Source organism: Heptranchias perlo, chromosome 22 (genome assembly GCF_035084215.1).
Source record: "Heptranchias perlo isolate sHepPer1 chromosome 22, sHepPer1.hap1, whole genome shotgun sequence".
Taxonomy (NCBI): domain Eukaryota; kingdom Metazoa; phylum Chordata; class Chondrichthyes; order Hexanchiformes; family Hexanchidae; genus Heptranchias; species Heptranchias perlo.
In genome coordinates, this window is record NC_090346.1 from 46865230 (window position 1) to 46937318 (window position 72089).

Below are 72089 nucleotides of genomic sequence, written 5' to 3' on the forward strand. Positions count from 1 at the left end.
TGAGATTGATTACAGGTGCATAGGTAGCAATTTGGTGAATTTTTCACAGTGTGGTGCACAAGCAGAGGAGAGATTGAAACGAAAAAAAGAACTTGCATTTATATAGCGCCTTTCATGATCTCAGGACACCCCAAGACGCTTTACAGCCAATGAAGTACTTTTTAAAGCGTAGTCACTGTTGGAATGTAGGAAACACAGCAGCCAATTTGCGCACAGCAAGATCTCACAAACAGCAATGTGATAATGACCAGATAATCTGTTTTAGTGATGTTGGTTGAGGGTTAACTATTGGCCCGGACTCCCCTGCTCTTCTTCGAATGGTGCCGTGGGATCTTTTACGTCCACCTGGGAGGGCAGACGGGGCCTCGGTTTGACGTCTCATCCGAAAGATGGCACCTGCCAAGAGTGCAGCACTCCCTCGGCACTGCACTGGGAGCGTCAGCCTAGATTTTGTGCTCTGGAGTGAGACTGGAACCCACAGCCTTCTGGCTCAGAGACGAGAATGCTACCCCCTGAGCCACGGCTGACAACGAGCGGTTAGGAAGGACGAGTCTCACTGACGTAGCTCTAGTGTCACGGCCTGCGGGAGGGTTGAAGGACTTTGTGACAGCACTGAGTGACTTTAACAATGAGAGTGTGACATTAGCACTGTCAGAAAACCACTGATGGGCAGTAGATACTCTTATTTATGACAAATCTTATGTAGGATGCTGACAATGACAAATTATTTTGTGCCAAGAAGATGGCAATGCTGCACCTTTATACAGAGCAGTCTGTGTGTACAGTGAAATGGTCTTTTAGCAGGAGAAAAAAAAAACAGGTTATCAGAATGACCTACAGTATTCTGCAACCTGCCCCAGACGGAGCATGCTGCTTTTTGTCACTTGATGTACTCATTTGTTCTCATGAGTTAAACAAGATTCACAGCCAAGGAGATGGATCTGTGAGGCTCTTGCTTCAAGGTAAAGGCTGAAGGCACTCGGTCAAACACCTACAGTCCAAGGACATTAGAATTCAAAGGTGCCTGCTTTAGGCGGCCGCCAGGGACGACTGAATTTCATCCGTCCCAATACGGGGTGGGGGGGGGGGAATGGACACGGAGGCATGTATTTCAGGCGGCCTTGGGGAGTGGAACGCTGCGCCCCGAAATTTGTCCTTTCTTTCCCCCCCCCCCCCCCCCCCCCCAATTTTTCCACCCGGAAAACGAGCGCCATCGAGGAACGATTTGTCCCCCACATTATCAATTTCCAATCTTGACCCGCTGGTTTTCATATCCAAACGTCTTCACCATGATAAAATTCAGGATAAATTCAGGTTTGTCTTTTGGGTGGATCGTAACGCCTGAAATGTCACAGTTACAGCAAGCTGTGATGAAACAGCAATATATTATTTAATAGTCAAATACAATAGGTGCCAGTCCAGCTTGCATGCTCACACTGTAATTTCACATTTGACGTACAATAAGTATATGAATAATTTACACCGATTCTGTGGCAGTGGGAAGCTGTTCCATTTCTTCACCTAGCCTAAAACCCCTTGGGGCCTGAGTTACAGGAAGTGTTGTCGCATAGTGAATTTTTATTTGATGATTTGCCTGTTGGTGTAGCCGTGGTCCATGTTATCAGTCGGCCTTCAAAAGCAATCAGGAAGGACGAGTCTGACTGACAATTAAGGATCGATAAAACCAGTTTTAAAATCTACAGGTCACGGTGTGACAGAGAAAGCAAGACTTACGTTTATATAGCGCCTATTCACGACCTCTGGGTGTCCCAAAGTGCTTTATCGCCAATGAAGTACTTTTGAAGTGTAGTCACTGTTGTAATGTAGGAAATGCAGCAGCCAATTTGCGCACAGCAAGATCCCACAAACACCAATGTGATAACGACCAGATAATCTGTTTTTCAGTGATGTTGGTTGAGGGACAAATATTGGCCAGGACATTGGGAAGAACTCTCCTGCTCTTCTTCAAATTAGTATCATAGAATGTTTTACATCCACCTGAGAGGGCAGACAGGGCCTCAATTTAATGTTTCATCTGAAAGACAGCACCTCCAACACTGCAGCACTCACCTCAGTACTGCACTGGGAGTGTCAGCCTGGATTTTGTGCTTAAGCCTCTGGAGTGGGACTGTGAACCTATAACTGTCTGCCTTAGAGATGAGAGTGCTACCCACTGAGCCACAGTTGACACCCAACTTGGGATTGGTTTTTATTCATTTTCAGGATGTTGGTTTCAGGTGTCACCGGCAAGGCCCAGCATTCATTGCCCATCTCTAACTGAGAAGGCTCGCCAGGCCGCTTCAGAGGGCAGTTAAGAGTCACCACGTTGGTGTGGGACTGGAATCAGGTGCAGGACGGTTACCTGGTGACCAGGGCTACCCATCGCTCCCATGGCTCATGGCACCGATTCAGAAGAAGGTCCATGATGTCCAGGGCAGGGCAAGTGGCCCGAAACAACATTCATCCACAACCACTCCCAATGGGGACCAGCAACTCTCACACAGTACCTGACGTGCTATTCTCTGATGGAATACAAGCGCGGGAAATAGGCAGTTTTGCCAGATGTACTCCTGGCGTGAGCTAAGAGCGGAGCAGAGGGATTTGTACCCTTTAGTTGGCAGGCCATTCAACTACAGGGTGCATCACCACCAATCTCCATCTTGTCCTCACCCGACATCCACACACATGCAACTGCCAGTAGGAATCACTGGATGCCTGTATCCTAACTCGCACCAAGTCCCGATCTCCCACCACCCCGGTGCTCGCTGACCTACATTGGCTCCCGGTCCGGGAATGTCTCGATTTTAAAATTCTCATCCTTGTTTTCCAATCACTCCATGGCCTCGCCCCCTCCCTATCTCTGTAACCTCCTCCAGTCCTACAACCCTCCGCGATCTCTGCGCTCCTCCAATTCTGGCTTATTACGCATCCCAGATTTTCATCGCTCCACCATTGGCGGCCGTGCCTTCAGTTGCCTGGGCACTAAGCTCTGGAATTCCCCTCCCTTAAACTCTCTCCCACTCTCTCTCTTCCTTTAAGACGTCCTTAAAACCTACCTCTTTGACCAAGCTTTTGGTCATCTGTCCTAATATCTCCTAATGTAGCTCGGTGTCAAATTTTTCTGATTGCGCTCCTGTGAAGTGCCTTGGGGAGTTTCACTACGTTAAAGGCGCTATATAAATGCAAGTTGTTGTTGTTGACCAGGAATGAAATCCCTTGCTTTTTTTTGTGTGATCCCTTTCCCTTGCCCAACCAGAGGTCAGTTTCAGCATTCTGACCAGCTGAGATCCGCTGACCCTGTGATTGAAGCTGGGAATGTCCTGACTCTGTTCCACACGGGGACACAGATGTACTAACTGAACCCCCGGAGAGCTGAGAAAATGTTATTGTTGCTGGAAATTTAATGCCAGAGTCATGATCTATTCTTGCAAGGTTGTTTTTCTATTACAATCACAGTGGAAACCTGACGACTCTCTCTCACACAGAGCTGTTTCCTTGTTTCCAAATCCCTCCGTGGCCTCGCCCCCCTCCCTATCTCTGTAACCTCCTCCGGCCCGACAACCCTCTGAGATCTCTGTGTTCCTCCAATTCTGGCCTCTTGCACATCCCCGATTTCCATCGCTCCACCATTGGCGGCCGTGCCTTCAGCTGCCTGGGCCCTAAGCTCTGGAACTCCCTCCCTAAACCTCTCCACCTCTCTACCTCTCTCTCCCCCTTTAAGATGCTCCTTAAAACCTACCTCTTTGACCAAGCACTGTCTTATCTCCTTATGTGGCTCGGTGTCAAATTTTGTTTGATAATCGCTCCTGTGAAGCGCCCTGGGACGATGCAGAAGTTGAGTGAGTACTTTGATACTGTTAAGGGTAGCTAAGGTAATGAGAATGTTGGCTGACCATTGGGCCATGTTAAACACGTAGGCAGCCTTACCACTTCATGTAAGGTGGTTCTACGCTAATCCAAACCAAGGGGTCGATTTTAGGATGGCCGAGCGGGTGCGTTGGGGGCACGGGGGGGCTCGTAAATTCGGGGAATCCCGGAGCAGGTCCAGAGCCCGGCAATTAAAGCCGGCGGGATGACAATTTAAATACTTACTTACCTAGTCGAGGTACTTGACAGACCTCATTGACTGGAGATTTTGGCAGGGGTGCAATTTTCATGGATCCTCAGCATGTTTCCCGTGCTGTGGGAAACACTCCCTGTTGGAGCAGACGTGTTTCAGTCAGCAGCCAGTGGGAGATGCAAAGGATTTTCTGACAGTTGGGGGGGAAACCTCATTTATTGCAGCAGGGCACTCTGTCACTTCAGACAAAGTTTTGGCTGCAACACCTTTGTCTTTCCACTCAAAATTATTAATTTATACCCTAAACTCTGCTGTGCAAACACATTTACCTACTTTGCGGACCCCCTCAAACTCACACCGTCAGGATGGGGGGGGGCGCCATGGCTGCATTCATCACTTCATCCGAGGACGAGCAACATCACCAGCCTCGCCAGGCACACCGTCCACCTCCGCCACGTGGAGCTCCACAACACAGTGCTGCGCCACAGGCACCTGCACAAAATAGTCGTGCAACTACACATACACCCACTGTAGGGTGACCCAATGGGTGGCATCAAGTGTGGGTGTTCATGGAGAAACTCATTAAAGGGACTTATTGCACAAGCCAGTCAAGAATGGCCAAGACGTGGCAGTAGTGGTGACAATATAATACTTAATGTGAGTTGAACCAAAATCAAATAATAAAAAACATGACAAACCGTCAAACACCTTTGTGCATCCCCTTTGTGATCACAAAACCTTTGCCTTACGCTTCCTACTACTCATACGTGATGCATCCCCCCTGGCTGCAGCACAGGTAGTGGCAGGTTGGGTGAGGGTGACCGTGAAAGAGATGCATGAGAGGGTGAGTATGAGACAGAGCCATGAGATTGTATGAGGATTGGGTTGAGTGGTAGTGGCGGGATGAGTACTGGCGAGGTGAGTAAATGCAGTTAAGTTGAGGATGAGCTTTGAGTGGGTGTGAGGAGTGATGTGATAGAGTAGTGTTGGAGTTGTGGGGTGGGGGTGGTGATGTGGAAGACGGAGTGTAGGGGAATGAGTAAGTGTACTCACTTCGGCTGACCTACTTAGGTCACTGAAGCGCCTCCTGCACTGTATGCAGGTGGGCGATATGTTGGTGGTGCTGGTGACCTCCTCTGCCACCTCGAGCCAGGCCTTCTTGGTGGCAGAGGCAGGCCACTTCCTCCTGTCCGTCGGGTAGAAGATCTCCCTCCTCCTCCTCACCCCATCCAGTAAGACCTGGAGTGAGGCATCATTAAACCTGGGAGCAGCCTTTCCCCTGGGCTGCTCCATGCTGTAATTTTGGCTGTTTGGTGCAGGAGCAGCCATTGGAGGACTGCCCCTTTAAACAGGGCTCCTCCAGCTGACAGCCTGTGATGCGGGTGCGCAGTCCGCCCATTACGCAGGAAACCTGGAAGCCAAGGTAAATGGCTTCAATTTACTCACAATCACGTGGGGAACCCACCGATTTTACTGGGCGGGTTACCCACGCGCCCACTCGACCCCCCGCTGCCAACCCACCTCCCTGGTAATATCGGGGCCCTAGTGTCAGCCGTGGCTCAGTTGGTAGCACTCTTGCCTCTGAGTTAGAGGGTTCACGTCCCACTCCAGAGACTTGAACACATAATCTAGGCTGATACTCCAGTGCAGTACTGAGGGAGTGCTGCACTCTCAGAAGTGCCCTCTTTCGGATAAGACATTAAACTGAGGCCGTGTCAGCCCTCTCAGGTGGATGTAAAAAAATCCTATCAGAGTATTTCGAAGAGCAACGGAGTTCTCCACATTTTCCTGGCCAAAATTTATCCCTCAATCAATACCATTAAAAACAAATTGGTCATAATCACATTGCTGTTGGTGGGATCTTGCTGTGCGCAAATTGGCTGCTGCGTTTCCTACATTACAACAGTGACTACACTTCAAAAGTGCTTAATTGACTGTGAAGCACTTCGGGATGCCCTGAGGTCATGAAAGGCGCTATATAAATGCAAGTTCTTTCTTTCTTTCATCCCTACAGCAAGCAAAAAACACGGTAGATCAAAGACCGAAGACTGAACCCCAGCATCAACTCTCCCGCAATTATTTCGGTATCAATTGAAAAAGAAATGTCAGTGCAATTATGCTGCTGTGATAGGGATTGGAACCAGGGCTAAAGGAAAGATGAGAGAAGTGACCTGCCGACCTCTCTTAATGGGGGTTTGACCTCTCCGGAAACACCTAGCATCCCACTGCCTTTTATGTTGAATTTTCCATCTTACATTGTCGTGGGCTCTTTTCTATCTGTTGTCTGCAGTCACGTGAATCTGACGGAGCAAGATTCCTTCCAGGAACACAGGCAGCAAAATAAAATGGCAGCGGGAGACGTTCGACTGACCTGAAAGATGTCAATTTGAGGACGAGGATTCGTACTGTTCCTAATTTCAGCTCAGGTGGGCATAAAAGATCCCACGTCACCCTTCAAAAGAAGAGCAGGGGAGTTCTCCCCGGTGTCCTGGACAACACTTATCCCTCAACCAACATCACTAAAAAAACAAGGTTATCCAGTCATTCATCTCATTGCTGTTTCCGGGACCTCACTGTGCATGTTTCCTACATTACAACAGTGACTGCACTACAGAAGTATTTTATTGGCCATGAGGTGCTTTGGGATGTCCTGAGGTCATGAAAGGTGCTATATAAATGCAAGTTCTTTCTTTATCTCACAACCATAAAATAGGGTTCCTTTATTAGGGCAGCAGGTGCATTTCAACACTATCACCTCCAAGTTCCCCTCTAAGTCACACATCATCCCGACTTGGACATATATTGGCTGTTTCTTCATCATCGCTGGGTCAAATTCCTGGAAATCCCTAACTTCTCGACACGGACTGCAGTGGATCAAGAAGATGGCGGCCCACTACCACCTCCTCAAGGGCAACTAGGGATAGGACAATAAATGTTGGCCTTGCCAGCGACGCCCACACCCCGAGAATGAATTAAACGAAATTCACCCATGGGACAAGGTATCCTGTGCAGTGCTCCAAGAAGGGACACTGATTCCCTGATTGGGTGGTCTAGTTGAGGGGAAATGCTCACAGGGAGTTTTTTTTTTTTTTATTCGTTCACGGGATGTGGGTGTCACTGGCGAGGCCAGCATTTATTGCCCATCCCTAATTGCCCTCGAGAAGGTGGTGGTGAGCCGCCTTCTTGAACCGCTGCAGTCCGTGTGGTGACGGTTCTCCCACTGTGCTGTTAGGAAGGGAGTTCCAGGATTTTGACCCAGCGACGATGAAGGAACGGCGATATATTTCCAAGTCGGGATGGTGTGTGACTTGGAGGGGAACGTGCAGGTGGTGTTGTTCCCATGCGCCTGCTGCCCTTGTCCTTCTAGGTGGTAGAGGTCGCGGGTTTGGGAGGTGCTGTCGAAGAAGCCTTGGCGAGTTGCTGCAGTGCATCCTGTGGATGGTGCACACTGCAGCCACTGTGCGCCGGTGGTGAAGGGAGTGAATGTTTAGGGTGGTGGATGGGGTGCCAATCAAGCGGGCTGCTTTATCTTGGATGGTGTCGAGCTTCTTGAGTGTTGTTGGAGCTGCACTCATCCAGGCAAGTGGAGAGTATTCCATCACACTCCTGACTTGTGCCTTGTAGATGGTGGAAAGGCTTTGGGGAGTCAGGAGGTGAGTCACTCGCCGCAGAATACCCAGCCTCTGACCTGCTCTTGTAGCCACAGTATTTATATGGCTGGTCCAGTTAAGTTTCTGGTCAATGGTGACGCCCAGGATGTTGATGGTGGGGGATTCGGCGATGGTAATGCCGTTGAATGTCAAGGGGAGGTGGTTAGACTCTCTCTTGTTGGAGATGGTCATTGCCTGGCACTTATCTGGCGCGAATGTTACTTGCCACTTATCAGCCCAAGCCTGGATGTTGTCCAGGTCTTGCTGCATGCAGGCTCGGACTGCTTCATTATCTGAGGGGTTGCGAGTGCTGGTTGAGGAGGCACAGTTCCTGCAGCCCCTAAGTTCCCATCCATTAATTTAAATGGACAGGAAATCAGGTTCTCTTGCGTCTGGAAAACCTTGACCTGATTCTGCCAGAGAATATATATTGTTCCATCTGACTGGGCTGCCTTCAAGTGCGTTTGAATCCAGGTGGCTCTCGTTGACGGTGCCACCTGGTGTCACACGACTGGAATGGGGAACACACCACAGTGCAGTGCGGAGCAGGAAACCAGTGTATGTCAAGATCTGCGGGAATCTCGACAAGGAACGCTACAAAGCACTAAAGTAAGTTCGATTCAATAGCCCATTGTTGACTTAACTCCCTATGAAATCATTGCCGTAGAAGTTGATCTATGCAATGTAAACACTCATTGGATTGAATTGATCCGTTTTCGAGCAGAGGGGGCTTCATTCTACCAGTGCCTGAGTCCCCCTCCTTCTCCAGTTGCAGGGATATTAGGGTTGGGGGTACAGTACTTGAGGTTTGACAAGATTTGATATCGAGGTGCCCTGGAGGGAATGGCATCCGAGTTCCCTCGCAACGTGAATCCAACCTCAAGTTGACTGTACCTGAGTAAACCAATCTCAGAGTAGCCACTCAGGGAGTGAGATCACATCCGGCGAGGTAGAGAGTTGGAAAGACCTCTGAATATTAATTATCTGCCCCATCGAGTTCTTTCAATGTGCCGAGGTAGGGGACCTGGGGATAGGACCTGCAGCCCTGATTTTCCTTAGCAAAAGATAAAGGCCTTGAAATTGATCTCTTTGAATATTAGACGCACGAATACAAAGCACTTTCCTATGAAATTCCTTTGTTACTTTAATGGAGGCATTAACCCATTTCAGCTGAGTGCCTCTATTAAAACACCTGACAAAGAAATTCCGAGTGAACATGTGAAATATTTGTATTTATTCAAAAGAGCTTTACATCAAGGCAAAAGGATGTAAAATGGGCAGAACTGCCGATTAGCACAATTAGTTGCACTCTCAAATGCGACGTTTGAACCCTGGCCTGACCAAAATGTCCAAGCTCAGTGAAGTCTGAACTTTGAATTCAAGGATTCTGGTGAGGGTCTTCATCGCACAAAGCGGGGTGGAAATCTGGAATTATCTCCCCCCAAAAAGCTGTTGAGGCTGGGGGTCAATTGAAAATTTCAGAACTGAGATTGATAGATTTTTGTTAGGCGAGGGTATTCAGGGTTACAGAACCAAAGTGGACAGATGGAGATAAGGTACAGATCATCCGTGATCTAATTGAATGACGGAATAGGCTTGAGGGGCTGAATGGCCTCCTTCTGTTCCTATGGGTCATCGTTGCTTAGCATTCACGTTCCTGTATATGTGCAGCCTATTGTAAAAAGGATTGCAGACTGTAGACGTTCTCATGTTCCATATCTATACAATACTAAATTAATGCTCACCATAACCAATGCACTAGCACCAGCTTGATATTCTAGAGTGAATCAGATGCTGAAAGTTATGATCATTTTTTAGGCCTTTTGTGCCATGTTGCATCTTAGTAACACTAACATGTCATTGCTGAGCTCACCTCAAGCAATCAGAGCCCCTCTAGGACGTTTGAAGAGCTCACACTGGCACAAGCATGGTGGGTTAAATTACTTCCTTCTCTGCTGTGCGTTGGGTGATTCCAATCCAGCTGTGGACTGTGCCATTTTTGGTGGAAAACGACTGAACCAGAAGTGAGAAAGTCCTGATTCACCGACAAGGCCCTTGCACATCCTGGTCACCTCCGTCATGGAGCAACAAGGGCAGATTTGTGGTAGGGTAAGGATAGCTCCGCCATGTGCAAAGGAAGTGCCAAATGGGACAAAAGTGTGCTCAATAACATGGAGAAGGCCTGAGGCCTGAAACCCAGGCGATAGGCCCAGCTAGGGAGAAGGTACTGGTCGCCAACTCTAGCTGGACATATTCCTGGAGGTTTCATCACATGCCTCTAACTGTCCCACCCAGTCAAACAGCCTATTTTCCCATCTCCAGTATTTCTATTAGTAATAAACGATAGTATTAAAGAAAATGAAGAAAAAAACATCTTTTTTTTTAACACCCCTATGATTTTTCTCCTGGGTGCTGCTCGCAGCAGTGCCCTGGAGATTAATCTTTAATTCCTGGAGACGGCAGGCCAATCCTGGAGGGTTGGCAACCCTAGGAGAAGGAGTCTGAAAGTCCGCACACAAACCGTGCACAAGGCTCATTAGATATTTAAACCCGGGGACCGTCCCAAAACGTTCCCAACAAATGCTGATGGGACAGCCCAGTCAACAAAACAAAATATAGGCCCTGAAATTGAATGTTGAAAGTAGTGTCTGCTACAGGCAAAGAAATGGTGGACACAAGTCAGGCAGCATCTGTGGAGAAAGAAACAGAGTTAACGTTTCAGGTCGAAGACCTTTCGACGGTTCGTCAGCTCTGACCAAAGGTCTTCGACCTGAAATGTTAACTCTGTTTCTTTCTCCACAGACGCTGCCTGACTGGCTGAGATTCTCCAGCATTTTCTGTGTTTATTTCAGATTTCCAACATCCGCGGTGTTTTGATTTTGAAAGAAATGGTGGAAACGTTAGTAAGGATGTAACGAGCGAAGTACTGGAAGTGACACCAGGGTTATGTAAATTACGTGGCGCATGCCTGTCACATTCAGGCTTAATCCTAACACTTCTGTCTTGTGTTCACAGTGAAAAGTTATGTGCATAAACTGAGTGAGCCTCCTATAATCTAAAACCTGCACCCTTAATCGTGCCGTGACTGAAACAGGGTGTCCAGGATGACTAACTAACCTGTTATATATTGACAATTACATGAGACTCCCACCATCTCCTTCTGTTCTTTTTGAAAGGGACATACCGCATCATCTAACCAATATATAGAGATTAAAATTACTAGTTAATTACTGGTTAAATAATACGCAGAAGCCAAACATAACAAGATACTGAATCCACGCAGCTCTTAAATTAGAATCAATCCATAAGAGGGTTAAAATACCCTTTTCAAAACCTAATTCTTACAGAGGCTGGTGAGATTTTTAGATGAAAATCAGATTATTAATCAGAGCTGAATCCTGACTGGGGCAGAGATTACCTGGCTGTGGTGGGGGGGGGTGGTTGGGGGGAGTGGGGAAGTGTTTATTCATGAACCCCCAGCCATCACGGTGTGGGGCAGGCTTGATCGAGCAGCTGGCCTTTTCCTGCCCGTCAGTTTTGTGTGCTCGTCCGTCTGTATTCGCTTGGTGGACATTCCAGGTGCAACGCTGCACGTGGATGATGCAAATCTCACTTCATTCGGAAAGTTTGGACTCCCTGCCGAAATTATTAAAACTGGGAGAATTCCCCAAGGCTTCTCCAGTCTAAAAACCTCAGAAATCAGAGTTGCCAGTCACCCAAGGCACTACAGCATGAATTATTGTACAGAAGGCTAATTAGCAGGTTCTCGCACAATGTGTTCTAAGCACTTGCTAATGCCTGGATTATGCAAAAGAAAAAACTTGCATTCATATAACACCTTTCATGACCTCAGGGTGTCCCAAAGTGGTTCACAGCCAATGATTTATAGGAACATAGGAACAGGAGTAGGCCATTCAGAACCTTGAGCCTGTTCCACCGTTCAGTTAGTCCGTGGCAAATTACTTTTTGAAGTGTGTTCTTCTGTAGGCAAACGCAGCAGCCAATTTGCGCACAGCAAGGTCCCACTAAAATGAACGAGAAAAATAACCAGATAATCTGTTTTAGTGATGTTGGTTGAAGATAAACAAATGTTGGTCAGCACACTGGAAGAACTCCCCCGCTCTCCTTTTAGCCCAGTATGTGTCAGAAGGTCCTGGGTTCAAGTCCCACTCCAGAGACTTCAGTGTGTTTATTTTTATTAGTTCATGGGATGTGGGCGTCGCTGGCTGACGCTGGTTAATCTAGGCTAACACTCCAGTGAGCCTCAGCAAATTGTTCTGTTTTTACATTCACCGGTACCCAATAGAACTGAAACCTCCCCACCCCCACCGCCCAGCACTACCTACTGGTTCATGAATTTGCGTCAAATTCCTGTTTGTGCTATTTTCACGGAGTCATTAAACCCCCAGCGAGGACGTAATCACCCAGATGGACTCAGCTATGGTTTTTTGGACATTAAGGGAATCAAGGGATATGGGGATCGGGCGGGAAAGTGGAGTTGAGGTCGAAGATCAGCCATGATCTGATTGAATGGCGGAGCAGGCTCGGGGGGCCGTATGGCCAACTCCTGCTCCTATTTCTTATGTTCTTATGCTGATAACTGGGGGTTAGGTGGAATGCAACTTGTGGGGTCTTGTAACACGGGCTCACCCACTGTACCTCAGGGCCTGTCTGCGTGTTTTTGACAGATTTGTCTTGCTTATTGCTCATCAGAAAGATTTCCGCTGCAGCTCCGTGGGCAGGCCCCCACATCTGTATCAGTCGGAAGGTTTTTTTTCCTCTCCTGCTGCCTGCAGTGTTTACCGTCCATCGATAGATTTCGTCACTTTTTGAATTATTGATGACAGGACAGCCGTACAATAGTTACTAGATTTAGCTGCCCCCTTAGGGTGTCTAAAATGTTAATCTTGCACCTGCAGACTGCAGCACCCAAAATTAATCCGCCAGCCCAAATGTTTTTCAACTTGTAACAATATCCATTAGCCAGATGTTGCATGATTCCTTAAGAGCTGTTAGGGTCTGGAACGCACTGTCTGAAAAGGTGGTGGAAGCAGATTCAGTAGTAATTGCGTTCAGTTCAGGGCACACCTCAGGGACTTGGCCTTGGAGGGGGTGCAGCGCAGATTCACCAGAATGATACCGGGGCTAAAAGGGTTAAATTATGAGGACAGGTTGCACAGACTAGGCTTGTGTTCCCTTCAGTATAGAAGATTAGAGGGTGATCTAATCGAGGTGTTGAAGATGATTGAAGGATTTGATCGGGTAGATAGAGAGAAACTATTTCCTCTGGTGGGAGAGTCCGGAACAAGGGGGCATAACCTTAAAATTAGAGCTTAGGCCGTTCAGGGGTGATGTCAGGAAGCACTTCTTCACACAAAGGGGAGTGGGAATCTGGAACTCTCTCCCCCAAAAAGCTGTTGAGGCCGGGGGTCAATTGAAAATTTCCAAACTGAGATCAATAGATTTTTGTTAGGCAAGGGTATTAAGGGTTACGGTAACAAGGCGGATTAATGGAGTTAAGATACAGATCAGCCATGACCTAATTGAATGACGGAACAGGCTCGAGCGGCTGAATGGCCTATTCCTGCTCCTATGTTCCTCAATGAACCACTCGCCCAACTAAAATCATCTCACTCAACACAGATCAGGGATCGAATCTGGGCCTTCTCAGTGTGCGGGGATCAGCACTCTACTCTATAATGCGCTCCCCAACTTGAGCTCCAGATGATGGCTTCTAATTGGCAGTTCAGACCTTCAGGCGATTCAGAGCAGATGCTCCTGTAGTCGCCCGAAGTAAACCGTCTACTTTATAAACACAAAGTAAACCACCGGGAAGGTGTGGGAGTGTTGACTCCTTCTCACATTGCAGGAACTAACTACAGCTCTCCCCACTCATCTGCTCCAAACCTACAACAAATGCAAATTGGTACCACAAGGAAAGAAAGTACTTGCATTTATACAGCGCTTTTCATGACCTCAGGATGTCCCAAAGCACTTTACAGCCAATGAAGTACTTGTGTAGAAGTGTAGTCACTGTTGTAATGTAAGGAAACTCGACAGCCAATTTGCGCACAGCAAGATCCCACAAACAGCACTGTGATAAATGACCAGATAATCTATTTGGAGGGGTGAAAATAGGCAGAAATCGTGAGGATTAAAAATACAAGCACCATATTGCTCCCTAACATCTTATCTACAGCAGGCAAATGCAGAGAGAAACTCTTGTGTAGTTATCTCGATGCACTGCAGCGCCAATTCTTAAATAAAGTGGACAGAACAGATAAACGCAAACATCCAGATAACGAGGAACAAGGGAAGAGAGGCACCAAAGATAGACTGTAGACTCGAGCTGCTTGGTCTTTGTGCTGTGAGCAATGATACAAGATAACAACGGGTTATCTCTAAAGCAATTGAGTTTGAGCTGGGAGCCACAGTCTCCACCAGAAACAACCTGAGCTGAACATAAAGTGGAATCAGGCACGGGGCCCATGAAGAGAAAAAGACGGGTTAATCTTTTTGGGTGTGGACTCGCGATCAGTGCAAGTGAGTCCGCCTAGGGAGACATTGGGGCTGATTTCCTGATTCTCTGATTCCAGCAGCAGTTGAGCTGAGGCAGGGGCGGAGACGGGGCAATGTTACGGAGGTGGAAGTAGGCGGTCTTGGTGATGGAACGGATATGGGGTCGGAGGCTCATCTCAGGGTCAAAGAGGACGCCGAGGTTGCGAACGCTTAAGTGTAAGTTCTTTCTCGTTCACATAGAAAGAATACTTGAATTTAAAAAGGTGACATTAGGAAGCGAACCATTTTAGTCATGTGAATTATTCTGCAATGGGGGTAGTTCATCACTGCAAACAAGGGCTTTGATATATTTTCACCAAGGGAATACTTTGCAACCTAGTATGGGTGTAAGCTCACCAGTAATAGCACAATGACTGCTCCACACTGTGCTTACTTTCCACATGAACCCACCTCGTTGCTCTGAGTACATCAGTTTAGCTGTGTTAAGAAAGAAAGGAAAACTTGCATTTCTATAGCGCCTTTCACAACCTCAGGACGTCCCAAAGCGCTTTACAGCCAATGAAGTACTTTTGAAGTGTAGCCACTGTTACAAGGTAGGAAACGCAGCAGCCAATTTGCGCACAGCAAGATCCCACAAACAACAATGTGATAATGACCAGATAATCTGTTTTTTTAGCGATGTTGATTGAGGGATAAATATTGGCCAGGACACCGGGGAGATCTCCCCATGCTCTTCTTTGAAATAGTGCCATGGGATCTTTTACGCCCACCTGAGGGGGCAGACAGGGGCCTCGGTTTAACGTCTCATCCGAAACACGGCACCTCAGACAATGCAGCACTCCCTCAGTACTGCACTGGGAGTGTCAGCATGGATTATGTGCTCAAATCTCTGGAGTGTTGCCACGGAGCCACGGCTGAAATGAATGTAAGAAGTGTGCACTTCTGTGAACTTCATTCATTGGAAGACACATCCCATAATCTCAGTACTGTAACATCGAAGTCTCCAACTCTGGTGGACAACGGATCATCCATGACAAATAAAAGTGCTTGTTTATAGCTGTGACAGTTCTAACACCAAACAGACTGATCATAGAAAGATCAGAGCTTTACAAAAACTCCCGCACGTTATTATAACCGAGTGATATTAGGAGATACACACTTAACATATTCATACGACATTCCTCCATCATTTTAGCGATGGTGTCACATGAATTTCATTGAGTTACATAGAATTACATTGAATCTTACAGCACAGAAACAGGCCATTCGGCCCAACTGGTCTATGCCAGTGTCTATGTTCCACACGAGCCTCCTCCCACTTTACTTCATCTCACCCTATAAGCATGTCTTTCTATTCCTTTCCCCCTCATGTGTTTATCTAGCTTCCCCTTAAATGCATCTATGCTATTCGCCTCAACTACTCCACATTAAAACCACTTCCTGGGCAAAGAAGTTTCTCCTGAATTCTTTCTTGGATTTATTAGTGACTATTTTATATTTATGGCCCTAGTTCTGGTCTTCCCCACAAGTGGAAACATCTTCTCTATGTCTCACAACCGTTTCATAAACTTAAAGACCTCTATCATGTCACCCCTCAGCCCCCTCTTTTCCAGAGAAAAGAGCCCCAGCCTGTTCAGCCTTCCCTGAAAGTTATAACCACTCAGTTCCGGTTTCATCCTTGTAAATCTTTTTTGCACCTAGTGTTTTTCCAGTTAAAGGACCGGGTTGACACCCATATTAAAACAGCAGACAGGTCTTATGAAAATTTTTTTTATTCGTTCATGGGATGTGGGCGTCGCTGGCGAGCCCGGCATTTATTGCCCATCCCTAATTGCCCTTGAGAAGGTGGTGGTGAGCCACCTTCTTGAACCGCTGCAGTCCGTGTGGTGAAGGTTCTCCCACAGTGCTGTTAGGAAGGGAGTTCCAGGATTTTGACCCAGCGACGATGAAGGAACGGCGATATATTTCCAAGTCGGGATGGTGTGTGACTTGGAGGGGAACGTGCAGGTGGTGTTGTTCCCATGTGCCTGCTGCCCTTGTCCTTCTAGGTGGTAGAGGTCGCAGGTTTGGGAGGTGCTGTCGAAGAAGCCTTGGCGAGTTGCTGCAGTGCATCCTGTGGATGGTGCACACTGCAGCCACAGTGCGCCGGTGGTGAAGGGAGTGAATGTTTCAGGTCTTATGAATATCTGTCTGCCAAGATCACTAACAGTAATTTCTAGGCTCATATCTTATCCTGCAGTTTATCATTAAAGCTTACAGAAAGCATCCGACCCAATACCCTGAAGAACAGAAATGTTTAAACCTTAGCTTACGCTGAAATGGGATTTATGGTAAACGCATTATCACAAAACACTCGCAATAAAAACAGAGCAGGAATGAACAAAATCGTGAAAGAGTTTTACCTAGGGAATCGTAAACATTTATTACATAGGATTACATAGAATTTACAGCACAGAAGCAGGCCATTCGGCCAGTGTTTATGCTCCACACGAGCCTCCTCCCTCCCCTCTTCATCTCACCCTATCACCATATCCTTCTATTCCTTTCTCCCTCATGTGTTTATCGAGCTTCCCCTTAAAATGAATCTATACTATTCGCCTCAACTACTCCTTGTGGTAGCGAGTTCCACATTCTCACCACTCTCTGGGTAAAGAAGTTTCTCCTGAATTACCTATTGGATTTATTAGTGACTATCTTATATTTATGACCCTTATTTATGTTGTGTTCAAAAATGTGGATTCTTGCACCAATCATATTACTGACATTCTATAAAAGATTTTTTTAAAGCTAGGCCTATAAAAGGACCATGGAAGATAAATAAACACTGCACATAGAATCAATAAGAACAGAAAATGTGCAGTCTCTCCTGGATTCTTCCACTCCGTCATTAGATAAAGGGGGAAGAAATCCTGCATCTAACTGCATTTCTGTTCAATAATGTATGTGGTAACCTGATTTTAAAATGCACATTAGGATTTCTGAAGCACATTTAAAAAAACGATTGGAAGTGCTTTACTCAACACCGGTAACCTTGTACAAACAGCAGATTGTTAAGAAATGACTGACTGTCAGATCTATAATTGATGGGATCAAGGGTGAATGGAGATGTCTTGTTAGACAGGAGAATGCATTAATGCACAAAGTAATGGCAAAATAATTTTGTATGGAGCTATGTTTTTTTTTATTATTAATTCTCGGGATGTGGGCGTCGTTGGCGAGGCCGGCATTTATTGCCCTTGAGAAGGTGGTGGTGGGCCTTCTTCTTGAACCGCTGCAGTCCGTGTGGTGACGGTTCTCCCACAGTGCTGTTAGGAAGGGAGTTCCAGGATTTTGACCCAGCGACGATGAAGGAACGGCCGATATATGTCCACGTCGGGATGGTGTGTGACTTGGAGGGGAACGTGCAGGTGATGCTGTTCCCATGGACCTGCTGCCCTTGTCCTTCTGGGTGGTGGAGGTCGCGGGTTTAGGAGGTGCTGCCAGGATTTTGACCCAGCGACGATAGGCGCAGATGCCCATTGCTGTGTTAGGAAAGTCTTACAGTGGGTCAGCCATTTGATGAGATTGAAAAGGATACATAAAAATCTCATGGAAAACATGCCTCGAAGGAACCTTAACTGGCAATAAACCCGATGTTTGCGAATCTCTTGCTTTAAAGTTCAATCTCAGAACTAATGTAAAGATTCGTATGTTAAAATCAGTGCTACACTTCAATCCTCCCAAGCTCTGTAGCCTCCTCCAGCCCTACAATCCTCCGAGATCTCTGCGCTCCTCCAATTCTGGCCTCTTGCGCATCCCCGATTTACGCCACTCCACCATTGACGGCTGTACCTTCAGCTGCCTAGGTCCTAAACTCTGTAATTCCCTCCCTAAACCTCTCCGTCTCTCCACTTCTCTCTCTCCTCCTTTAAGACTCTCCTTAAAACCTACTTCTTTGATCAAGTTTTTGGTCACCTGTCCTAATATCTCCTTATGTGGCCACGGTATCATATTTTGTTCGATAATCGCTCCTGTGAAGCGCCTTGGGACGTTTTACATTAAAGGCACTATACAAATGCAAGTTGCTGTTGTTGTTAACAACTTTAAGAAGCACACAGGCCCTGTTTAGTAGTCCAGACGCCGCTGAAGGCAGCACACTTATACTTCTGACTGTTGCAGAGGGAACACCAAAAGCCCAAAACTATATTTTGCATCGCGAGGTGCTCTCAGCCATCTGTGAGATGTTCCCCCATAGAAATGTTTGGTTTGAGGGCAAAATAGATGGTGTAACTAGGCCCTGTTGGTGCATGAATGTTTAAAGTGCCAAAGTCCTAGTACAGAGCCTGCTCAGCATGCCTGCGCTGTGCTAAGGTATCAGCCTAGTGCCACAGGGACTGCAACATCATTAACTAACAGATGGTTTGATTTGAAAGTAGAGTAACTTCGGACAAACTTTGTTAGTTCCGCATGACAGTATGAGTTCTATTGCTTATTGTAATAGAAGATTAAGCGCCTACATCCACCTCCGTAACATCGCCTGTCTCTGCCTCTGCCTCAGCCCATCTGCCGCTGAAACCCTCATCCGTGCCTTTGTTACCTTCAGACTCGACTATTCCAATGCTCTCCTGGCCGGCCTCCCATCTTCCACCCTCCTTAAACTTGAGCTTGTCCAAAACTCTGCTGCCGGTATCCTAACTCGCACCAAGTCCCGTTCACCCATCACCCTCTGTGCTCGCTGACCGAATTTAGCTCCAGGTCTGGCAATGCCTCAGTTTTAAAATTCTCATCCTTGTGTTCAAATCCCTCCATGGCCTCCCCCCTCCCTATCTCTGTAACATCCTCCATCCCTCCAACCCTCTGAGATCTATGCGCTCCTCCAATTCTGGCCTCTTGCGCATCCCCGATTCCCTTTGCTCCACCATTGGCAGCCGTGCCTTCAGCTGCCTACAACAACAACAACAACAACAACAACTCTGCTTTTATACAACACCTTTAATGTAGTAAAACGTCCCAAGGCGCTTCTCAAGAGCGATTATCAAACTAAATTTGACACCGAGCCACATAAGGACACATTAGGACAGGTGACCAAAAGCTTGGTCAAAGAGGTAGGTTTCAAGGATGGTCTTAAAGGAGGAGAGAGAGGCGGAGAGGTTTAGGGAGGGAATTCCAAAGCTTAGGGCCTAGACAGCTGAAGGCACGGCCGCCAATGGTGGAGCGATGAAAATTGGGGATGCGCAAGAGGCCAGAATTGGAGGAGAGCAGAGATTTCAGAGGGTTGTAGGGCTGGAGGTTACAGAGATAGGGAGGGCGAGGCCATGGAGGGAATTGAAAACTATGCCTAGGCCTTAAGCTCTGGAATTCCCTCCCTAAACCTCTCCACCCCTCTCTTCTCCTTTAAGACGCTCCTTATAACCTATCTCTTTGACCAAGCTTTTGGTCACCTGTCCTAATATCTCCTTATGTGGCTCGGTGTCAAATTTTGTCTGATCATTGCTCCTGTGAAGCACCTTGGGACGTTTTACAATGTTAAAGGCGCTATATAAATGCAAGTTGTTGTTGATGATCTAATTGAAGTGTATAAGATGATTAAAGGAGTTGATAGAGTAGATGGAGAGAAACTATTTTCTCTGGTAGGGGAAGTTCAGAACGAGGGGGCATAACCTTAAAATTAGAGCTCGGCTGTTCAGGGGTGATGTCAGGAAGCACTTCTTCACACAAAGTGGGAGTGGGAATCTGGAACTCTCTCCCCCAAAAAGCTGTTGAGGCTGGGGGTCAATTGAAAATTTCAAGACTGAGATCGATAGATTTTTGTTAGGTAAGGGATACAGAACCAAGGCGGGTAAATGGAGTTAAGAATCAGATCAGCCACGATCTAGTTGAATGGTGGAACAGGCTCGAGGGGCTGAATGGCCTCCCCCTGTTCCTAACGCTCCTATGTTATTATATCAATGCAATTCCTCCACACCAGTGGCACTCAATACAGCGACTGGGGAAAGGGGCGACATCGCCAGAGGTCATCTCCGCTTAACCGGTGACCCTGGGAAACTTGCTTATCCACGTGTCTCCGGCCTCCATTGACATTGGGAGTTGACTTACCTGGGATTCTCCATGTTTCCTTCATCAAGAGAAAGCAGCCTATCTGGTATTTGAAGAGCAATCAAAAGTAGTCTAGAGGAAAGAGCTTGCATTTATGTAGCACCTTTCACATCCTCAGGACATCCCAAAACCACTTCTCAACCAATGCTTTCATTTTTGAAGTGCTGCTGCTGCTGTTATGTAGGCAAACGCGGCAGTCAATTTGCGCTCAGCAAGATCCCAAGAACTCGCCTCTGAGTCAGAAGGTCGAGGGTTCAAGTCCCACTCCAGAGACTGGGGCACATAATCCGGGCTGACACTCCCAGTGCAGTACTGAGGGAGTGCTGCACTGTCAGAGGTGCCGTCTTTCAGATGAGTGGTTAAAACAAGGCCCTGTCTGCCCTCTCATGTGGACGTAAAAGATCCCATGACACCATTCAAAGAAGAGCAGGGGAGTTCTCCCCGATGACCTGGGCCAATATTTATCCCTCAACCAATATCACTAAAACGGATTATCTGGTCAATATCACATTGCCGTTTGTGGGATCTTGCTGTGCGCAAATTGGCTGCCGCGTTTCCCACATTACAACAGTGACTACACTTCAAAGGTGCTTCATTGGCTGTAAAATGCTTTGGGACATCCTGAGGTTGTGAAAGGCGCTATATAAATGCAAGTCTTTCTTTTCTTTTAGTGAAGTACTGCCTAATGCCATTGCAGCTATAAACCTGGTTAATATAAACAATAACATTAAAACAGTGCAAAGGAATTTTAGTCAAATGTGTTGAGCTACCTGAGGAAAGCAAAGGTGCAATTTGGCAAGGTGTGTACATCGAATATATTCCATTAGCTTTACTTGTATGACAACTGACGTTTTCTTTTCCGCACAATAAAAGAACAGACCGCCAAATATATTCGGAATGGATTTAGAGGCTCGAAGAATGTTGGGCTCATTGACTCTTCATCTGTAACATGATAGCCAGGTAAGGATACAATTAAAATGTTTGTTTCATCATCTCTGAATTCTCACAGATTTGAGCTCAAATTTCTTGCCTTCCCTAATCAAACACTTCACTGAACTGAATCAGTATCGAGCAGATATTAGAGCTACTTTCAATGTCAATTGCAGACAGACAGGGACACATTCACATGTGGCTGGGGTATTGTACGAGGAATGCTTTGGCGATCACATTGATTAAAAAAAAAACACAAGTTTCAAAAACATCTTTTATTGACATTTGATCCAACACTGACTCTCCTTTTCTACGCACAAACTACCCAGGCCTGCTTGCTGCATGAAAGAGAGCACGGTGTTTCTGTTAGTGAGAAAAAAAGGGATTGAATTTCTGGTGCAATGTGTACTTTATTTAAACTTACTCAAAAACAGAGGTATAATTCATAGAACTAGAAACTTAATAAGGAATGAGGAGTGCCACAGGTCAAGCAATGAAGAGATTGGTAAATTAAAGCTGGGAAGCAATATCCCTTTATAATGAACCTTTCAAGCAACACTGTCCCCAGGATCCTCTCTTACAGAAAGGATAAATTCCCTCATGAACCGGTGAACGTATCAGTTTTAGCAGAATTGCCAACATGAAGTTCCAGGTTGCAATTAAATAGTCATTCTGGGCAAAGGCTCAGGATTGAGGCCTTGTCTGGGTTCGAAGGCCAAGATTTATAAATATGAGTTGCCCCTGAGTCAGAAGGTCATGGGTTCAAACCCCACTCCAGAAACTTGAGCATAAAAAACCAGGCTGACACTGCCGGTGCAGTACTGAGGGAGTGCTGCACTGTCGAAGGTGCCGTCTTTCAGATGAGATGTTAAACCGGGGCCCTGACTGCCCTCTCAAGGGGACGTAAAAGATCCGACGGCCACTATTTCGAAGAAGAGCAGGGGAGTTCTCCCCAGTGTCCTGGCCAATATTTATCCCTCAACGAGTATCACCAAAAACAGATGATCCAGTCAGTTATCATGTTGTTGTGGGATCTTGCCGTGCGCAAATTGGCTGCCACGTTTCCTACTTTACAACAGTGACTACACTTCAAAAAAAAGTACTTCAATGGCTGCAAAGTGCTTTGGACCATCCTGAGGTTGTGAAAGGTGCTGTATAAATGCAAGTTCTTTATTTCCTTTTTGTTTTGAAAAGGAAAGCATAAACCAATTGAAAGTACTGCTGAGGGAGCTGCAAAAAAAAAAGGAATCTTGTTGCTTTTATTTTTAAGTAAATGGAGCAACAGAAAAGAGCACTTCAAATTCCCACAAATCCCATCTATCAAAATGTCTCAAAGCTCTGATTTGGATCTGATGTGCTGAGGTGGTAAAGTAGAAATCTTTGTCATATAATAGGACAGAAATTTAATTAATCTCGGTGCAGAAATGGTGAGCAGAGACGGTGAGCTCGTAACTAGCTTCATTCAGAGTTCCATCAGGCGCCTTATCTCCACTTGTCATGCACTAGTCACACGCGGTACAGAGTCTGCCGTTGAGGGTGCGATGCTAAAACGTAATGCGCAAACTTTTCATCCATTTACATCTCCGTCAATGTATAATTCGAACATTTTTAAGCCTTATTTGCGAAACTAACCTAAGTAGATCCAGTAGCTAATGTTCCATTCTGGAAAGGCTTCAGTTCAACAGGCTAAATTTTGGCATTTAGGCCGTTGACTAAAAGGAGACTGAAATAAATAGCTTGAGAAGTCATAGTTCATGTCATAGACGGTTGAAATTGATTCCACATTATCAAAGCTCTATAAATGATAAGGTTCAACAATAAGAATAGCACTAATAAATAAAAGGTAATATTATTGCATTAGATGTCAGTGGAATAAGACAGGAAAACACAATTCTAAACATGCTTCACATCTCAGCAGCTTGAAATGTATCAGTCGATAGCAAGTCCCACCATTCTACCAGTTACAGGAAACTCAATATGCCCAGTGAAGCACGTTAAGCTCCTTTAATAACTTCAAATCTACAGCAGTAAATGTCACGAGTTTACTATTAAACGATTAATGATGTCGGGATTCTTGAGCTGATATAGGAGCTGTGATCTCGGGAGATAGATTGCACAGTGAGATTAAATATTGCAAGGCAATCAAAAATTCATTTTTCAATTTCAAATTAAATCAAATCGAACCACACCTCGGCCTGCTTTATGAAATTCTCAAATTCTGTGCATCAACATGTATTATTATTTTAATATGAGGGCCAACCGGCCACCAATAAACATTGTGGTATGTTTTCGAACAGTGTTGTTCCCATACATGGTTTGTTCATCATTCCTCTTTAACTCCAGTGTTAACCAGCTTAAGGTAAACAGTTTTTAACACTAGAGGTTTTTAAACAAGCGCAGAGAGAAATTTAGTCGGAGAACATTAAATGTTTCTTCTGGACAAACACCTGTTGGTAAATATACCTCAAGTTTGCGAAGCAGAATTGACAACTCTTAACGCTGAACAGCGTCTATTTGGTATTTTGCGAGGCATCCTCCTGCCCCCAGTGATGTATATAAAAAGAAAACCATCGGATCTCAGATGTGAGATATTTCCTATATAAAAGGAAGTCTTTCTTGTCACACACAAACCTGGGCAGATTTTCCTCTTCCTGCGTCTAGACGTATTACATGACCTGGAGATCTGGACAATGGCAGGAGACAGCAGGGTGGACAACAATGCCCCTGAGTCAGAAGGCCGTGGGTCCAAGTCCCACTCCCACTCGGATATTTCTCCTCCACCGTTAGGTGTTGCCAACTCTGGTTGGACGTATTCCTGGAGGCTCCATCGCATCACCTCCTGTCTCCAATCGCCCCGCCCCCGCACTCCCTCCATTGGTCGCCTGACACGTCCATCCTCGCGGTGCCCTGCCTTCCCACACCAATTGGAAAGGGAGCTGACTCTTGTGGGGTGACTCTTGACTGTCAGTCAAACAGCCTTTTTTCCCATCTCCAATATTATTATAACTAATCAACAAAAAGACAATTAAAAAAACACAATTTTTTTTATCGCCCCAACAATTTTTCTCCCGGGTGTTTAATCTTTAATTCCTGGAGACTACAGGACAATCTTGGAGAGTTGGCAACCCTAGTCCCCATGGATAGATTGTCATCACTACAAAATGTCCCTGTGGTATTGGTTTCCTTCTGGTCTTCTACTTGCACCAACTTTTTCACTCACTTAGTGACCAGATGAAAATATATCCAACTAAAGATGAGAGCTATGAGGAACAGGAAGGGGACAGGTCGGTCCCTTTCTGATAGATCTCATCCCTCCCTACTGCATTCTTATTATTTCCCTCAATCTCTTGCTCCCCCCATAGAAATACAATTAATTGCTCCAGGCCTATTTATACTGTCTGCTTCCATATCCTTTCCTCGTAACTTATTCTACAAGTCTATTAGCCCGCTGTGCAATAAAGTGCTACCTGATCTCCCTTCTAATGTTTAACTTGTGGTTCCCCACCCTGGGATATGAACCCTTCACCATAGTGAACAATTTGTCTGGATCCATTTTGTCAATTCCCTTCATCATCTTGAAAATTTCAATTAGGTCCCCTCAAAGTGTCCTCTTCTTCCACAAAACCCGAAGACACTATTTTAAAAAAAATAATGGAACTTCTTCCTCTGCTTTGCATCGATTAAAACTGCAAGATCATATATGGTCTAAGACACGTGAGATATCGAGTTCTACACATTCCTCTAACATCCATCAAAAGCAGACACTTAACTGCAAAACAATAATGAAGAACACATTAATATTATAGATTGCCAAATACCAAACGTTGTACGGGGTTGAGGGGGGGGGTGGGGGGTTGTCATTGAGGTGAGGAATGATAGTTTGAGGCAAATGTACATATAATTACACCCGAGGGCTACTTGGAACCCACCTCCATTTTGTCTGTGACCCTCACCAGGCTTGCTACTCTATACGCATCCCATGATTCTGTGTGCATCGCGTAAATGCTGTGGGCAAATACTGTCCCTTCTCTTCTTCTTGCTCTCCAGTAAACGAAGGCAAGAGTCTGCGAGGAGAGGGAAATCAGTCAGTCAGTGCTACATGCCAGCTTCCATTCAGCAAGTGAAAGGAGCAGAACTATGAGTTCTACCGTTTCTTTCCCAAGAAAGATTTGCGTTTATATCGGGCCTTTCACACCCTCAGGACGACCCAAAGCGCCGATGAAGTACTTTTTTGAAGTGCAGTCACCGTTGTATTGTAGGAAACGCGGCAGCCAATTTGCGCACAGCAAGCTCCCACAAATAGCAACGTGATAATGACCAGATAGCCTGTTTTTTAGTGATGTTGGTTGAGGGGTAAATATTGGTCAGGACACTGGGGAGAATTCCCCCTGCTCTTCTTCGAAATAGTGCCATGGGATCTTCTACGTCCACCTGAGAGGGCAGACAGGGCCTTGGTTCGACGTTTCATCCAAAAGACGGCACCTCCGACAGTGCAGCACTCCCTTAGTACTGTACTGGCAGTGTCGGAATAAATGATGTGCTCAAAGTCACTGGAGTGGGACTTGAAGCCACTGACCTTCTAACTCAGAGGCGAGAGCGTTACCCACTGAGCCACTGCCTACACCAAGAGGTATCGAGCCGGTCGCCTTCCTGTTCAGTGCCACAGACCGGTGAGGGGCACTCAGGCAGAGCAATTGGAGGAGAGCTGACGACGCAGAGGGACCACTGGCAGCAGTAGAAAGCTTCGCGAGCGCCACTCCCGGTGCGATTTGGGTTTCGTTTCGTTTCGTTCTCAGCGAGCCCTCTACAGTCCCGGAGACCGACAGCGAGGGAACGCTGCGGAATTCACCACCCGCGCAAACTGCTGTCTAAAATACAAAACCAGCAGCGATATGGGGGACATAATTTAGCAGCAGCACCAAATGCTTTGAGAACAGAGCTCTTGGGGTCAATAGGTGTGGAATTGAAGTCAGTCATGTGCTGTGGGCTAATATGTACTGAGTAATGGATTCAGACAGTCCACACTCATTTCACAGGAGACCATTAAAATCCAGCGCAGATTTTTTTTTGAAAACCATCATCCCTTCTGGCTGGACTGGATTCAAATTCAGCTCCCATAGATGGAACCTGTGTACCTCCCACTCCTCTTTAAAGAGCAAGTATTTCGAAGCTGTCTTTCATAACAAGCTTCTATTGCAGTTGTTTGAAGCAAACAAAGATACTAAGAGTGGGAAAAGGGGTCCTGAAGTCCTGTATCCAAGGGGTCAAAGAGACCCTGTTAACCCTTGTTCCATTTGCACATGGGCTTAGGATTTGTAGTAAACAAACTTGCAAATACCTGCAATAACACTTTGTCATTCTGAAACCACTGTTACATTCATCAAAGACCGACAGTCAAAAACAAAATAGGGATGGGCAATAAATGCTGGCCTTGCCAGCGACGCCCACGTCCCATGAACGAATTTTTAAAAACCACAGAAACAGGCCATTTGGCCCAACCAGGCCGTGTCTGAATTTAACCTACACACAAGCAAATAGTCCTAATCACATTTACCCTCCCCGTTCCCATATCCCTTCAACCCCCTTTACCTTGACCTGCCTCCCAAATCCAGTCTTGAATGTTGACATAGTTTCTGCCTCAACCACTAACCCTGGAACTGAATTCCGCAGCCTCACAACTCTCTGGAACTCCCTCCCTCTCCGCCTCTCTCTCCTCCTTTAAGACGCTCCTTAAAACCTACCTCTTTGACCAAGCTTTTGATCACCTGTCCTAATATCTCCTTATGTGGCTCGGTGTCAAACTGTGTCTGATAATCGCTCCTGTGAAGCACCTTGGGACGTTTTACTACGTTAAAGGCGCTATATAAATGCAAGTTAACAGGAGAGAAAAACTGGCAGGGGTGGGGAGGGAAAAGGGAAAGCAGATGGAGAGACTAGTGATAATCTATCATTCCCTGTTACTGAGTCTGTGCCTTGCTCAAGCGTTGAGCTGGAGGGATTTAATTACACCTTATTAATAATAACACTTGGATCTTTGCAAGCACGGTAATACTGAGAACGAGAACACATTAAAAGAAAAATGATCGAATGCAGAGTTCGACTTCACAGTCTGAGATGTTTCATCCGGCGCCTAATCTAATCAGGTTTAAAAGGAATGTGCTATTATTTCAACAGCAAATTCATTAACTCCTGTTTCTTACGTGTTGACTGTTGAAATGTCAGCACAGGCACGAGGATAGGGACCTCACGCTGAAGCTCGGTTTGATAACAGGCAAAGGTTGCTCTTAATTACAAGCCGTCCACTTGCCTGTTTCGCCTCTTCGTGACGAGGCAACAAGACTATGTTTTTTTTGTTTCTCCTTCGCAACCAGCTGAGTTCAAACAATTATAATCAGCGTCTTCTAGAAGGTGGCAGATGGTCGGAGGATTAGAGCCAAGGAGGGGAGTTCCTCCCTTGTTAGTTCTAGCCCTGTCTGCAGGTGAAGTCTGAAGCCGTCTGGGGTCCAGGTGATAGCTTTTGTGCTGTGTGACTGACCATCCATTCGATCTACCAGACGCAAACCGGCGAATAACTTAAAAACCGTACATTTAAATGGCCCTTTTCACGTAAGAGGGTGTCTCGAGAATCTTCGCCAGGGAGACAGGTTGACAACATCCGAGCAGGAAGTGGGGTCGCCAACTCTGGTTTGAGGTAGCCCTGGAGGTTTCATCACATTGACTAGAGGTCATAAATATAATATAGTTGCTAATAAATCCAATAGGGAATTCAGGAGAAACTTCTTTACCCAAAGAGTGGTAAGAATGTGGAACTCGCTAACACAAGGAGCAGTTGAGGCCAATAGCATTGATGCATTTAAGGGGAAACTAGATAAGCACATGAGGGAAAAGGAAATAGAAGGATATGCTGATAGGGTGAGACGAAGTAGGGTGGGAGGAGGCTCGTGTGGAGCATAAACGCCGGCATGGACCTATTGGGCCGAATGGCCTGTTTCTGTGCTCTGTAGTTCTGATGATGACGTATGTAACTCCAATCGGCCCGCCCCCACTCTCCCGCCATTGGTCGCCCGACATGTCCATCCTCGCGGTGCCCCATCTTCTCACGGCCAATCGGAAAGCAAACAGAATCTTCATTACCCGATTGGATGATTCTTGACTGTCAGTCAAACAGTCCTTTCTTCCCCACGTGCGTTATTTTTATAATTAATAAACAAAAGTGTTCAAAGAAATTTTTTTCACGCCAGGATTCCGTGCTGTTTACTTTTTCAGTTGTGGTTGGGGGGAGGGGGCTCACCTCTCCCACGTTCTCTGGGGGAGTTTCACCCATTCTGACCTTCTAAGGCCTCATGCCACCCGCAAGAATCCCGCTGAGGGCCCCTGAGAAGGCCCCAGAGCTTTACTGGGGAAGAATAATCCATTCCAGAGGAGATAAATTACCTTCCCAAAGCGACCCCCTTGCTCCATTGCGAGCAGACGATTGCTCCAAGGAAGTTCCTCGGTGGGATCTTGCTGAGCCTCCTCCCCCCCCCCACACACACACCAACCGTTGGACTATCACGGCACCGGTCCAATATTCCACCGTACTTGCGCCAGCAGAGCCGCACGAATTTCAGGGCTATTCCAACTAAACACTGAGTCACTTGGACATAACGGAAGCTGACCTCAAACACTACTTCGATTTATTTACAGTCCTGCAGGTAGAACTGCTTCTTAAGGTAAGTTCACCCTAACATTGCCTGAAAGGGTGGTGGAAGCAGATTCAATAGTAACTTTCAAAAGGGAATTGGATAAATACTTGAAAAGGAAAAATTTGCAGGGCTATGGGGAAAGAGCAGGGGAGTGGGACTAATTGGATGGCTCTTTCAAAGAGCCAGCACAGGCACGATGGGCCGAATGGCCTCCCTCTGTGCTGCACGATTCTATGATTCTATGAACCCGCAACGCCACTCAACAGAAACTCCTTATAGTTAGTACAAGGGGTGCAAACAGCTCTATACGAGCTTATATCTTTTTACTTTTAACAGAATGATATGCAATGGTTTACATAGTGATGCAGTTGGACCTTTTTATCACGTGGTATTTGAAAGAAAGGACCTGCATTTATGTAGAGCCTTTAGGAACACAGGAACAGGAGTAGGCCATTTAGTCCCTCGAGCCTGTTCCTCCATTCAATGAGATCATGGCTGATCTGTGACCTAACTCCATATACCCGCCTTAGCCCCATATCCCTTAATACCTTTGGTTAACAAAAATCTATCAACCTCAGATTTAAAATTAACAATTGAGCTGGCATCAATTGCCATTTGCAGAAGAGAGTTCCAAATTTCTACCACCCTTTGTGTGTAGAAGTGTTTCCTAACTTCACTCCTGAAAGTCCTGGCTCTAATTTTTAGGCTGTGTCCCCTAGTCCTCCCCATCCAGCGAAAATAAATTCTCTCTATCTACCCTATCAGTTAAGAACATAAGAAATAGGAGCAGGAGTAGGTCACATGGCCCCTCGAGCCTGCTCCGCCATTCAATCAGATCACGGCTGATCTTCGACCTCAACTTCACTTTCCTGCCCGATCCCCATATCCCGTGATTCCCCTAGAGTCCAGAAATCTGTCTATCTCAGCCTTGAATATATTCAACAACTCAGTACCCACAGCAATCTGGGGTAGAGAATTCCAAAGATTCACAACCCTCTGAGTGAGGAAATTCCTCCTCATCTCAGTCTTAAATGGCCGACCTCTTATCCTGAGACTATGCCCCCTAGTTCTAGACTCTCCAGCCGGGGGAAACATCCTCTCAGCCTCTAACCTGTCAACCCCCCTCACATAATCTTATATGTTTCAATTAGCTCACCTCTCATTCTTCTAAACTCCAAAGAGTGCAGGCCCATTTTACTCAACCTCGCCTCATAGGACAACCCTCTCATCCCTGGAATTAATCTAGTGAACCTTCGCTGCACCGCCTCTAAGGCAAGTATATCCTTCCTTAGATAAGGAGTCCAAAACTGTACACAGTACTCCAGGTTTGGTCTCACCAAAGCCCTGTACAATTGTAATAAGACTTCCTTACTCTTGTACTCCAGCCCCCTTGCAATAAAGGCCAACATTCCATTTGCTTTCCTAATTGCTTGCTGTACCTTGTTCTCCTTAATACCTTGAAAACTTTGATCAAATCACCCCTTAATCTTATAAATTCTAGGGAATACAACCCTAGTTTGTGTAATCTCTCCTCATAACTTATCCCTTGGAGTCCAGGTATTATTCCAGTAAATCTACACTGCACTCCCTCCAAAGCCAATATATCATTCCTAAGTTGCAGTGCCCAGAACTGAACACACTCCAGGTGTGGTCTAACCAGCACTTTATGTAGATGTAGCATAACTTCTACCCCCATGTATTCTAGTCCTCGAGATATAAAGGCCAGCATTCCATTAGCCTTTTGATTATTTTCTGTACCTGTCCATGACATTTTAATGATCTATGTACATGGACCCCTAAGTCTCTTTGGACCTCCACTGTTTCGAGCTTTTCACCATTTAGAAAGTACTCTGATCTATCCTTTTTCGGTCCAAAGTGGATGACCTCACATTTGCCTACATTGAAATCCATTTGCCACAGTTTTGCCTATTCACTTAATCTATTAATATCTCTGTAATTTTATGCTTCCATCAACACTGCTTGCAGTGCTGCCTATCTTTGTATCATTGGCAAACTTGGATATGCGGCTCTCTATCCTGTCATCTAAGTGATTAATAAATACAGTGAATCATTGAGGCCCCAACACAGATCCCTGTGGGACACCACTGGTCACATCCTGCCAATTTGAGTACCTGCCCATTATCCCTACTCTCTGTCTCCTGATGCTCAGCCAATTTCCTAACCAGGTCAATAATTTGCCCTCAATTCCATGAGCTTCAACTTTAGCTAACTCTCCTGTGAGGGACTTTATCGAATGACTTCTGGAAGTCCATATAAACAACATCCATTGACATTCCCCTGTCCACTACTTTAGTCACCTCTTCAAAAAATTCAATCTGGTTCATCAGGCATGACCTGCCCTTTACAAATCCATGCTGGCTCTCTCTGATCAGGTGAAAATTTTCAAGGTGTTCAGTCACCCTATCCTTAATTATAGACTCTAGTAATTTCCCGACAACAGATATTAGGCTAACTCGTCTATAATTCTCTGGTTTCCCACTCTCTCCTTTCTTAAATAGCGGAGTGACGTGTGCAATTTTCCAATCTAAAGGAACGGTTCCTGAATCGAGAGAACTTTGGAAGATTATAGTTAGGGCATCTGCAATGTGCTCACCTACTTCCTTTAAAACCCTGGGATGGAAACCATCTGGTCCTGGGGATTTGTCACACTTTAGTGCCATTATTTTCTTCATTACTGTTAATTTGCTTACATTAGTTACCCATCCGTGATTCAAAATTAGTTTCCTTGGGGTGTCTGGCATGCTATCCTCTCCCTTTACTCTATATACCAACTTCACGACCTCAGGTCGTCTCAAAGCGCTTTACAACCAATTAAGTCCTTGTTTGAAGTGTAGTCACTCAACAGTAGGAAACGCAGCAGCCAATTTGCACACAGCAAGATCCCACGAACAGCAAAGAGATAAATGACCAGATAATCTGTTTTAGGTGCTGTTTGAGGGATTAATATTAGCCAGGACACCGGGAAGAACTCCCGTTCTCTTCTTTGAATACTGCCGAGGGATCTTTTATGTCCACCTGAGAGGGCTGATGGGGCCTCAGTTTAACCTCTCATCTGGAAGACGGCACCTCCGACAGTGCAGCGCTGTCTCAGTACTGCACTGGGAACGCCAGCCTGGATTATGTGCTCAAGTCTATGGAGTGGGACTTGAACCCATGACTGTCTGACTGAGAGATGAGGACTGCTGCCCACTGAGCCATTTGCCAGATCAAACACTGGTAGAATGTGCCTGTTGGTGTGGTAACATTCGCTGGTAGCATTACAGGCTTCAAGATCAGGGCATTTGGCCAGCGATGACCATGGGGGTGGAGATGACTGGTCAGGAGCACACAGGGGATAATTTACCTCAGAGGGGGTGTCTTCAGACTGGGTTGTGCCATTATCCTTATGGCACCTGGAGTGTGGGGGGAATGTAATCCTGTCTCCCCTTTCCTGTCAGCCTCTTCGTCCCTCTGTGTGGCGAGGAGAGTGCAGTTTATGATGGGGAGACCTATTGTACAGGCTTCAAGTATGGAGATCCACACAGCCTGGTACTCCCCTTGCCTTAAGGGTTGGCCTACCACAACACACTATAAGTTACATATGTACTCCAGCCGCATTAATGTTGAGATCAACTGTTACAATGTTCATCGTAAGTTTAAGCAACAGTCATAAAGTAACTGTGAATCACCCCCCATTCAAATAACTATGCAAAATAAATGTATATATTGGCTCTACAACCACTTTTCCTTTCATTATGGCATAAATATTATGGAGGAAATAAATACAGTTCTGACGAAGGGTCATCGACCTGAAACGTTAACTCTGTTTCTCTCTCCACAGATGCTGCCTGACCAGCTGAGTATTTCCAGCATTTTCTGTTTTTATTTAACTTTTTTTTTGCTCGTCTTTTATGCTCGAGGGCTAGAGCAGATTTGCCTCACTAATTGATTTTTTAATTATCACTTTGAACACACCGCGTGAGTACTGAGCCGCTCTGCTTTACAACGGATAAGCTGATTGAGCTCGCATTACCAATATAGAGCAAGGCCCGAGGCCTAGCTGAGGTTGTGGAAGGAGGCTGGACTGTATCATTAAATTGATAATGAAAAGACGTTCCAAATTAATGTCACTGCTGACACTGTGCAGCAGAGATTGTTGATACCGAGCGCATTCGAATGAGAACAATTAAAACTGAAGACCGCAGGGATTTTGCTTCCACTGAAGCCATCTTTATTTCAAATAATGGGATAGTTTGAATAGAACAGGGAAAATGAATGCAGCCATTGGTGATGCAGGAGCATCCTTGTTATGTACAGCAAGCTCAACTCAACTTTCCTTCAGCTACCTGGTGGGGGGAGTCTAGAACAAGGGGGGCATAACCTTCAAATTAGAGCTAGGCCATTCAGGGGTGATGTCAGGAAGCACTTCTTCACATAAAGGGGGAGTGGGAATCTGGAACTCTCTCCCCCAAAAAGCTGTTGAGGCTTGGGGTCAATTGAAAATTTCAAAACTGAGATCGATAGATTTTTGTTGGGTAAGGGGATTAAGGGAAATGGAACCAAGATGGGTAAATGTAACCAGGTGTCATCCTTTGGCAATCAGGAACTGGAAATGTGGCTCATTCCCCCCACCCTCCGCAGGCTGGCTCCAACATCAACTCTGATGAGACCGAGATCAGTTCACTGGGATTGTAAGTGGGACCAACTTCCTCATTTGGCCCAGTACATCTCTGGCCTGAGCATTTACCAACTTAACCGTCGGGGTGGGCGGGCGGTGGGGGGGGGTGGGGGAGACGGACTGTGTATCAGTCTGGAGGTAAAATATAAATGAAATGTAAGTCCTGCCCCATTTACAAACCCTGCAGACTGCTGATAACCATAGCAACCTTGGACGATGATGGTCATTCTCACAGCTTAATGGAATGTGGTACATGGTTCCTGTAGTTATAGAAATAAGGACATGTTGTGACCTTCCTTACAATTTTTTTTTGTCTGTGAGGAAAGGATGGGGAGAAGAGAAAAGTCCCTCGCTTGAGGAAGAAGCCATTTTATTGTGAAAGGATTCCACTTTGTATCTGGTGGGTCTAGTAGGTGTTGTACGATACCTGACCCATCTCCCTGATGAGACGAGACAGTGCTTACTGACTTAGTGAATAGCTGTGTTGGTTCATTTAATGAAACATTACTCATTGCTGTTAATTATCAGAGGTAAAAGTATAAACTTACATACATTTATTTGTAATTTAGAAAGGATGTGTCATTTATATCACCAAAGTGTCTCCACTACTGGAGGACGCCTTATTGGTGAACCATTTCATTAATCGAGGGGACATAATCTTCAAATTAGAGCTAGTGCATTTAGGAGGGAAATCAGGAAGTGTATTTTCACACAAAGGGTAGTGGGAATCTGGAACTCTCTCCCCCTATGGAGTTAGATCACAGATCAGCCATGATCTCATTGGATGGCGGAACAGGCTTGAGGGGCTAAATGGCCTCCTCCTGTTCCTATGTTCCAAAAGGCTGTGGATGCTGGGGGACAATTGGGGCTTTCAAGGCTGACATCGATAGATTTCCATTAGGCAAGGATATCAAGGGATATGGAGCTAAGGCGGATAAATGGAGTCCAGTTCAGCCATGATCTAACTGAATTGGGGTTCGAGGGGCTGAATGGCCTCCTACTGTTCCTATGTTCCAATGACCCCAAAAAGGGGTAATTTACATTGTACATTTGTAGTTCCTTTATTGAAGGAATGTGCTCTTAGGCTGCCTTTTATGTCCTGTGCTCGCTGACCGACATTGGCTCCCGGTCCAGCAATGCCTCAAATTTAAAATTCTCTTTCTTGTGTTCAAATCCCTCCACGGCCTCGCCCCTCCCTCACTCTGTAACCTCCTCCGGTCCTACAACCCTCCGAGATCTCTGCGCTCCTCCAGTTCTGGCCCCTTGTATCAGACTTCCTCCACTTCCTTCGCCCAACATTAACAGTCGTGCCTTCAGCCACCAGGGCCCTACGCTCTGGCATTCCCTCCCTAAACCTCTCCGCCTCTCTCTCTCCTCCTTTAAGACGCTCCTTAAAACCTACCTCTTTGACCAAGCTTTTGGTCACCTGTCCTAATATCTCCTTATGTGGCTCAGTGTCAAATTTTGTCTGATAATCGGTCCTGGGATGTTTTACGACAATGGAAATTGGGAATGAGCAAGAGGTCAGAAGTGGAGGAGTGCAATTGGAGGAGGGTACAGAGGTAGGGATGGGCGAGGCCATGGAGGGATTTGAAAACAATGATGAGAACTTAAGTCATGTGAGACAGCCCCCCAATCAGGACCCCAATGCTAGAGTTGTAATATCACTTCGGCATCGCTGCCAAGTGAAAACCACACGGCAGTGAGATAATCCTGTCAGTATAACTTACTGACTGCGGGTTAAATATATTTTTCTCATTCCCCCTTGCTTTTCTTTCATGTTTGAATCCCCCGACACAGAAATCCCTCATTTTTTAACAAGCACAAACTCTAGCAAAAAGCTCTTTGCAAACTTAATTTTTTATCTTAAGGTAAAACAAAAGTGAAATTCTAGAAGCATTTCAATTATCCAGAACTTTTCCACAATGGGAATCTGGAACTCTCTCCCCCCAAAGGGGAGGCCGGGGGTCAATTGAAAATTTCAAAACTGAGATTGATAGATTTTTGTTAGGTGAGGGTGTTAAGGGTTACGGAACCAAGGCGGGCAGATGGAGTTAAGATACAGATCAGCCATGATCTAATTGAATGGCGGAACAGGCTCGAGGGGGCCTACTCTTGTTCCTATGCTCCTTCCCATGTTCCTAACGCAGCATTCCCTTAAAGTGAAATCGCAAATAACCGATATCCTCGAAATCACCGAGGAATGAGTTCTGCAGAGCGATAGGCCGGTTTGACACCGATTCAAATTCAAAGACTCATTTAAGGGATGGAGTCACTGTAGTTACGGAGGAGGGACATCGTAAAGCAACATTTGCATGTCAGTCTCAGAGTGGTAGAACTAGCTGCAAGTTCCAATTTCATACATTTCTTGCACAAATGAGCATGAAAAAATGGAAATCATCTCACCAGATCCATTATTCATAAAACTAATGGCCATGAAGTTAATTTTAAAGTGTAATTTTAATGCATTCTGATTCTTCACAATGGCACAGCATTGGAAGCATTTTTTTAAAAATTTGAGAACCACTTTTCTAATGTAAGCTATCAGATTCTCTCTCTCCTTCTCCCCACCTCCCCGCCCACCCCGCCCTGCACCCAAACTACAGAGCTCTCTCTCTCTGTCGCACAATAACAGGCTTGTGGCACAGGTTGACGAAAGTGCACACCTGTTGTCCAACTTCCAATTCTCCTCTCTCCTCTCCTGAAAGTCTTTTGGGAGCCTGCTCTGCTGCTACGCTCTGGTACGCAGTGGCCAGTCTACGTGTGTGTCAGTGCGGGCACTGAATGCCAGAGTGCGATTCCACAGCCTCGAGAGCCGGAGTAAATTCCGGCCCACAATGTGTGGCGCTATTCAGACCACACTGGGGCTGATGGTCCAGGCATTCAGTGACCGTGCTCTGAGAGGGCGCAGACTGTTCTAGCGTGAAGCCGAAGACAAGGCAGTGACCGACCTATGACCCTTTTGCGATGTTTCTGCTTTAATCTCTACACCAATTCGCTGGCTGAACTTTAATGGTGGAGCAAATGTGCCAAACATTTCTGTGGGAAACGACAGATCGGGAGAGCTAATGCCAAAACCCACAAAGCCATCCGGAGAGTCAGAGAGGAGATTGTCAGCAATGTGTCTTCAAAAAAAAAACATCTTCTGTGAGAGAACAGACTTTTAAGCAAATCCCACCGTGGCAGGTTGAAACAAAAATCTGGGAGTTAAAAAGCTGCTCTCAGTAAAAGTGAGCGTGGAGCTGTCGGATTGTTGTAGAAACCCAACTGGTTCACTGATGTCCCTTTAGGGAAGGAAACCTGCCGTCCTTACCCAGTCTGGGCCTATACGTGACTCCAGTCCCACACCAACGTGGTTGATTCTCAACTGCCCTCTGGAGTGGGCTAGCGAGACACTCAGTTGCATCAAATCACACCGCCTTCTCAAGGGCAACTGGGGATGGGCAATAAATGCCGGGCTTGCCAGCGACGTCCGCATCTCGGGAACAAACACGTTTTTAAAAAGGCACATTTACGACGAAGCTAAAATGGAAAAGCCTGAAAACAGGTATTCTATTATGGATTGGGAGCTGTATGGCGCTGATGCATCATTTCACAGCTACTATGCGAAGGAACTGGCCCCTGGATCACTGGACAACACAAACGTCACACTACCAGAACCAGAACCAGCATTATTTGGACTCTGACGACACTTCAAAAGTACTTCATTGGCTGTGACATCCCAAGGTCGTGAAAGGTGCCGTATAAATGCGAGCTCTTTCTTTTCTTTCTCTCTGTGCTAACGGTAAGGAATCTTTCTGCTAAGTCAGTGAAATGTAACAATAGTGGAGAGTACCGGGCTAAACTTTCATCGCTGTGAACCCGCTGATGTTCTTGTGAAAAAAAAGACTGACGATGATTGCCAACGACAAAACCACAAAGCATCTGTGGAATCGGAGAGCAGAATGTGAGATATGTGGCATCAAAATGACGGGCCTATTTTCCTGACCTTTGTCCCTCGGCGACGCTTATTCCCCAGGGGCAAAGGTCAGGAAAAGGGGGGAGATGGGGGGGTGGTGGGGGGCGGGGCTGGATATCCGTTACGCCTGGTCTCCACCCTCTTTACATAACCCCAGGGTTTTGGGTGGGGGGGGGTGTGGAGCAGGACATTGGGAGAGGAGAGCGCAGTCGTAAGCATTGCCTAAGCCTGAGCCTTTTGGCTGCTGTCGGAGATCAGGAGCAAAATGGCCTCCGGGCCTCGAAAAGAAAAACGCTGCATATAGTGACACGACAAGTCCCGTCTGGAATGGAGCTGATTGGGTCATTTCCCCCGCCAATCACGCCCGGAGACCACACTGCTGTAAGTGACTGGGATCTATTACGTTGATATACACGGCAAACGTCACACTTTGCTACGGATGCCAAAACGGTCGTAAAAATAAGAGAAAGAAAGCCAGCCATTGACCTGGAGTCTGAAATTCACACGAAGTTAGAGCTGCCCTCTGAATGACCTCAGTGATTTAGAAGTAGCTTTAACTCTCTGGATCTGCCCATTAAGAGCAAAGGCCTTAAAGGGACAGTCCTAACGAGCGTCAGACCCGAGACTATCTACGAGCAATAAATGGGAGAGTCGTAAATAACATTCCAAGCGGCAGTAATTAAATCCAAAGAACATAGTAATTACGCTCCTTTTGAACGAATTACACATTTCACAAATATTTGCGCGGCGATGGCACACGAGTTTTAGAAAAATATATGTACCCACCAAGTCAAACCTGCTAATTTCTGAGTTACTTGGTGATTCTAAATTAGATTCACTGGGAGTAAATATCACCTAGGTAGTTAGCTAACAACACATTCTGGTCAGCTGCCAACAATAGCAGCTATTTCAGCAAAACATACAGCTCAGTTATTAGCTGCGGGCTCCCCGCTGTGAAAATCGGGATTTTTTTTCCCAACCTTTCAGGACGCGCTGGGTGGGATCTGTCGCCGTCTGCCCTCTCGGGTTCAGCACGGGTCACTGATACCACGTTTGGCCGTCGCCATTCGAAGTCCGCCTTCGGTCCCAGCGGGCGTGCTACGCATCGATCTGAATTTAGAGATGCTCGAAGATTAGGCTGGCAATGTTTTTGACAGTGCTGCCTAACAGGGCCGGGCAGGGAGACTAGACTTCCAGTCGCAGTCGCTCTGGAGGCTATTTGACTATTAACCCTTAACTCACAGGCAGACGGCTTCTCCCGAGCCAGGCACAGTTAGCTGTTTTCATAGAATCATACAGGAGAGTCCAGAACTAGGGGACAGAGTCTCAGGATAAGGGGTCGGACATTTAAGACTGAGATGAGGAGGAATTTCTTCACTCAGAGGGTCGTGAATATTTGGAATTCTATACCCCAGAGGGCTGTGGATGATGAGTATATTCAAGACCGAGATGGATAGATTTTTGGACTCTAGGGGAATCAAGGGATATGGGGATCGGGCAGGAAAGTGAAGTTGAGGTTGAAGATCAGCCATGATCTTATTGAATGGCAGAGCAGGCTCGAGGGGCCATATGGCCTACTCCTACTCCTATTTCTTATGTTCTTGTGTGTCTGTGCTGGATCTTTGAGCACCTTTCATGACCTCAGGAGAGTCCCAAAGTGCTTTACAACCAATGAAGCACTTTTGAAGTGTAGTCACCTTTGTAATGTAGGAAACGCGGCAGCCAATTTGTGCACAGGAAGGTCCCAGACACAGCAATGTGATAATGATGTTGGTTGAGGGATAAATATTGGCCAGGACACTAGGGAGAACTCCCCAGCTCTTCCTTGAAATAGTGGCCATGGGATCTTTTACATCCACCTGAGGGGGCAGACGGGGCCTCGGTTTAACATCTCATCTGAAAACTCCACCTCTGACAGTGCGGCACACCCTCAGTACTGCACTACAGTGTCAGCCTAGATTTTGTGCTCAAGTCTCTGGAGTGGGGCTTGAACCCACGATCTTCTGACTCAGAGGGGAGAGAGCTACCCACTGAGCCACGGCTGACATGTTCCATGTTCCTGTTAATTTGCAAATATTTCACGTTGTTGATACTAACAGATCCTGGTGTTCTCGTTTAACATTTATCCACCAATGAGGCTAAAAACAGCCCCTTCCCAAACCTCCAGGCCCACAAAATGCAAATTGGACAAACAGCGAATAAGTACAAATGGAATTAGGCTTTATAGGTCAGGGGTCGTGGGTCAAACAAAGGCCGTAGGCTGGACACTTCTGGTCTACAACTGGTTCGAGATAGTTTTCATAGAGCTTAAAACAATCCTAATCAGAAATATTTTACAGTGAGAATTGGGAGTATTTTGAGACATTCATTGCTAATCAACATAGGAGATCAAACCACGCAAGTACAAGACAACCTAAAGTCCTCATTACCAGGGGAATGAGCAACCCCTGGTGACAATAAAAATCATACAGGTGATTCAAATTCCAATGCCCTGTTTTTTTACCATTGGCAGATCTGAGGAGAATGAACTGGGTCAATTCCTGGAGGTTCAGAGACTCTGAGCAATTGCCCATCTTCATGCAGGAGATGATCCTTCTCTGCACCAAGGTCTGACTGGTTAAAACGATGAATCTTCTGCCTCCACCTTCACCTCTATTTCTCAGGGTAGATGTCATCCAGGAATTCTGCTGCCTTTCAATTATCTGTGGGATCCATAAGGGGGACTGACTTCATAGCTCAATGTAACATCCCTCGCCAACCTTCTAAAAATGTCACTTTCACATACATAATTCATCCCCACCTTTTGAGACATGAAATCATAGCAACATCTCAAATTGCAGCAATAACAATTCAGAGTGCAAGTCCTGACATCTAGACACACCCAGCTGCTAGACAGACAATGCCACCCCTGTAAATTGTCTCTGTGCCACGTGTGCAAACTAAAGGTCGCAGTTTTATTTCTAAGTGGAATCATAACACTGAAGCAGCAACACTGAAGGCACAAAACTCGACTTGTACAATAGTTAAACGTTTTCAACACAAGGAAGGAAAGGGACAGTCTGAAATCCTTGTAGTTCTTCTCAGTCGCATAACACGTCACGTGGGAGATGAACTCAAACAGATACCCTGTTAGCCCGCTCGCCTTTGACACCTGATAGCAACTGAAGCCGCCACACTGCTTTGCATAGATTTTGAACATTTAAAACACTCACCGTTTTTCATAGGACTGATAATTTGATTAGCTTGAGTTCAGTGGCTAGTGGAGGTTTGGCCCAAACACCCCATTGGTAGTCCCCTTGCGATAGATACACAATCCCCTTTAAAGTTCCCACCCTGTCTATCTAAAGTTATATCAAAAAAGCACAGAGATGTCCTAAGTTGTAACAGCAGCATCCTATTTATTTTGTTTATTACTCTTCCATGTTTTAAGTGAAGACAGAAAGACTTGCATTTATATAGCTCAAAGGTAGTAATTTCAGGATTGCTACCAGTGCCACGGGCTAGTCAGAGTAGGAATGACAGGATAGCTAGGATGAATACGTGGCTTGAGAGATGGTGCAAGAGGGAGGGATTCAAATTCCTGGGCCATTGGAACCGGTTCTGGGGGAGGTGGGACCAGTACAAATTGGACGGTCTGCATCTGGGCAGGACTGGAACCAATGTCCTAGGGGGAGTGTTTGCTAGTGCTGTTGGGGAGGGTTTAAACTAATGTGGCAGGGGGATGGGAACCGATGCAGGAAGTCAGTGGGAAGTAAAGTGGTGACAGAAACAAAAGGCTGTAAGGGAGAGTGTACAAAACATGACCGGACAGATGGTCTGAGAAAGCAGGGCAAAGACCAAGGGAAGTCTAGATTAAACTGCATTTATTTCAATGCAAGAAGTCTGATGGGCAAGGCAGATGAACTCAGGGCATGGATGGGTACATGGGACTGGGATGTTATAGCTATTACTGAAACATGGCTAAGGGAGGGGCAGGACTGGCAGCTCAATGTTCCAGGGAACAGATGCTATAAGAAAGATAGAGCAGGAGGTAAGAGAGGAGGGGGAGTTGCGTTCTTGATTAGGGAGAACATCACGGCAGTAGTGAGAGGGGATATATCCGAGGGTTCGTCCACTGAGTCTATATGGGTAGAACTGAAAAATAAGAGAGAGATCACTTTGATAGGATTGTACTACAGACCCCCAAATAGTCAACGGGAAATTGAGGAGCAAATATGTAAGGAGATTACAGACAGCTGCAAGAAAAATAGGGTGGTAATAGTAGGGGACTTTAACTTTCCCAACATTGACTGGGACAGCCATAGCAGTAGGGGCTTGGATGGAGAGAAATTTGTTGAGTGTATTCAGGAGGAATTTCTCCTTCAGTATGTGGATGGCCCGACGAGAGAGGGGGCAAAACTTGACCTCCTCTTGGGAAATAAGGAAGGGCAGGTGACAGAAGTGTTAGTGAGGGATCACTTTGGGACCAGTGATCATAATTCCATTAGTTTTAAGATAGCTATGGAGAATGATAGGTCTGGCCCAAAAGTTAAAATTCTAAATTGGGGAAAGGCCAATTTTGATGGTATTAGACAGGAACTTGGGAGAGTCTGTTGGCAGGCAAAGGGACGTCTGGTAAGTGGGAGGCTTTCAAAAGTGTGTTAACCAGGGTTCAGGGTAAGCACATTCCTTATAAAGTGAAGGGCAAGGCTGGTAGAAGTAGGGAACCTTGGATGACTCGGGAGATTGTGGCCCTAGTCAAAAAGAAGGAGGAGGCATATGACATGCATAGGCAGCTGGGATCAAGTGGATCCCTTGAAGAGTATAGAGATTGCCGGAGTAGAGTTAAGAGAGAAATCAGGAGGGCAAAAAGGGGACATGAGATTGCTTTGGCAGATAAGGCAAAGGAGAATCCAAAGAGCTTCTACAAATACATAAAGGGCAAAAGAGTAACTAGGGAGAGAGTAGGGCCTCTTAAGGATCAACAAGGTCATCTATGTGGGGAACCACAAGAGATGGGTGAGATCCTGAATGAATATTTCACATCGGTATTTACGGTTGAGAAAGGCATGGATGTTAGGGAACTTGGGGAAATAAATAGTGATGTCTTGAGGAGTGTACATATTACAGAGAGGGAGGTGCTGGAAGTCTTAACGCGCATCAAGGTAGATAAATCTCCGGGACCTGATGAAATGTATCCCAGGACGTTATGGGAGGTTAGGGAGGAAATTGCAGGTCCCCTAGCAGAGATATTTGAATCATCGACAGCTACAGGTGAGGTGCCTGAAGATTGGAGGGTAGCAAATGTTGTGCCTTTGTTTAAGAAGGGTGGCAGGGAAAAGCCTGGGAACTACAGACCGGTGAGCCTGACATCTGTAGTGGGTAAGTTGTTAGAGGGTATTCTGAGAGACAGCATCTACAGGCATTTGGAGAGGCAGGGACTGATTAGGAACAGTCAGCATGGTTTTGTGAGGGGAAAATCATGTCTCACGAATTTGATTGAGTTTTTTGAAGGGGTAACCAAGAAGATAGATGAGGGCTGTGCAGTAGACGTGGTCTACATGGACTTTAGCAAAGCCTTTGATAAGGTACCGCATGGTAGGTTGTTACATAAGGTTAAATCTCACGGGATCCAAGGTGAGGTAGCCAATTGGATACAAAATTGGATTGACGACAGAAGACAGAGGGTGGTTGTAGAGGGTTGTTTTTCAAACTGGAGGCCTGTGACCAGCGGTGTGCCTCAGGGATCGGTGCTGGGTCCGCTGTTATTTGTTATTTATATTAATGATTTGGATGAGAATTTAGGAGGCATGGTTAGTAAGTTTGCAGATGATACCAAGATTGGTGGCATTGTGGACAGTGAAGAAGGTTATCTAGGATTGCAACGGGATCTTGATAAATTGGGCCAGTGGGCCGAAGAATGGCAGATGGAGTTTAATTTAGATAAATGTGAGGTGATGCATTTTGGTAGATCGAATCGGGCCAGGACCTACTCCGTTAATGGTAGGGCGTTGGGGAGAGTTATAGAACAAAGAGATCTAGGAGTACAGGTTCATAGCTCCTTGAAAGTGGAGTCATAGGTGGATAGGGTGGTGAAGAAGGCATTCAGCATGCTTGGTTTCATTGGTCAGAACATTGAATACAGGAGTTGTGATGTCTTGTTGAAGTTGTACAAGACATTAGTAAGACCACACTTGGAATACTGTGTACAGTTCTGGTCACCCTATTATAGAAAGGATATTATTAAACTAGAAAGAGTGCAGAAAAGATTTACTAGGATGCTACCGGGACTTGATGGTTTGACTTATCGGGAGAGGTTGGATAGACTGAGACTTTTTTCCCTGGAGAGTAGGAGGTTTAGGGGTGATCTTATAGAAGTCTATAAAATAATGAGGGGCATAGATAAGGTAGATAGTCAAAATCTTTTCCCAAAGGTAGGGGAGTCTATAACGAGGGGGCATAGATTTAAGGTGAGAGGGGAGAGATACAAAAGGGTCCAGAGGGGCAATTTTTTCACTCAAAGGGTGGTGAGTGTCTGGAACGAGCTGCCAGAGGCAGTAATAGAGGCGGCTACAATTTTGTCTTTTAAAAAGCATTTGGACAGTTACATGGGTAAGATGGATATAGAGGGATATGGGCCAAGTGCAGGCAATTGGGACTAGCTTAGTGGTATAAACTGGGCGACATGGACATGTTGGGCCGAAGGGCCTGTTTCCATGTTGTAAACTTCTTTCACATCCTCGGGACATCCCAAAGCGCTTTGCAACCAGCAAGGTACTTTTGATGTGTAGTCACTGTTGTAATGTAGGAAATGCCAAATCTATTAATGCCTCAAGATCTCTTTATCCCTTTATCCCTAGTTAGTTCAACAGCATACGTAAAGTACATATGTCAGCTAATTTTTCTTCCATTGTGAAGTTCCTTACTCCTCGCAATGCTGAATTGCATCTGCCAATGGTCTCCATCTCTAGATTTTATGTTGGAACATAGGGACATAGGACATAGGAACAGGAGCAGGCCATTCAGCCCCTCGAGCCTGTTCCGCCATTCCATTAGATCATGGCTGATCTGTATCTTAATTCCATCTATCCACCTTGGTTCCGTAACCCTTAATACCTTTGCCTAACAAAAATCTATCAATCTCAGTTTTGAAATTTTCAATTGACCCCCAGCCTCAACAGCTTTTTGGGGGAGAGAGTTCCAGATTTCCACTCCCCTTTGTGTGAAGAAGTGCTTCCTGACATCACCCCTGAATGGCCTGGCTCTAATTTTAAGATGTAAAGGTAGCTGCTTTTATAGATTCTAGACTGTGACCGCAAACTCCATTGCCACCAGTTTAGTGTCATCTACAGGTTAGACCGATTTCTGAATCCAAGATGTTGGCATAAATTAGAAACAGTAACCGTGAGGCTCTCCACTCAGTACTGCTCCACCTCCCCAGCCCCAACATTACTCCCTTAACAAGTACCTGCTGATTCTTTTCCTTTGGGTTATCCATGTTCAGGTTTTATTTCAATCTCCTCTGCTTTAGCCTTGGTTCAGTTGGAAGGAGTCTTACCTCTGAGTCAGAAGGTCGCGGGTTAAGCCCCACTCCAGAGTACATAATCCAGGCTGACACTTCAGTGCGGTACTGAGGGAGTGGAGAACTGTCGGAGGTCCAGTCTTTTGGATGAGATGCTAAACCGAGGCCCCGTCCACTATCTTAGGTGGACGTAAAAGATCCCATGGCACCATTTCGAAGAAGAGCGGGAGAGGCCTCCCCAGTGTCCATAAAATCATACAGCACAGAAGGAGGCCATTCAGCCCATCATGCCCGTGCTGGATCTTTGAACCAGCTATCCAATTAGTCCCACTACCTCTGCTCTTTCCCCATTGCAGTGCAAATATCTCCTTTTCAAGTATCTATCCAATTCCCTTTTGAATGCTACTGTTGGATCTGCTTCCATCACCTTTTAAGGCAATACATTCCAGATCATAACAACTCACTGAGTTAAAAAAAAAATTCTCCTCCTCTCCCCTCTGGTTCTTTTGCCAATTATCTTGAAACATTGCTTACAAGCAGCTGAGTCAGTAGTTCAGAATGAAGGTCTAGTCTGAAAATAAACAGCTGACTCACCCACTGGATTACATAGTCGGTACATGGTATAAAATATTGCACCACACACAAAAGAAGATGTTTATTTCTCTCGAGCGTCAGTGCCGAAAGTGCACATCGACTTCACGCAAACATGTGCCACGAAACAGATAATTAATGTTCACTAATGGCCCACTGCAAAATAAACCTCTTGACATCAGAATGGCACGAGCCACACACCTCCCTGATATTACAGTTTCACGGGAAAAAGAATTCGGGCTAAACCAGGGAAAGGACAGAGCAACTGAATCAAAAGATGGAAACGACAAACACCCATAACCAGTAATGAAGAAGATGGTGTTGTCTTCTTTTGGGCAAGGAAGAGAATGATAAGGAAGGAGCTTATTCTGAGGAAGACAAAGGAAATTCTACAACCAGAGGACGGGAAGACTGAAGAGACACCAACTTAGAATCTGTTCATGCCATCAGTAACTGAACATTAGCATTGTTTACAGCAGGAATTCTACGGGTGTGGAACATTCACTATAAACCTTCGCATAAGTTGGCTGCACTAGTTTGGGAGCTGATTTGCCTCTTGTTCCTGTTTAATATGTTCAAAAATCTATGTAAAGCGGTGTTGGGTATGGTCTCCATATTATAAAAAGGATGTAGAGGCACTGGAGAAGGTGGAAAAAAGATTCACGAGGATGATACCAGAACTGAGAGGATATACTGATCAGGAAAAGCTAAACAGACTGGGGCTCTTTTCTCTAGAAAATAAAGAAAGCTGAGGGGTGACCTGATCGAGGTCTTTCAGACTATGAAAGGTTTTGATAGGGTAGATGCACAGAAAATGTTTCCACTTGTGGGGGAGACCAAAACTAGAGGCCATAAATATAAGATAATAAATCCAATAGGGAATTCAGGAGAAACTTCTTTACCCAGAGAGTGGTTAGAACGTGGAACTCGCTCCCACATGGAGTAATTGAGGTGAATAGAATAGATGCATTTAAGGGGAAGCTAGATAAATAAATGAGGGAGAAAGGAATAGAAGGATATGCTGATAGGGTGAGATGAAGTAGAATGGGAGGAGGCTCGTGTGGAGCATAAACACCAGCATGGACCAGTTGGGCCGAATGGCCTGTTTCTATGCTGTACATTCATTGTAATTCTATGTAAATGGTTAACAGTGTAAGATCCTACATGATACGTGCCTACATAACACAGCATGGCAAAATGCATTATAATGTACTTTGAGATGTTTCAATGTGATAAGGCAGCATATACGTGCAAGAACCATGGGAGCTCATCGTAGAAAATATAGATCGCAGAAATCAGTTTGTAGAGTCACAAATTCCCAATGCCATTAACTCTTTAAGCTCAGCGGCTCCTGGTGAGTTGGCACCATTAGGGTTAACAGGAGTGTGAATTTTTTTTTCTTCTCCTCGTCCTTTGTGGCTCTGCGATGTTTGCGTTTCTCAAGCATGTAATTGGATTACTCAACAGGAAACTAAACTGCAAAGACGATAGATTTCTGAAGTAACACAGTCTCGAACAATCCCTGAAAACTCCTCTTTTGTTGCTGATCTTCTCCCACCATTGATTTCTGCATTTAGAACATCACTGAAAATCGAGGCGTTTACAAAGCAACAATCAACTGGCTCGTAATGGCGAACACAAAAGGCCTTGTGAAAAAGCTTTGCACACCAACTGGTAGACAGCTTCCGTTTTAACCATTGTCCCTGAGCAAGTGAATGAAACATTAGTTCTGCAATGGACCCTCCATTCATCCAAAACTCTGCTGCCCGTATCCTAACTTGCACCAAGTCCCGTTCACCCATCACCCCTGGTAGCTCGCTGACCTACATTGGCTCCCGGTCCGACAACGCCTCGATTTTAAAAACCCTTCCATGGCCTCGCCCCCTCCCTATCTCTGTAACCTCCTCCATTCCTAAAACCCTCCGAGATCTCTGCGCTCCTCCAGTTCTGGCCTCTTGCAGATCCCCGATTTTAATCGCTCCACCATCGGTGGCCGTGCCTTCAGCCACCTAGGCCCAAAGCTCTGGAATTCCCTCCCTAATCCTCTTCGCCTCTCTACCTCTCTCTCCTCCTTTAAGACGTTCCTTAAAACCTACCTCTTTGATCACCTGTCCTAATATCTCCTTATGTGGCTCGGTGTCAAATTTTGTTTGATAATCGCTCCTGTGAAGCGCCTTGGGGTATTTTACTACGTTAAAGGCGCTATATAAATGCAAGTTGTTGTTGCTGTTGTCGGTCTTCCTGATTTCCATGGAACAAAGTCTTTCACCAGACATTGCTTCACTGCGATCAAACCGTCTCCTCCTGCCTGACGTAATGCAACCTCACAGCCCAAGAAAGGTTAAATTGAATCTAGGTTGTTTGGGTTCATTCTTGGGCCATACATGCAAGATGGGATCCTCAAAAAACCATCGGTTTGTGTCATCCACCGGGAATCTCATTTGTGGGCTGGGGACCCGCAGATGCGTATTGTGAGGTTCTGCTAGATGTGCAGGTCCTCACAAAATTGGCCCTGGGCGTCTTCAAGAAAGGAAGGGACAGCAGCAGAAGTAGCATTAAAGTCAGCATTGGGGCCAGAAATATGGGTGGAAATTCAATAGTATTTGCAACTTGGTCAATAACCATCATGACTGGTACCAGCGCCTGGTCCACCAAGTACCTCAATGGTCAGAAACAGGTTGACTGACCACCGATCTCATTGCCTTATGTGGGACACTGCTGTGCGCAATATGACTGTTGCATTATCTTATGTAACAGTGAGTACGTTTCAAAGCAATTCAGGGCTTAGGGCCCAGACGGTTGAAGGCACGGCCACCATCGGTGGAGCGATGAAAATCGTGGATGCGCAACAGGCCAGAATTGGAGATCCCAGGGGGTTTGTAGGGCTGGAGGAAGTTACAGAAGACACTGTATAAAATCACGTCTTTCTTTTTAATCATCAACTGTGATGGTTTTGGGTGCAATCGTATTCTGTGCTTTTATCCTTTTCTTGTCAACATAGTCCTTTTCCTCTTGCAGTTGAAGGAGTTGGGGAACTGGGAGATGTTCGCTGAAAATGAATAATGCAGAGCCCGTCAAAATACTCTTACTGATTATTGTAAGAATAATTTCAGATTTGGACTGCTAAATGCATCATAAAAATGATTGTAAAATAATTACAGAAAATGTCACCGACATTACCCAAGGGAGGCCTTTTTCAGAATCTCAGTCTCGGTGACATTTAGGAAATCCCAGTCAATCCGAGGGACGGCTAGACTGAGCCACTCCAACACCCAAAACTGTCTTTTAGATTTGCAGCTACAGGACACAGAGACACAACTCTCTTTTGATGGTTGTCAAGTGTTCTAGTTACATTGTTAAAACAAAAAAAAAATATTCAGCAACTTTTTATGATATTCAGTCTCTTATCCAAAGCTCTACACTGTTTTAAATTAATTCAATTTCATTGCTGCCTGTGCCTAATGTGCCTTTTACGTTTGTCCTGAACTTACAGGAGTCTCTTCTGGTTATACCCGGCTCAAAACAGTCCATCCATCAATTTGCCCATGTCAGGTGCGGCCTTTTAGAGAAATGATGCATGAGGAACCCTAGCAAAGGATTTCAAGCAAAACTTTAAATTCATGCTAAATGAACTTTCCTCCTAAAATTACATTTCAGTTCACAACACTCCCTCTCAATAAACTCAACAAAAAAATTGGTGTTGATTTTGAAAGATAGATAGACAATAGATAGATAGAGTGAGATAGTTAGATAGATAGAAAAATAAATAAAGAGAGAGAGAGAGATTGATAGATAGATAGATAGATAGTGAGATAGAGAGACAGCGAGAAATAGACAGAGAGATAGATAGATAGAGATAGAGAAATAGATAGAGATGGATAGATAGATTGTAAGATAGATAGAGAGCGATAGATTGAGAGATAGATAGATAGAGTGAGATAGATAGATACTTGAATGATAGAGATCGAGATCTATAGATAGAGAGATAGATAGAGAGATAGATAGATAGATAGATACTTCCAAAGACAGATAGTCTGCTGTTTGAACAGAGCCATTAACCCTATAAATATGAGCAAGTAGAACAGATGAGCTGAGGCTCAGCACTTCCTCACATGCAGGAGGAAAAATCGGATGCCAGTCACCACAGGCTACTCACTCACATCTCCTAGCACCTTCATATTTGTTCTCAGGATGTGGGTGATGCCGGATAGGCTGCATTTATGACCATTGCTCATTGCCATGACAAGGCGGTGGTGGTGGGCCTGCTCCTCGAACCGCTGCAGTCCGTGTGGTGATGGTGCTCCTACACTGGCGTAGGGTAGGGAATGCCAGGCTATTGGCCCAGCGACGATGAAGGAGCGGTGGTACATGTCCAAGTCAGGATGATGTGTGACCTAGAGGGGAACCTGGAGGTGCTGGTGTTACCGTGATCCCAGCATCTGGCACTAGAGAGAGGCACAGATACTGTCTAGAAGGGGTCCTTCCCGTCAGTCGCGGGCAAAATAGGGAATCTAACAGAAGTTAAGTAAACAGACCTGATCTTTGATCTTAACACGGCAAAGAACAAAAGCAACAGAATGACCTTATCTTGAAAACTCAAGATGTCCATCATGTATTCAAACCTGAAGTGTAAGCTACGCGAAAACAAACATGGCAGTGGCACAAGCACTTTGTTCAGAGCACCTTTTCAGTCAAGGACTCACAAAAGAACAACAAAGGACTGAGCGGGGTGATGACAGACACACACTGCTGCTGAATGACTACATTCCACTCCTTTGTAGTTCAGCCTTGTCTCCTATGGAGTGTAAGAGATGGCTGATCAGATAAAAGTGTGCATTACCCAATTGAAGGATGCCTTGGCGATCAGAATCCACAAAAGAACGTGAGGTACTGGGCTCCAGGATAGATCGAGCACTTCAAACAGATGCAAATATCCAAAAAAAAATAACATAAGGTATGTATATTTTGCAAATGATGTGTATCTATCAAGTCAACCTCCAGGATCCCAGATTTATGTCAACGTTCCATATAATTGTCTTTCCCTTTATTCAGACCAAAACTAGGGGCCATAAATATAAGATAGTCACTAATAAATTCAATAAGGAATTCAGGAGAAACTTCTTTACCCAGAGAGTGGTGAGAATGTGGAACTTGTTACCACAAGGAGTGGTTGAGGTGAATAGTGTAGATGCATTTAAAGGGAAGCTAAATAAACACATGAGGGAGAAAGGAATAGAAGGATATGGTGACAGGGTTAGATGAAGAGGGGAGGGAGGAGGCTCATGTGGAGCATAAACACCAGTTGGGCCAAATGGCCTGTTTGTGTGCTGTAAATTCGATGTATTTCTATGTAATGAATCTGAGTATCAGTCAATGTCACTGTAAGTGATGGTAATAACAATCTAATAACATCCCTGTTCCCCTCCTCCCTGAAAAGGCGCTGAATCACGTTGGAATATGGGGAGTGATTCTGCGGTCCGGTGCTCCCAGGTGGGAACAACGCTCGCAAGGAGCCCGTTCCGGGAGATCCTGGGAGCCCATTCCTTGATTTTCCATCCGTTGATTTTAATACGGTAACTCTAATATCCCCCAGTGCGCCCCCTGTGAATAGCTGTCCCCCAGTCATCGCACCGTTGGATCGCTCCTATGGTTCCACAGCACTAGTGGCCCTCTGGCACCTCACCCACGTGGCCATTCCCCTTGGGTGCACCAGAAAGATTTCCAGCTGTTCAACTGTGGGAGCATCGCACCCAAGCCGAGTCAGCGTCCTCACCCCATGTCCACACACACACACAACGTTCCAGCACTGATCTCTGGAAGGTAATCAGGAGCAGGAACCCTGACTGATTCCAACCCCTCCCCCTCTCCATAGCTCCAGGGCACTGAGGTCAATTGTCGCATCCTAACTGAGACCAGCCCTTCTCTGAATCCAGCTGTTTGTTTCCTTTTAAATATTTCGCCATCTTCTTTAGTCCCTGGTTCCGAAATTCCTGGGGGTCCCACTCTGTCCGCCCTTATCGGCTGACCATAACCAGGAACATAGGGATTGCTGGACAAAAAAAGATCAAGGTCCATCTCGTTCACCTTCTACCACCCTGGGAGTCGCCTGATACAATGATAATGTTGACTGATCACAGCAATCGATCTCTATCAATTAGTCTACAACAGACGAAATTTGACAGCGAGCCATTTAAGGAGATATTAGGACAAGTAACCAAAAGCTTAGTCAAAGAGTTAGGTTTTAAGCAGCGACTTAAAGGAGGAGAAAGATGTGGAGAGGTTTAGGGAAGGAATTCCAGAGCTTAGGGCCTAGATGGCTGAAGGCACGGCCGCCAATGGTGGGGCGATGGGAGTGGGGGATGAACAAGTGGCCAGAGTTGGAGGAACGCAGACTTAACAACGATAATCGAGTTGTTGACTAATCGGCAATGCAACAGCAACCCAGGAACTGAGTCTGAATTCTTGCTGAGCACTTGTTACATATTTTAAAAGGGACAATTCTCAACATGAACAAACTGCCTGATTTGGAGCTAAAACACAGTGATATCTGCACAAGCTGAGGGCTGTTCACCTCCTGCAGCTGTGTCTTTGGTACAAAGTGTTCTAATAGTTGATGCATATCAACAGTGTATAAGGTGTATTCCTTCTGGCCTACCCCTTGACCTGAGTGTTGGCTCTTCATCCAAGTTTCTGAACAAAGACTAAGATGTATCTAGTTACTGAAAAACAATTTTTGAAAAAACATGTCAGGCAGAAGCAGTAAATACAATGGGACTTGAAGGGAATGTTTAATGACTGAAGCTTCCTTTAGTAATCCGTCTTTCAGAGGAGACGTTAAAACACGGCCTCATCTGACCTCTCAGGTGGATACAAAAAAAAAATCCCACGGCCAGTATTCAACAACAAGAGCTTGTATTTATACAGTGCCTTTAATATAATAAAACATCCCAAGACGCTTCACAGGAGCGCATTCAAAGAAAAGTGTTAATAAAAGAAAAGAAAGACTTGCATTTATATTGCGCCTTTCACAACCTCGGGAAGTCCCAAAGCGCTTTCCAGCAAATTAAGTACTTTTGAAGTGTGGTCGTTGTTGTAATGCAGGAAAATCGGCAGTCAGTCTGCGCACAGCAAGATCCCACAAACAGCAATGTGATAACGATCAGATAATCTGTTTTTTAGTGATGTTGGTTGTAGGATAAATATTGGCCAGGACACCGGGGAGAACTCCCCTGCTCTCCTTCGAAACAGTGCCATGGCATCTTTTACGTCCACCTGAGAGGGCAGATGGAGCCTCGGTTTAACGAGAATATGGAATACTTAACCATAAGCTGCCTTGGAGTCACAACATTTAGGAGGAAATATATTAGTGGTACAAGGAATGATTAGGAAAACAGGATTAGAGTTGATTGTCCTGATGCAGAGCTAGCACTGACACAATGGACCTCCTTCTGTATTGACATTTCTATGACTCCATAAGAAGTTGGGTAGGATCCTTAACATCTACCCGACCAGGTAGACAGAAGCCTGAGTATTAGCATCTAACCTGAAGGGCGGCACCTCCGACAGTGCAGCACTCCCTCACTGAGGTGTCAGCCTAGATCAGGCACTCAAGTCTCTGGAGTGGGGATTGAACCCACAACCTTCTAACTCAAGACTCAAGAGTGCTACCCACCGAGCCATGGCCGACTTTAATCAAAACAACCAATACAAAGTATTGTTTCCAAGGCCCTGTTTCCAGGTTAAAGAAATGGGATGGTCACATTCCTCGAACATGCAGGTCAGGATACGTGCAGTATTTTTTTTTGATTCTCTTCACTTATTGGTGGAACTAATGTTCTACTAAAAAAAAAGTGATGGAGCGATGTCTCAGCCAGAGTTCTCCAAGTTCTTGATTCTATGACCCGACTATTTCCTACATTTCTTGGTGATTCATTTCGATTTCTACCCTGAAGTGCAGAGAGACACCAACACTGCAGCATGTCTACCAAAAATCCTCAACTTCAAAAGTGTGTGACAAATACCAGAAAGAGTTCTGACAGGCTCTGTAATTAAGGCCCACTGTCATTGTGCAGAAATGCCTCAGCCACCTTCTTTGTCCGTCACTGCTAGGCCTGTAGACACTGACTGCCCAATAATCAGTTCCTCACATTGCCATCAGATATCACTGCACCTGGATGGGTATGGCACTTACACATTTAACACGGATAACACCCAGTGCCCACGAGGACTCCCTGCTACAAAAAGTGCAACACAGCACTTTGGTATCTGTCCACCTTGACTGCCCATGCAGCAATGGGCTGAATTCTGCACTCTCAACTGTGGCCAGTTACATAGGAACATGGGAATTGCTGTTATACATCATCTGGCACTTATCTGCCCATTCTCTTCAGAAAGGAAGAAAGAACTTGCATTTATATAGCGCCTTTTACGACCTCAGGATGTCCCACAGCACTTTATAGTCAATGAAGTACTTTTCGAAGTGTAGTCGGTGTTGTAACCAACTGATGTCTCCCTGTAATCTTTAGCGTTCTTCCTGGCAATTTGCAACTCCTCCCAGTTTGGTATTATCAGCAAACTTTGATATCCGCCTTTGATATCTAAGTCCAGATCATTTATATAAATGGAAATCATTAGTAGTTCCAACACCAATCCCTGGGGCACTCTGATAGACACCATGTGCCAAGCTGAGGGACATCCCTTTTACTACAGGAACATAGGAATTGCTAGATGAGAAAAGAACAAGGTCCATCTAGTTCCCTTCTACCATCCTGGCAGTCTTATGATTCAATGATTAGTTTGTTGACTAATCATGGCAATCAATCTCTATCAATGAGTCTACAACAGACCCAGACATGAGGTGAGGAAAACCCCAGTGGTGGAGAGCTTTGGGAACCATCAGTCCAAAGACACCTGTTCCTCCCAAGCATTTTACACTCACCACAGGTCATGCCTCAAATGACTCATATACTGTATCTCCAAAATATTATTTTCTGAAATAAATTGATCTAATTTGCATTTTGTCATTATTTTTATTTATTCCGTTGCTGTAGACTGTTGTCCATTTCTTGCGTGCGGGGGACGGTTTGAGAGACTGAGGCACTTCAAGGGGTATCGTTAGTGTTGCCAACCCTCCAGGATTGTCCTGGATTCTCCAGGAATTGAAGATTAATCTGCTAGACACTGCTGCAAGCAACACCCGGGAGAAACATCCTAGGGGCGTTAAGCAAGATGTGTGTTTTTTGCCATTTTCTTTGAACACTTTTGTTTATTGGTTATGAAAATTTTGGAGATGGAAAAATGTTTGATGGGGGGGGAGGTCATGTGATGAAACCTCCAGGAATACATCCAACCAGAGTTGGCAACCCTAGATGGTGGTGGAAATGGGCAATGACTTCGCCTTTTTGCAATTGCAATGTTTTGGAATACCTGTGAAACTCCAGCCTAGATCACCTCTTTCGAAGTCCTCCAAAAACACCACGATTATGAAAATCCTGACAGACCCTGCTCCCGTCATCGTGCCGGATGCTGGCAGAAATCGAGAAAGACACCCAGCTGCCAACTCAACTTTAAGAAATCCTGCTCCTGCTAAAGAGAGTGCTGTTGTTGAGCAGAGTGCTTATTCCCTCCAGTGTCGCATACTTTATATTCCATCTCTAAACCTCTCTACCTCTCTCTCCTCCTTTAAGACGCTCCTTAAAACCTACCTCTTTGACCAAACTTTTGTTCACCTGTCCTAATATCTCCTTAAGTGGCTTGGTGCCAAATTTTGTTTGATAATCGCTCCTGCAAAGCGCCCTGGGATGTTTTAGGCGCTATATTAATGCAAGTTGTTGTTGTTGTTATTGAAGAGTTCCACCTTATTAATGTGTGGTTAGAATTTAGGATCCAGAGCAGAGCCCTAAGGGCTGTTATTACCTGAAGAGTTGAGGTTTTCTAGACTAATCTCCAGTTTTCACAGAGAATGGGATTTTCCTTTATCCCTCGTCTTCCTGGCTGGGTATGAGACGGGAATATCCCCATATTCATTCTCGGGCTGTGGGCGTCGCTGGCAAGGCCGGCATTTATTGCCCATCCCTAGTTGCCCCTTGAGGAGGTGGTGGTGGGCCTTCTTCTTGAAACGCTGCAGTCCATGTGGTGAAGGTTCTCCCACAGTGCTGCTACGGAGGGAATTCCAGGATTTTGATCCAGCGACGATGAAGGAATGGCCGATATATTTCCAAGTCGGGATGGTGTTTGACTTGGAGAGGAACTTGGAGGTGTTGTGAGCGGATTCATCTCGTTGTAAAAATGTCCTGGGTCTTCAGTAAATACGAGAACTTTCAATCAGCTGCCAGGATGGTTTTAATGAGGAAACATACCACCTGCTATGGTACTGAGCTACACAGGCCTGGAAGGTCCCATGTTTGACTACTCGTCTCAGTTGAGATAACAGTAGGGAGTCCCTGCAATTGTCCTCAACATCCCAGGCTAGGAAGGAAAAGACCCAGTTGAGGTTACCCTACCTGGTTGCTACCCATTGACTCATGCTGGAAGGTGGATGTTGGGTGAGAGACGGTCATTCCTGGCTTGATGCCCCCTCCCCCATTAGTCGAACAGTTGGCTACAAAGACACACTGAGCTTACGCAAGAAGGATAGCCATTTGGGTGAGGTAAGAGGGGCTTCATTAGTCAGCATCTTACGGAGAAGAGAGAGAACAATGAAAAAAATACAAGAAAGTTCTTTTGACCAGTAATTACATTACTGACAATGGAGATGTCAAAAAGTGCCTTTAATAAATAAAATAATAGCGTTTCACATTTAGTTAATTCAAAATATTATAAAAATTACTAATATTTTGCCCAGAATCTCACTCCATGTTTTTTGTGATTGAATGCCAGTGAGGCCCCTCTATCATCGATGAGAAACGTTGGTTAATTTTCATCAACTGGCTCAACAGAGTACCTGGTGATGGTAGTGTGATCTATCGAAGATGATGGGGAAACTCATTCTCCGTCTTTCAAACCCCACTTTCGAATAATCAAGAAATCCTATTGGTATGGGATGGAGTCCATTGTATTACATAGAATTACATAGAATTACATAGACTCTACGGTGCAGAAACAGGCCATTCGGCCCAACTGGTCTATGCTGGTGTTTATGCTCCAAACGAACCTCCTCCCACCCCTACTTAATCTAATCCTATCAGCATATCCTTCTATTCCTTTCTCCCTCATGTACGTATTTAGCTTCCCCTTAAACACATCTATGCTATTCGCCTCAACCACTCCGTTGATCACTATCACAGATTGAAACTCACCATTAAATATTTTCAATTAACCAGTGTTCAGTTCCATTCGCAACCCCTCAGATAATGAAGCAGTCCGAGCCCGCATGCAACATCCAGGCTTGGGCTGATAAGTGGCAAGTAACATTCACGCCGGACAAGTGCCAGGCAATGATCATCTCCAACAAGAGAGAATCTAACCACCTCCCCTTGACATTCAACGGCATTACCATCGCCGAATCCCCCACCATCAACATCCTGGGCGTCACCATTGACCAGAAACTTAACTGGACCAGCCACAAAAATACTGTGGCTACAAGAGCAGGTCAGAGGCTGGGTATTCTGCGGCGAGTGACTCACCTCCTGACTCCCCAAAGCCTTTCCACCATCTACAAGGCACAAGTCAGGAGTGTGATGGAATACTGTCCACTTGCCTGGATGAGTGCAGCTCCAACAACACTCAAGAAGCTCGACACCATCCAGGACAAAGCAGCCCGCTTGATTGGCATCCCATCCACCACCCTAAACATTCACTCCCTTCACCACCTGCGCACTGTGGCTGCAGTGTGTACCATCCACAGGATGCACTGCAGCAACTCACCAAGGCTTCTTCGATAGCACCTCACAAACCTGCGACCTCTACCACCTAGAAGGACAAGGGCAGCAGGTACATGGGAACGACACCACCTGCACGTTCCCCTCCAAGTCACACACCATCCCGACTTGGAAATATATCGCCGTTCCTTCATCGTCGCTGGGTCAAAATCCTGGAACTCCCTTCCTAACAGCACTGTGGGAGAACCTTCACCACACGGACTGCAGCGGTTCAAGAAGGCGGCTCACCACCACCTTCTCAAGGGCAATTAGGGATGGGCAATAAATGCCGGCCTCGCCAGCAACGCCCACATCCCATGAACGAATAGTAAAAAAATCAAAGCCTTGCACTTATCCAAGATAATACAGATGACCAGGGTAAACATGCCATGGTGAAGGTAGATTCCTAACATGCACTTGGCCCTGGTTTGGCACAGAGTACTTCCAGCATCAACACAATAGGAGACGCTACACTGTGCAGGGGCTTTGGAGTGGTCTCTTTAATAAGTGAAGCAAAGAACCGAAATCCAGATATTACATTGTCGGCACGGAAACGATGGGCCGAATGGACTCTTTCTGTGCCGTAACTTTCTATGATTCTGTACACCTTCTATAAGATCACCTCTCAGGTTAGATACAGAGTAGAACTCAACTTTACCCTGTCTCAACATGTACCTCAGCCTCAACCTCATACCAGCACCACCTATTAAATGTCCCCCATTTAAAATAATGGATCACTTACATTTTTGTCACATGTAAAAGGTTATAGCTTTTATTGTTCCCACACATGGTTTCACTTTCAAATTTATTAGGGACAGACTTGGGCAAGAGGGCTTGATCAACAACGTGGGTATGACGATCTCTTAATTCTATCACCCTGGCAAAACACTAATCATAGTGTTTGCCATGCCAACTGTTTGAAGTTCCTGTTTATTTAGCAGGATTATAATTGCCATCTGTTGTGTTTCATGTAAAAAACGACTTGGTGTTTACATATTACCACCAGAACTGTGTTTTATGCCAACACATATTGGGTGACAGCCTCCTTCCTTCCGGAGACAACCTATGCAAAATGCATGTTTTCTAAACAAGCCATGAATACTTACATAACGGTCCAGGAGTCAGTGCCAGTAAGTAACTCGGCACAATGTTTGTATTACAAAGAAATGGGGTCATTGCAGATTGTACTCATGTAACTAATTATGTGTAGATTTAGTCCTGGACTCACAAAAACTTGACTTCCAGTGGGTGTAAGCTGTCAGTGAGAATTCTGTCTGTTCTTGTCATTGTCTAGTATATGTCCTCCATTTAAAATAATGGATCACTTACTTTATATTTACATGTAAAAGGTTATAGCTTTTATTGTTCCCACACATGGTTTCACTTTCAAATTTATTAGGGACAGACTCTGACACAAAGAGGGACGATGGTTGTAATTCCTTACATCTCGAGCCACCCACATTACACACAAATGCCAATATTTCTTTACTTCCTGTTTATTTCTCCTCCCTTTTAGAAGCCCCCACTCCCGGTGCAGAAAGCAGGAGGGTTGACCTGCTCCCCACTGCCCCCCTACCCCCACCCCTGCCCAGCAAAGATCTTTTTGGAATAGATGTCCTGACAGAGTAATGGAGGCAAAACCCCTGGGAACCTTTGAAGAACAATTGGATGCTGCAAGAGTGTTGTGTTGGGATCTTCCTGGGTGGATGTATTAAGGTGGACCAAACGCTCTGCCTCATTCGGAATTACCTTGCGGTCTTTTACCCTACTTGACCTGGTGGGTGCCCAAAATGATAACGTTCTCCATTCCCCCAGCACCAACATCTCTCAATTCATTGAGTGTAAAACTCACTGGTAGAACGTTTCACTAATAGAGGACGTGTGTCTGGTCAGCGTTACTCCAGACGTGACTTCAACAATACATCAGGCAATGTGTGGTATGTAGTTCAGCAGCTACTAAGGACAGGCACTTGCTAGTGGCCAGAGTTCCATAAAGAATGTGCTGTGTTATTTAAAGAAAGACTTGCATTTCTATAGCGCCTTTCATGACCTCTGGACATCCCAAAGCCGAGGAAGTGTTTTTTTTCTTTGAAGTGCAGTCACTGTTGTAATGTAGGAAATGCGGCAGCCAATCTACACACATTTGAGGGATAAATATTGGCCAAGACATGGGGAGAACTCCCGGGCTCTTCTTCGAAATAACGCAGTGGGATATTTAGCGTCCATCTGAGAGGGCAGACGGGGCCTCGGTTTAACGTCTCATCCAAAAGATGACAACTCCGACAGGGCAGCGCTCCCTCAGCACTGCAAGATTTTGCGCCTGAGTCTCTGGAGTGGGGCTTTAACCCACAACCGCCTGACAACCCACTGAGCCACAGCTAACGCTCATGGGTTCTGCCTCGCACTCTTTGCTATGACAGAACATGCTTTGTGATATGCTGGAGGGCGTTGAGCTGTCTGTTCATTCTGCCAAAGAAAGACATCATGCTCTCTTAATGGACAACACCCGCAGTTATGAGAGAACTTGATACTTTTCAAACCTGCTGATCTCAGAGGTTTATTATCCTGCTTCTTACGGCAATCTGCCAACACATGCATAAAATAAGCTTATGGCATAACGTAGCCAGCCCGTTCTGTGAGGCTGCCACTATTTAATTTGATCACGAAATGAGTTTTAAATGGAAGTGGGTCTGAGCCTGTAATGAAAAGTAGTTTCCTGTTTGGGAGTCTAGGGCAGGTGTCTCAATTTGCCTACGAGCTGTTACTGAATATCAGCTTGGCAAGGTATCAAATTAACAAGAAGAACTATTATAATCTCCCACAAGTCAAGTTGTCAACCCTCCAGGATTGTCCTGGAGTCTCCAGGAATTAAAGATTCCCAACACTGCTACAAACAACCCTGGGAGAAACATCAAAGGGGCATTAAAAAAAGAGTGTGTGTTATGTTTTCATTTTCTTTGAACACTTTTGGTTCAAACTACCACCTAAAAGCAGATTATCTAGTCATTATCATATTGCTGTTTCTGGGATCTTGCTGTGCGCAAATTAGCTGCCACGTTTCCTACATGATTATACTTCAAAAGTACTTCATTGGCTGTAAAATGCTTTGGGACGTCCTGAGGTTGTGAAAGGCACTCTTTAGAAATACAAGTTCTTTTTCTCTTTTTTAGTTGTTATAAAACTATTGGGGATGGGGGTGGGTGGGGGAAAGGGCTGTTTGACTGACAGTCAAGAATCATCCAATCGGTCTGTTTGCTTTCCAATTTGGCGGGGGAAGGCAGGGCGCCCTGCAGATGGACATGTTGGGCGACCAATGGCGTGAGTGTAGAGGCAGGGCGATTGCAGGCGGGGAGGTCATGTGATGAAACCTCCTGGAATATGTCCAACCAGAGTTGGCAAGCCCCCGGTTGCATCCTAACAAGTTTCCTCACACATTTCAAATATTAACCGTTAAAATATTTAACTCTTTTTGCACTAAGACCCCTTTGAATGTTCCCGAATGGTATGACGTAGCCAGTACAAAAGTTGTAACGCAGAATATTGTTCAACAGAATTTTGACGAGGGCCTCAGGACCACTTGCAACCCATCTTCACCTCACCTGTGACCTCAAGAAATATTATATTTATCCTTCAACCAACACCTAAAAACAGAATATCTGGTAATTTATCACATTATTGTTTGTGGGAGCTTGCTGTGCGCAGATTGGCTGCCGTGTATCCTACATTACAAGGGTCACTGCTCTTCGATAGTACTTCGTTGGCTGTAGGACGCTTTGGGATGTCCTGAGTTCGTGAGAGGTGCTGTGTCGATGCAAGTCTTTCTTTCTTAGCTGAACATGTTAATCATTTCTCCAAAACTATCCCTGTTGTGTTCTCAGGGCCTGAATCCTGAGTGGGCGGAACGGGACTAACTGGATTGCTCTTACAAAGAGCCGCCACAGGCTTGATGGGCCGAATGGCCTTCTTCTGTGCTGTAACGGTTCTATGATTGCCCCATGTGCCTCTGGGCCCCTGATCATAGCCCATCAGCTCACAGAGAGAGAAGAGAGAAACGAGGAGACACTCAAGGGGGGGGGGAGAGAGATATAGAGATAGGCAGAAGGAGATGGTGAGTGGCAGAAATGGACAGGCAGAGTCAGAAAAGTAGGGAGCTCGCTTAGATAGAGACAGGTAAAAAGAAAGAGCTTGCCTTCATATCGAGCTTTATCACATGCTGAGGATGTCCCAAAGTGGCTCATAACCAGCGGATAATTTATGAAATGCACTGATAGTTGTTACACAGGCTAACACAGCAGCCATTTTACACAAGGCAAGATCCCACAAACATCATGGGGGTAATTTTAACCCCCGAAAACGGGTGGGTTGGGACCGCATCCCGGGTCCAACGCGCCCACTTCCGGGTTTGATCCAGGCGCGTTTGGATGCGCGCAGGCAACAGACACCCAGAAGTCCCGCCCCCACTTAAAGTCGGTGGAAGGATACTTAAAGGGGCAATGTATCTCATCGCGATAGTTGAGGTACTTAATTTTTTTTGGATTAGAAATGTCAAACAAACTTAAACCGTAACTGTTGGGGTTTCCCATCACTTCTGATTCACGTCAGGTGAAAGCAGGCGGGAAGGGCCTGATCCTTTATTGCACTGCTTGCGGGCCCGGAGGAGCAGGAGCGCTTCATCCAGGCCCAACAAGCTCACTTGGCGCGACATGACCCCGTGATCAGCCATCCCACCCCCCACCCACGATGGTGGACCCCCCGATCTTCTCCAAGGCCCAACCGATGTTGTCCATGCCACCAACCCCCACCCCACCCCGATTTCTTCCACAGCCCACGGTCTCTCTCTCTTCACCTCCCCCACCACCACGATTCCCATCTCCTTTCTCTTCCGACAGGCAGCCTGCCTGGCACTTGGGAAACCCAGAAGCACAGACACTCACCTTCAGTTGAGTTGCGATCGCAGATTGCGACGCACTCATTTGGCTTCCGGGTTCCCCACGCGACTATTTACAGACGCGCTGGTTTCCTGGATCCGAGCTAAAATCTTGCCCCACATGTCCAGTGAATCACATTTTTGGTGTTGTTGGTTGAGAGAAGAATACTGGCCAAGATACCAAGAGAACTCCCTGCTCTTCATCACAGGATCTTTAATATCCACCCGTACCTCCAGAATAGGTGGCTGCGGGCCTCGGATTAACACCTCCCACAACGCAGCACCCCCTCAGTCCAGCAACGGCATGTCTGCCTCAGTAATGTGCTGAAACCCTGGAGTGGGGCTTGGAACTCAGTCAGAGGTGAGAGCGCGACGAAATGAACCAGGCTGACCTGTGAGAGAAGGAGAGGCAGAGAGAGGAGATCGATGGACCGATGGACACGCAGGCAGATAGACACTGGGGTTCAGCAAAAGGTGAGTGAGTAATACTTTAGAGCATTCTCCGAATTAACAAAGGAAACTTAAACTAATTATAGCCTTTGGGGGTAATTTTAATCAACTGTCCCCTTTCCCGGCAGGCTAAAATCAGAGAGATGTAAAAGGGGCTTCCGCCCAATCCCGTCCCATTCCCACCGGGCAGGTTAGGTTAAAATTATCCCCTTTGTTTTGTTGAATAAAGTTTAATGTAAACCTCTACAACAACAGCAGCAACAACTTGCATTTATATAGTGCCTTTAACGTAATAAAACATCCCAAGGTGCTTCACACGAGCGATTATCAAACAAAAATTTGACACCGAGCCACATAAGGAGATATTAGGACAGGTGACCAAAAGCTTGGTCAAAGAGGTAGGTTTTAAGGAGCGTCTTAAAGGAGGAGAGAGAGGCGGAGAGGTTTAGGGAGGGAATTCCAGAGCTTAGGGCCTAGACAGCTGAAGGTCCAGCCTCCAATGGTGGAGCGATGAAAATTGGGGATGCGCAAGTGGGAAGAACTGGAGGAGCGCAGAGATCTCGGAGGGTTGTAGGGCTGGAGGAGGTGACAGAGATAGGGAGGGGGCGAGGCCCTGGAGGGATTGGAAAACAAGGATGAGAATTTTAAAATCGAGGCGTTGCTGGACCGGGAGCCGATGTAGGTCAGCGAGCACAGAGGGTGATGGGAGAACGGGACTTGGTGCGAGTTAGGATACGGGCAGCACAGTTTTGGATGAGCTCAAGTTTACGGAGGATGGAAGGTGGGAGGCCGGCCAGGAGAACATTGGGCTAGAAACCGTCCAGTATTGAGAGAGAAGTTGGAATCTCTCCATGTAAATAGCAACGGCACATCTGTGTACCACCACAGCACTTATATCTCTACAATTAGCCTTTTAAAGTTTTTTATTACTCTCACTAATATGGCAGCAAATATATTTTATGGCTGTTGAGTATTTTTAGGGCCTGGTCTTCGATGACATCAGTCTGTTTGATTGCCTTCTGTGTGGGAGCTCTAGAACGTGCACAGATTTTGGTTCCTGGTTATTACTCAGTTTTCTGATTTATAGGTCAGCTTTAAAACCCTTAAAAACTGTTCCAGTGTTACAGCTTTCACACCAGGGCCACTTCTGAACACATCCAATGCCCACGTCTTACATGGGAGTACCTAGCCCCTTATGGCCTCACACTTAATCTGCAGATTTTTAAAGTTCTGTGGTTTTATTTAATAAATATCGGGCAAAACAAGAACTCCTTCCCTCAAGGGGTGATCTAATCAAGGTCTTTAGAATGATGAAGCGATTCGATAGGGTAGATACAGAGAAATTATTTCCTCTGGTGGGGGAATCCAGAACAAGGGGGGCATAATCTTAAAATTAGAGCTTGGCAATTTAGGCGTGATAACAGGAAGCACTTTTTCACACAAAGGGGAGTGGAAATCTGGAACGCTCCCCTCCAAAAGGCTGTGGATGGTGGGGATCAATTGAAATTTTCACGGTGGTGATCGATAGTGCAAAGCAGGGACCCTGGACAATTTGCCCCCACCCCATTGTTCCGCTTCATTAGAGACTCCAGCTGAGATCGTCTAGCTCAGCACCGAGGCCAGAATTCCAGCCTCCAATCCCGTTTAACAACAGCAGTGACTTGCATTTATATAGCGCCTTTAACGTAGTAAAACACTTCACAGGTGCGTCATCAAACCAAATTTGACACCGAGTCATATAAGGAGATATTAGGACAGGTGACCCAAAGCTTGGTCAAAGGGGCAGGTTTTAAGGAGCGACTTAAAGGAGGAGAGAGAGGCGGAGAGGTTTAGGGAGGGAATTCCAGAGCTTAGGGGCTCAGGCAGCTGAAGGCACGGCCGCCAATGTTGGAGTGATGGAAATCGGGGACGTGCAAGAGTCAAGAATTGGAGGAGTGCAGAGATCTCAGAGGATTGTAGGGCTGGAGGAGGTTACAGAGATAGGGAGGGGGGGCGAGGCCATGGAGGGATTTGAAAACAAGGATGAGAATTTTAAAATCGAGGAGTTCCTGGACCAGCCCGTGGACCGTGCATCAACCCGGGACTCTAAATAAACCTCGTGTGGAAAGCAATTGCTAAACACTTTGTGTAATTTATCAAGAGCTAAAATCTATTTCTGGTTAATATCTGGCTGTGTGTGTGTGTATGTGTTTGTGTTTTAAACTTTCAGGTCATTTAACGGACTCCCATGAGCTACATAAAGCACATTACACTGTCAATAAATGAAGTTGTGTAATGCAATAGAACTCACCACTGCAAGTGTTCCATTACCCAAAGCCATCGTCAAGTGAGGGGAAAGGTATGATTCAGGTAACTGAGAAAGCGTTCAGCCCCTAAAACCCATCATTTCCAACAAGCCCCATATATCAATGCTGCGAGTCTGTGTGGTTCTAAAACCTAGTATTTCCATTCATCAAAACTGCCAGGGGAAAAAAAAAAAATCTATATTAGCTTCTAACTTTCAGCTGCTACCCTGAGAATAGTAAATGAGACATCAAAGTGCGGCTAAAATAAAACTCTGCTGAAGCTCAGTCAATACAAGGAATTTTGAGCCAAGTAATGCGTTTAATTCACTGTGTAAATGAACTAACATTGTAATCTCGATATGTTTGATAATTTGTGATTGATGACCTCTGTTTTCGATGGAGATTAATGCCGAGGAAGTGTTTATTGCAGAGCATTAATAAAATCAGATTATACAGCAATGCTTTTAGTTTGGGTTAAAATCTACTGACACAATGAATACTCTCTCTCCATCTCCGTGTTCTGGTATAAATGGACAATTGAATATGTGTCAGGAAACAAATTCCACAGCACCATTAAACAAATGAGATTTTGCGGAGCACCTGGGCTGCCTCCATCTCCCCCACCTAAACTCGCAATCAGAAGTGCGATTGTCAGATGTTCGAGAGGGAAGATTAACATAACAACCATTTTGGTATGAAAGAATAAATTCGAAAATTAAATTCTAAAATTGAATTGATCTGCAATTCACTTCAGTGAAAACTGAGTTCCTAATCTGAATAAATGGTGATGTGTGATATTGTAATGTACAGTGCCCTTGTAATCATTTTACTTTGTATATCTACTCCAGGATTCACTGTACAGTATAATTATAGTGACTGTATAATATGTATATAGCATAGGATAGCAGTGTGGTTCTCTGTACAATGACTGTGTAATCCCTACAGTGTGGAGTGACTGTTATTCTCTGTACAATGACTGTGTAATCCCTACAGTGTGGAGTGACTGTTATTCTCTGTACAATGACTGTGTAATCCCTACAGTGTGGAGTGACTGTTATTCTCTGTACAATGTACAATGACTGTGTAATCCCTATAGTGTGGAGTGACTGTTATTCTCTGTACAATGTACAATGACTGTGTAATCCCTACAGTGTGGAGTGACTGTTATTCTCTGTACAATGACTGTGTAATCCCTATAGTGTGGAGTGACTGTTAATCTCTGTACAATGACTGTGTAATCCCTATAGTGTGGAGTGACTGTTATTCTCTGTACAATGTACAATGACTGTGTAATCCCTATAGTGTGGAGTGACTGTTATTCTCTGTACAATGTACAATGACTGTGTAATCCCTACAGTGTGGAGTGACTGTTATTCTCTGTACAATGACTGTGTAATCCCTATAGTGTGGAGTGACTGTTAATCTCTGTACAATGACTGTGTAATCCCTATAGTGTGGAGTGACTGTTATTCTCTGTACAATGACTGTGTAATCCCTATAGTGTGGAGTGACTGTTAATCTCTGTACAATGACTGTGTAATCCCTATAGTGTGGAGTGACTGTTATTCTCTGTACAATGACTGTGTAATCCCTATAGTGTGGAGTGACTGTTAATCTCTGTACAATGACTGTGTAATCCCTATAGTGTGGAGTGACTGTTATTCTCTGTACAATGTACAATGACTGTGTAATCCCTACAGTGTGGAGTGACTGTTATTCTCTGTACAATGACTGTGTAATCCCTATAGTGTGGAGTGACTGTTATTCTCTGTACAATGTACAATGACAGTGTAGTCCCTACATTGTAAAGGGACTTGCATTCTCTGTACAATTTAAAATAACTGTGTAATCTCTACAGTGTGGAGTGACCGTGATTCTCCGTGCAGTGTACAATGACTGTACATAAGAACATAGCAACATAAGAAATAGGAGCAGGAGTAGGCCATTCGGCCCCTCGAGCCTGCTCCACCATTCAACAAGATCATGGCTGATCTTTTATCTCAACGCCATTTTCCTGCACTATCCCCATATCCCTTGAAGCCTTTAATATGTAGAAATCTATCGGTCTCTGTTTTGAATGTACTCAATGACTGAGTCTCCACAGCCCTCTGGGGTAGAGAATTCCAAAGATTCACCACCATCTGAGTGAAGAAATTTCTCCTCATCTCAGTCCTAAATGCCCTAACCCTTATTCTGAGACTGTGACCCTTGGTTCTAGACTCCCCAGCCAGGGGAAACATCCTCCCTGCATGTACCCTGTAGAGCCCTGTAAGAATTTTGAAAGGCAAACCAAGCCCAGTCGACCCTGCAAAGTCCTTCTCACTAACACCTGGGGACTTGTGCCAAAATTGGGAGAGCTGTCCCACAGACTAGACAAGCAACAGCCTGACATAGCCATACTCACAGAATCATACCTTTCAGCCAACATCCCAGACTCTTCCATCACCATCCCTGGGTCTATCCTGTCCCACCGGCATGACAGACCCACCAGAGGTGGTGGTACAGTGATATACAGTCAGGAGGGAGTGGCCCTGGGAGTCCTCAACATTGACTCTGGACCACATGAAATCTCATGGCATCAGGTCAAACATGGGCAAGGAAACCTCCTGCTGGTTACCACCTACCGCCCTCCCTCAGCTGATGAATCAGTCCTCCTCCATGTCGAACACCACTCGGAGGAGGCACTGAGGGTAGCAGGGGCACAGAATGTACTCTGGGTGGGGGACTTCAATGTCCATCACCAAGAGTGGCTTAGTAGCCCCACTACTGACCGAGCTGGCCGAGTCCTCAAGGACATAGCTGCCAGACTGGTTCTGCGGCAGGTGGTGAGCGAACCAACACGAGGGAAAAACTTACTTGACCTCGTCCTCACCAATCTACCTGTCGCAAATGCATCTGTCCGTGACAGCATTGGTAGGAGTGACCACCGCACAGTCCTCGTGGAGATGAAGTCCCGTCTTCGCACAGAGGACACCATCCAATGTGTTGTATGGCACTATCACCGTGCTAAATGGAATAGATTCAGAACAGATCTAGCAGCTCAAAACTGGGCATCCATGAGGCGCTGTGGGCCATCAGCAGCAGCAGAATTGTATTCCAGCACAATCTGTAACCTCATGGCCTGGCATATTCCTCACTCTACCATTGCCAACAAGCCAGGGGATCAACCCTGGTTCAATGAGGAGTGTAGAAGAGCATGCCAGGAGCAGCACCAGGCGTACCTAAAAATAAGGTGCCAACCTGGTGAAGCTACAACTCAGGACTACATGCATGCTAAACAGCGGAACCAACATGCTATAGACATAGCTAAGCGATTCCACAAACAACGGATCAGATTAAAGCTCTGCAGTCCTGCCATATCCAGTCGTGAATAGTGGTGGACAATTAAACAACTAACGGGAAGAGGAGGCTCTGTAAACATCCCCATCCTCAATGATGGCGGAGTCCAGCACGTAAGTGCAAAAGACAAGGCTGAAGCGTTTGCAACCATCTTCAGCCAGAAGTGCCGAGTGGATGATCAATCTCGGCCTCCTCCCGATATCCCCACCATCACAGAAGCCAGTCTTCAGTCAATTCGATTCACTCCACGTGATATCAAGAAACGGCTGATTGCACTGGATACAGCAAAGGCTACGGGCCCCGACAACATCCCAGCTGTAGTGCTGAAGACTTGTGCTCCAGAACTAGCCGCGCCTCTAGCCAAACTGTTCCAGTACAGCTACAACACTGGCATCTACCCGACAATGTGGAAAATTGCTCAGGTATGTCCTGTCCACAAAAAGCAGGACAAATCCAATCCGGCCAATTACCACCCCATCAGTCTACTCTCAATCACCAGCAAAGTGATGGAAGGTGTCGTCGACAGTGCTATCAAGTGGCACTTACTCACCAATAACCTGCTCACCGATACTCAGTTTGGGTTCCGCCAGGACCACTCGGCTCCAGACCTCATTACAGCCTTGGTCCAAACATGGACAAAAGAGCTGAATTCCAGAGGTGAGGTGAGAGTGACTGCCCTTGACATCAAGGCAGCATTTGACTGAGTGTGGCACCAAGGAGCCCTAGTAAAATTGAAGTCAATGGGAATCAGGGGGAAAACTCTCCAGTGGCTGGAGTCATACCTAGCACAAAGGAAGATGGTAGTGGTTGTTGGAGGCGAATCATCTCAGCCCCAGGACATTGCTGCAGGAGTTCCTCAGGGCAGTGTCCGAGGCCCAACCATCTTCAGCTGCTTCATCAATGACCTTCCCTCCATCATAAGGTCAGAAATGGGGATGTTCGCTGATGATTGCACAGTGTTCAGTTCCATTCGCAACCCCTCAAATAATGAAGCAGTCTGTGCCCGCATGCAGCAAGACCTGGACAACATCCAGGCTTGGGCTCATAAGTGGCAAGTAACATGCGCGCCAGACAAGTGCCAGGCAATGACTATCTCCAATAAGAGAATGTCTAACCACCTCCCCATGACATTTAATGGCATTACTATCACCGAATCCTCCACCATCAACATCCTGGGGGTCACCATTGACCAGAAACTTAACTGGACCAGCCACATAAATACTGTGGCTACAAGAGCAGGTCAGAGGCTGGGTATTCTGCGGCGAGTGACTCACCTCCTGACTCCCCAAAGCCTTTCCACCATCTACAAGGCACAAGTCAGGAGTGTGATGGAATACTGTCCACTTGCCTGGATGAGTGCAGCTCCAACAACACTCAAGAAGCTCGACACCAATCAGGACAAAGCAGCCCGCTTGATTGGCACCCCATCCACCACACTAAACATTCACTCCCTTCATCACCGATGCACAGTGGCTGCATTGTGTACCATCTACAGGATGCACTGCAGCAACTCGCCAAGGCTTCTTCGACAGCACCTCCCAAACCCGCGACCTCTACCACCTCGAAGGTCAAGAGCAACAGGTACATGGGAACAACACCACCTGCACGTTCCCCTCCAAGTCACACACCATCCCGACTTGGAAATATATCACCGTTCCTTCATCGTCGCTGGGTCAAAATCCTGGAACTCCCTTCCTAACAGCACTGTGGGAGAACCTTCACCACACGGACTGCAGCGGTTCAAGAAGGCGGCTCACCACCACCTTCTCAAGGGCAATTAGGGATGGGCAATAAATGCCGGCCTCGCCAGCGACACCCACATCCCATGAACAAATTTTTTAAAAATGAGATCACCTCTCATTCTTCTAAACTCTAGAGAATACAGGCCTAGTCTACTCAATCTCTCATCATATGACAATCCCACCATCCCAGGAATCAGTCTGGTGAACCTACGTTGTGCTCCCTCTATATTTCTATATAGACTGGCTGGCTAACTATCTGTGTATAATACACAATGACTGTATGATCAGGACTTTGTTTGCAATCACCTGCACAACACAGACACTTGTCTACATTGGCCATACATCACAGTCCTGGCCAAAAGCCAATAGAATTCACTGTAATTATCCTCTGTACAGAGATGATCTTTGTATTTGGTATTCTGGCCACCAGCTCCAACCAATTATGGATTTACACCAGTAATTCCACCTGTCAGCTTCAATTCTAATGATTATTCAGAGTGAGTAAAATTCAATGAGGAAAAAGATCAACTTCAAAATAATGCTGAAAATCTGACCATGTTTATATCATAAGAAGGCCCCATAAATCAGCAGTGGCCTGGTAAACACACCAGAGGTGCTTATGTCTTTGTATTTTACTTTACATTGTAATTGGATAAGTGTTTATATATTTTTTTTGAGTTGTCAACTTTTCGGGGACTAAGTCAGTATTTTTTACCCTGTTTGTCAGCTTTTCTGAGTCATGTATGTTGCCATGTATGTAACCTTCTCTGTTCTAATTTCTCTAGCCTTTCCCTGGAACCAAAGCCTGTCAGTTCCAGGGTTCATCTTAGCGAATCTGTTTCGCACCCTCTCTATGGCCTTGACATCCTTCCTGAAGTAAGGTGCCCAGAAATTGGACACAGTATTGTAACTGTGGTCTAACCAATAACTTGTACAGGTTTAGTGTTACCTCTTTCCTCTTGTACTCTTTGACGCTGTTTATTGAACCTACGACCCCATATCCTACATTCTTCACAACTTCGACAACTTGCCTTCCCAATTTTAAAGAATATGAACCCCAAGTCTCTCTGCTCCTCTAAACCTTTTTAGCATTTTGATTTCCTTTTGTCGATAATTGTTTACAACCATCCAACCCGCTATCAGGGTGTCTTCATTTGTAATCCATTTTTAATCTGTCTCCATGGCAACAGAATCCATAATCTACCAAATGCAATTATAAAACCATCAACAGAATCATGATGGAAATTGGCATACAACATGTACAAAGAAATTAAATTCAACTAAGACAAATTTAAATAAGGCAAATTAAAAAGCTAAGTACATATTAAGGAATCTTGACAAATAGGGCCTCAAACCAAATCATGAACCTGTCATTTCTATTTACATTTGCTGATGGATTCACTGTACGATTGTGGCATCTCTGTTTTCATTACATGTTTGGTCAACTGATTTCTTTTACATAATGGCGCGTGATGCAGCTCAGGATTCATTCTCATCTACATTGGCAGGATTCAAACATGTACACATTTGCACACTATCATCACGCCAGTCAAAGTACATGGAGTTGACGGTCAGCAACCCTCACGTATATACAACAACAGTCTGCATTTATACAGCGCCTTTAACGTAGTAAAACATCCCAAGGGGCTTCACAGGAGCGAACAAAATTGTCGACCAAGACTTGACACCGAGCCACATTAGGAGACATTAGGACAGGTGACCAAAAGCTTGGTCAAAGGGGTAGGTTTTATGGAGCTTCTTAAAGGAGGAGAGAGAGGTAGAGAGGCGGAGAGATTTAGGGAGGGAATTCCAGAGTGTAGGGCCCAGGCAGGCAGCTGAAG